This window comes from Magnolia sinica, chromosome 11 (genome assembly GCF_029962835.1).
Source record: "Magnolia sinica isolate HGM2019 chromosome 11, MsV1, whole genome shotgun sequence".
NCBI lineage: Eukaryota > Viridiplantae > Streptophyta > Magnoliopsida > Magnoliales > Magnoliaceae > Magnolia > Magnolia sinica.
This window is the reverse complement of record NC_080583.1, coordinates 9,656,190-9,728,278: the sequence shown is the minus strand read 5'-3', so window position 1 is coordinate 9,728,278 and position 72,089 is coordinate 9,656,190. Positions and strand designations below refer to the sequence as shown.

The following is a 72,089-nucleotide window of genomic DNA, read 5'->3' as shown; positions in this document are numbered from 1 at the left end:
ATGGCCATAGGCCTAACATAACATTAAAAATTTAATGATTGGAGTGGATCGCATGTACACATCAAAGTGTGTACCCTAAAAAATAAAAGGGCTGTCAAGGAGAGTTATTTTAGGCTTTAATCACCTACCTAGCATTTACTTGGATATACATCATCATATACATCATTATTACTCACCTGCTGTAATTCGGCTCCAGGAGAAAATGGGACGACGGATTTCTTGGTAAAGGAAGTTCCCGCGCGCTGGAAACATAGGTAGGGCCCACCATGATGTTTGTGAGAAATCTACCTGGCATTCCTTTTGTGAGCTCATTTTAGGGCATGTGGACAAAAATGAGAAGGATTCAAGACACAAGTGAGCCGCACTAAAGGAAAAAGTAGATAGGGAAATTCCTACCGTTCAAACTTCCCTAGGGTGGACAGTGATGTTTACATTCCATCCATACCATTCATAACATCATTCCTACTGGGATGAACTGAAAACAAATATTATCCTACTCAAAACTTCCATGGCAGTTGTTGGATCCCAAGATATCCGGGATGAGATCTGACCTAGCGACGGTTGGTCTTGCAAGGTGGTCCGTCCGACACATGCCCGGAACGCTGATAAGTCGTCCGAACCGACTCAACCGTTGTCTCGGTTTAGCGAACCATGCCTCGGATTTGACACATCCTTCGGTGACCCGAGGTATTAAGTCCGAGTCCCGAGGCATTAAGTCCGAGTCTTCGGACTTGTATTTTTGTCCCCAACAGTAAGCCACCCTACTCCGTGTGCTTCATATGACACTAAGGAGTAGCGAGTTTGGAGTCGGTTCGTAACTCAGTCCGAGATGAGTCGTGGTCATTAAATGCATTCCGTAAGGCCTTTGATGGGGGACGGTTCAGCTCCTGACATCGCATGCGCCGTCAGCCGTCAAATCGCACATCCCGCCGACGAAGATTGGACACGTAGCAAAGGTATTATTGTCGCCAGTCGACGTGCGCCACGTGTCGAATGAGGGAACCGATGCAGGCGTCGAATCATTTCCTCATTAATGGCCCCGCACTTTAAACTTTTACTGTTCTTGCCATTCCCGCTCCGCATTTTCTTTGGGGTTTGCATAGCCTTTCATCTCATTCTTTTCGTTTCTCCTAACCGTAGGTGCCTCTTTCCGCCATTTCCGTTTTCCTTTCTCCCTCCGGTGAGTTTCTCCTTCCTCTTTATTAGATATTAATGGCGGATAGGAGTTCTCAAAGTCCCCAGGGGGGAGCTTCTGGAGACGAAGGCGAAGCGCAACGTTTTTGGAACGTTGCGGAATCGCCTTCCTTACTGACGGAGATAGCAGTGGACGCCAACGCTGCTTGTCTACCGGAGAGAGTCACCGAAGCTCCGGCGGAGCGCCCTGCTTCCGTCGTTCCTTCTCGGGGCGGGTCATCTCTATTAACCCGCCCGGGAAGGCCTAACTTGCAAAGGGACATGGAGGAAGATGAGGAGGAAGAAGATGAAATTTTAATCGCCGAAGGAACCCCTGATCTTGCTCCCGTTGGTGAATCGACGCAGGCCGAGTCTGAAGAAGAAGGATCGGGGGAGGATTTAAGCGGTCCGGTTCCCTCAGTCTTGACTGAGATGGACTTGGACAGAATCCGAGTCGGGTACCATATTCCCGAGTCGGTCATCACCTATCTTCCCCGTCTGAATGACTTACCGGACCACCCTCCTGCCGGGGCAGTCGCGATTTACCAGGTGTCGATGCAATGCGGCTTGCGTCTACCCCTTCAGACCATCGTCCGGGGAGTTTTGTCTCGCATAAAGATTGCCCGGGGGCAGATAGTCCCGAATGGGTGGAGGAACTTACTCGGATGTGCGGTGTTGTGGGCTGAGATGGAACAGCCACCACTTACAGTCGACGAATTTCTCCACCTGTATCAAGTGCGGGTGAATCCGAACTACCCTGGCTTCTACGTCTTCGCTGCTTGGCGAGGCGGAGGCGGTTCCCTGATAACCGACCCTCCCACTTCCAACAAACACTGGAGAGAGCGTTGGTTTTGGGCATGTGGTCGCTGGGAGACGGATGAATCCGGGTCCTACGAGGCTCGTGTCCCTCGGGCGTTCCAAAGAGCAGGTGACTTGGGTCTTCTCTCCCTCTCGCCCCCTTATTTTTTTTATTTTTGTTTTTGTAATATTCTGAGTCTGACGAGCTTATGTTTGGCAGACATTCCAAAGAAGCGGCCGAAGCTCGGCACCACTGCCTCGGCTCGGATCAAAGAGTTGAGGTCGTTAGATTCGAAGAATAGGTCTTGGAAGGTGCTTCTACAGCCGGAGCGCCTTCATCTTGCAGGTCTGGACTCGGAAGTTACAGGTAATTGAGAATGAATCTTCTGGATTTCCCGAATTTCCCTCGACTTACTTCGCCATAACTTATTCTCTGGTTTTTTTTTTTTTTTTTTTTACAGATATGCCCGAAGCTCGTCCCAACCTCAGGATCACCCTCGAACCGGAGATGACTGGAGCTCGTCCTGCCCTTAGGCCAGTCACGAAGTTGAAGGCTCCTCCGCGGTCAGTTCTTCTTTCGGAGCCTCGGCCGCCGAAGAGGCAAAGGGTGCTGCGGAAGGAGAAAGAGCCAGCGAGCTCTTCTGCCCCTTCCGTCGTCGTAATCCCCGACCCGGACGAAAGGGCGGAAGAGACGGCGGTTGCTGCTTCGGAGCCTCAGGCGGATCCTGACTCGGCACGCGTTGAGACGGATGTTCCGAGTCGGGAGGAGGAGACCGGGGCCGCGTCCTCCAGGGGGGAGGGAGAGACGAGGACCGCGTCCTCCCGAGGGGAGGGGACGAACCAGGAGGGGCCGTCATTCCTGCAGCAAGTGGTGTCGGGGATGGTTCCATGGGCCCTGGCCCACGGGTGTGAAAGAGAGTTCGTGAAACTCTACAATGCCCCGTCGTCGCAGACCGTCAGCCATGCTGCCCGGATGCTCCTTGCTTAATCAAGGCAGCAAGGAGCTATCCTCAACTCATCGACTGCAGGCTCTTCTGTCTGAGGTCGAAGGTCGACGCGAGGAGGCCGAGGTCCGGGTCGGCGTCCTGACAGGCGAGGCGTCCCTTGCCGGAAAGCTGCCGAAGACGCGAGGGCAGAGGCGGCTTCCTCCAGAAGAGCCCTGGACGAAGCGAAGGCAGAGGTCGCTCAGGCACTGGCTCGACTCTCCAAAGCTGAAGAGGAGAATCAGCGAGTTCTAGCAGTCCATGCTTCGTGCGCGGATGACTTAGCTCGGGCTAAGCTTGAGGCGGCGGAGCACATTCAGCAGGCCGTCGAGAAGACTCGGGAGGCCGAGAGGGCTAGGGACCAAGCCGTCCAAGCATTCCTCGAGTCGGCGGAGTTCGAGGATGAAAGGGACCGCTTGTTCCAAAGCGGATATCTGGAATGCGTCAAGGACATAAAGAAATCCTTCCCTGACCTTGACCTTTCAGAAATCGAGGGTGGAGCAGCCTCGGGATCCGAGAACCCGGACGCCACTGCTGAAGATACCGCTGGGGGCGAGGCCGGTGCATGAGGACATTTACCGGGGCCCTTGGACATATATATATATATATTTTTTTTTTGCTTTGATGTATTCGCTTGCTTTGTACTTACATATGTTTTGATGAATGAAAGAGATCTTCGCTCGCTTTGTACTTACATATGTTTTGATGAATGGAAGAGAAATGCCTATCTTTACTTATTCGACTTGGCTTTATCCTTTCTTAGTTCAGAGTCTTTAATCGTTGAAGACAGAACTAGGGATAGTAGACTTTGAGGTGTTCAGCGTTCCAAGGGTGGGGCAACGGTTGTCCGTTTAGGCCTTCTAGCTGATACGTTCCCGGTCTAATGGTGCCCGAGACGATGTAGGGTCCTTCCCAGTTGGGTCCCAGTGTACCCGAACCAAATTCCTTGGTGTTAGAAAACACTTTTCGAAGAACCATATCCCCCATTCGAAATCTTCTAATCCTAACTCGGGTGTTGTAGAACCGAGCCACTTGTCGCTGCCGCGCCTCCGTGCGCAGCCGTGCCACTTCTCTTTGTTCGTCCAGAAGGTCAAGTCCGAGTGCAAGGAGTTCTTCGTTTGCTTCTGCATTGAACGTGGTGATCCGAGCCGAAGGTAATCCGATTTCAACGGGAGTGACGGCTTCCGAGCCATAGGCTAGTGAAAATGGGGTCTCCCCTGTGGCTGTTCGAGCGGTGGTTCGGTAGGCCCAAAGAATTTTCGGGAGCTCTTCGGCCCACGCTCCTTTAGCTCGGCCAAGCTTGGTCCGAAGATGTTGCTTGATAATCTTATTAACCGCCTCAACTTGTCCGTTGGTTTGAGGATGATGAGGCGAAGAATAAACGTTTCTGATTCCGAGGTTGTCGCACATCCCGCGAAAGCTTCTGTTATCAAATTGCCTTCCATTGTCTGTAACAATGGTACGGGGTACCCCGAATCGGCAGATAATGTTTTTTCATACAAATTCGGTGATCTTCTGCTCGGTTATTTTAGCTAATGGTTCTGCCTCGGCCCACTTCGTGAAATAGTCAACCGCCACCACAGCAAACTTGGTCTGACCTTTTCCCATAGGGAGCGGTCCTATGATGTCGATGCCCCACTGTGCGAAAGGCCAGGGACCGGTCATCGGAGTTAGTGCTTCGGGCGCTTGCCTCGGAATTGCCGCGAACCGTTGGCATCTGTCGCATTTGTGAACGAGCTCGCGAGCGTCGTGTTGGATAGTGGGCCAGTAGTATCCCTGTCGTAGGACCTTGTAGGCGAGGGATCACCCTCCAGAGTGGTTTCCGCAGATCCCTTCATGAATTTCCCGTAACACATAGTTTACCTCGCTGGGTTTGAGGCACCGCAGCAACGGGGCGTAGTAACCTTTCTTGTAGAGGGTTCCGTTAAATATGGTATAACGGGAGGCTCGAATCTTAATTTGTCGAGCCTCGGCACGATAATCGGGCAACTTTCCTTCGTTAAGGTATTGGCGGATTGGATCAATCCAGGAAGGTTCCGAGTCGATTGTACTGACAGCCTCGCTAATTGGTTCGTCTATGCTTGGCTTGTCAACGTATTCGACAGGGACGGACCTGGGTATCTCATCTTCATCGGCTGAGGCGAGCTTTGCTAACAAATCGGCTTTGCTGTTTTCCGCACGAGGGATCCGAGTGACACGACAGAATTGAAATCCGTTGATAAGTTCCTTTGCTTTCTGCATGTATGTCCTTAGCTGGTCTTTTCATGTCTGGTATACACCGGTAACTTGGTTAACAACCAACTGAGAGTCGCTGAAAACACTTAGGTGCGTGACCTCCATGCTAGCGGCGAGTCGGAGGCCGAGTAACAACGCTTCATATTCCGCCGTATTGTTCGACGCTTGGAACCCAAGTCGTAAGGCGTACTGTATATAGGTATGATCGGGGGTTTCAAGCACAACCCCAGCCCCACTGGCCTTCGAGTTGGAAGAACCGTCGACATACAGATTCCACGGAATAGGGCAAGGGGGAGCGGTCGAGGTCGGAACTGCACCGTCCTTCGGTGTATCATTTACTGAAAGTTCGGTTGAAGACGTTCGCTAAACCGAGACAACGGTTGAGTCGGTTCGGACGACTTATCAGCGTTCCGGGCATGTGTCGGGCGGACCACCTTACAAGACCGACCGTCGCTAGGTCAGATCTCATCCTGGATATCTTGGGATAAGATCTCCGACCCCGAAGCTCACGGGATCGGATGACGGCTCAAGATGGGCACGATCCTATCTCCGTGATACCAGGAGAAGATCCCGCGCTCAATATCAGGAGGACCCCAGCAGCTATAAAAGGAGGACCCCTGTCACCTTGAGAGGTACGAAACAAATTCCCTCTAAAAACCTTTCAATACTTTGAGACCCCGAGTCCAGGCCTGACTTTGGCATCGGAGGGTCCCCTGCTCGAGCCAGGGTCTCCTTTGTCCTCTTTCTGTGCAGGCATACAAGGGTCAAAGGAGGACGAACCAGACATTTGCATCAACAGCAGTATTAATATTTTAACTGTGTACATTCAATCCTCATGTTTTCCGTCTCCGCACTTGAATATTGGATCCGCTCATTTTTTATTCCTGCCATAAAATAAGCTCACCAAACAGATGGACGGAGTGGATTTCTCACAAACATCATGGTAAGCCCCACCTATGTTTCCAGCGCAGTATCTTCCTGATAAAGACTTTGGCAAGAAATGGTCCCATAAAATACATGGTCAATTACCACTTCATCGTCTGACATGACATCCACATAAAGCCATTGGAAACAACTAAATTTCCCAGGATTTGTTTACAGATGCCATGTGCGTGCTTAATTACAATAGCCATGTGCATAGTTACTTCTTTATATACACATTAATTCATCATTTATATATTAATGGTATGGATATAACATGCATCTTGGTGGATCTCATAAAACTTTAGCATGTCAATACACCACTGATGATGGTACAGGCACATCACACAATCTGCATCCACCTCACATTGTATTTATCTGATGGAGTATATTTTCTTTTTATAGATATAACCAAATATAAAAAGTGTCACATCCAAGTTCTGCACTGGTAATTACATGATTAAACAAAGCAGTGTAAGTTTGAATCAAATCACGAACGCAGATTTCCTGCAAAAGCCTCCCTGCATTGGGTACTATGTGGGATCCACCATAATGTTTTTGAAAAATCTATCATGCTCATGTATTTTTTTATATCATTTTAAAAATGAGACCAAAAGTCAAATGAATCCAAAATTCAAGTGAGTTTTTTTTTTTTTTTTTGTCGGGTTAGCTTGTTAGCACACCAATTGTCAGTTCACACTTCACTGTTAGCCACCCCTACTAAAGAATTGATACCAAGACCTCAATGTTGAAACGAGGTATCTTTCACTCAGTCTACCACTTGAGCTATGGATCTAGGTGCACTACAAGAAATAGGATTTTTACCGACGAAACTTTTACCTACGATTTTTTTTTTTTTCGTAGGTAAAAAGGACTTTTACCAACGAAAATCATTTTCGTTGGTAAAAGTTTACTTTTACCTACGAAATCCTAATTTCATAGGGAAAAGTCTACTTTTACCGATGAAAATTGTAATTTTGTAGGTAAAAGTAAACTTTTAGCAACGTAAATTTTCATTGGTAATGGTTATTTTTATTTTTTGAAAAAAGAAATACGAAAAATTTTCTTTTACCAACGAAAATCCATTTTCGTAGGTAAAAGTGTTATTCCCCGACGGACATAAACCGTCGGCAAAAATCTGGTATGATCTAATTACCGACTAATTATATCTTCGTTGGTAAAAGTGTTTTTCCCGACGGACATGACACGTCGGCACAAATCTGGTACATTGTTAGTGCCGATGAAATAGTTTCATTGGCAAATGTGTTTTTACCGACGGACATCAATCGTCGGCAAAAATCCTATACAATTTTATAACCGACGCAAAGCATAAGTTGTCGGTAACAGTGTTTTCCCGACGGACTTGGAGCGTCGGAAAAAATCTAGTAGGATGTAAATACCGACGAACATACGCATTGGTAAAAATATGTTTTCCGACGGACATCAACCGTCGGCATAAATCCCAAAAATTCATAGCTTAAGCATGACCGTTTTGCCGACGAACTAAAACCGTCGGAAAAAGGGTCCTACCAAAGCATGTTAATTTTTCCGACGAACTAAAACCGTCGGGGAAAGGTTCCCGTCAGGGACCAAATTAAGATTCCCGCCTTGGCTGAAAGTATGACAGTTTTGCCAACGAACTAAAACCGTCGGAAAAAGGTTCCCGCCAGGGACCAAAGATTCCCGCCTTGGCCGAAAGTATGACAGTTTTGCCAACGAACTAAAACCGTCGGAAAAAGGTTCCTACCATGGCATGATAGTTTTGCCGACGAACTTAAACCGTCGGGAAAAGGTTCCGCCAAAATATGTCAGTTTTTTCCAACGAATTAAAACCGTCGGGAAAAGGTTCACACGTCGGTAAAAAAAATTTTTAATTTTTCCCGACGGCAGATAACCGTCGCTAATGTTTTTACCGACAAACAAGCTGTTGGTAATAATCCTTTGTTTTTATTATATATATAGAAATGCTCACACACACTAGTTGGACATTGCATTTTCATCCAACTAGTTGATGAATTCAAGGACCAATTAATGCTATTTAATACTAAGAAAAGTTATTTCTAAGAGGAAAAGTAGCCACCAGTGGTGGCCCCACTTTAGTGTTAAAGTGAAATCCACCCCAACCATCCGGTGAGTCACTCGGTGTTAGAACCATGGGTTAAAAAATCAGCATCATCTATGGTTCAAATGGACCACATGATTGAAAACAATGTACAAGTAAAACTCACTCTCCAAACTATTTTCATTGGTTTGGCCCACCTGAATCACGTATGCCCCTAATTTTTGGACATTAGGCATTGATTTTTAGTGTGTCATCTTAATGGTTGGAGTGGATTTATTAACATTAGTTGATATCCAAAATAGGCAATGGATTTCAAGAGAAAATGGGATGAACTAGGAAGCTGCACACATGTAATATATTTATGCATGCAGTAAATGTATATGAAATCTAGTCCATTAATTAGGTAGGAGTTCTTTTAAACGTGTGAAGGACATAAATTATTATTTTTAATGATTAATGGTATGATATCTATTTACAAAAAAAATGGAGCTATTAGAAATTCATTTTAGCCGTACACATTTAACTTGTATTTGTGGCTTCATTGATGATGATCGTTTATTAAATCTTAATAGATAAAATATAATTAATAGGCCTTATTTAATGGACAGGCCGGATCTTTGACATATAATTTCTATCATACTTATGTAAAACTCGATATTACGGATCTCACATGTGGTATATTACTTCGGATAGAAAGTAATTTTTTGCTATGAAATACACAGCTAGTTGGACCAATTTGATTTGTCCAACTAGTTGTGTGTGAGGATTACTCATATATATAGTTTTTATATCATATGAGTGGAAATTTTTTGTTTTTTATAATTAAAAAGTAATATTTAAATGATTTGTAATATCATATGAAAAAGAATATTGAGAAGTTTAAATTTTTAACAATGTTTGAGAAAAATTTTGAAAATAAAATGATGCTTTTGAAGAAAAGAAAATTGGCATTTTGAAATTATTGAGAAAATATTTTGAAATTTTGAAAATAAAAATTCAGAATTTGTATTAAATTTTTTTTTTGAAATAATTTATAATAAAAATGTTATTTTGTTAAAATGTTTTCAAAAATATACATTTTATAAAAGAATGTTATTTTTAAATGGAAATTAAAATTTGTGTGAAAAAAAAATTACTAAATTATTAGGCACATCCACTAATTGTACCTTCAACCATTTTTGGAAAATCTAATCAGTCTAGATTGAAGAGTAAATAACTTCAAATGTTTAAATCAAATTTCATTAAAATTGTTGATCAATCTTGTATGCTCAATATCTTTTTCATATGTAACCTGATCGGGACGAATAACTAGTGAAATTGAGTATTGATCAGAAAAATAGAGTGAATAGACCAGACAGGTAAAATGGGGCAAATATTTTGGTCAAAATTGTGACCAACTTTATTGACCTCATGAGAACCTAAGTGTTGATGTAAGTTTTGTGGGCCCCATCATAATGTGTGTCGAACATCAACACCATGAACTTAATGTGTCCCCTTCAGGTTATGAGATATGTAAAAAATCATCCGTATACGAAACTCAGGTGGGCTATGCCATCTAAAACCACGTGAAGACATCCTAAAAAATATAAAAGAACTTGGTGGGGCCCATGTGAGTTTTGGATGCGGCTGAAACTTGGTCTGACCCCTCATCCAAGTGGGACACACATAATGAGTGGGTTGGATATCTGAATCACATTTAGGTTAACCCAATATATGATTATGAAAGGAAACCCCTCTCCACTCTATTTAGGTGATTTACTAATTACCCTGAGTTAACTTTGTGGGGTCTACCATTAATTATTTATTTTATCCACTCTGTTCATCCATGTTAACAGATGATTTAAGATCTAAAGAACAGAAAGGAATCATATCCAAAGCTCAAGTGGACCACACCACAAGAAATAGTATGATTGAACCTCTAACATTGAAAAATTCTTGGAGGCCATAGAAGTTTTGGATCAAGCCGATGTTTGTGTTTTCTCTTCATTCATATCTTTTTGATATTATGAACAGGTTGGATGACAAATAAACATTATTGTGGGCCCAAGGAAGGTATTAATGGTGGAAATCATTATTTCACATTGTTTCGTGTGGCATGGTCTACTTGAGTTTTAGATTTACTGAAAATTTGGGATCAACCCACACCGTTCATCCATTTTTCGAGATCATTTTAGAAAATTATCCAAAAAATAAATCATATCCAAAGATTAAATGGACCACACTACAAATAAGGGGAACATATTGGCTACTTCTCCTGACACTAGCCAATGGCTAGTGGTTGGGGCTATGTGGGCCCCACCATGATGTATGTGTTTAATCCACACCTTCCATCCATTTGTAGAGATCATTTTAGGGCAATATCCAAAGAACGAGTTAAATCTAAAGCTCTAGTGGACCCCAGCACACAGAAAACAGTGGGACAGTGACGCCCACCATTAAAAACTTCTAAAGGCAATAAAAGTTTTATATGAAGATGATATTTGTGTTTTCTCATATTTCATGTATTTTTAAACTTTTGAACAGGTTGGATTTCAAATAAACATTATGATGGGCCTTAAGATAGTTTCAACAGTGGAAATCACTATCCCCGCTGTTTTCTATGGTGGGGTCCACTATAGATTTTTATCTGCCTCATTCTTTGGATCATGACTTAAAATGATATCTCAAAATAGATGGACGGTGTGGATATAACAAATATATCATAGTGGGGCCCACAAAACTTGGTGACGTCACTGACGTAGGGCGTCCAAGAGACGCCCACTGTCAGCGGCGGAAACGGATTGGCTACTCCCCCTGCCACCAGCAATTGGCTGGTTGTCGGTCATTTGTGGGCCCCACCATGATTTATGTATTTCATCCATTCTATCCATCTATTTTTATAGATCATTTTATGGCATGAAAGAAAAAATGAGGTATATCTCAATCTCAAGCGGACCACGTTACAGGAAACAGTGTTGAATGAACGTTGAACATTAAAAATGTTTTGTGGGCCATAAAAGTTTTGGATCAGGCCGATTTTTATTGTTTCCCTTCATCTGGGTCTGTACGACCTAATCAACATATTGGATGTCAAATAAACAGTACACTGGGCCTTAGGAGGATTTTAATGATAGATATCCAATCATTGTTTTTTTTCCTGTGGTGTGGTCCACCTAAGATTTGTATCTCTATAATTTTTTATATAAAGCCCTAAAATGATCTGTAAAAATGGATGAAACACATACATCATGGTGGGTCCCACAGAGTACCGACCACGTTGCTGTCGGTGCCAGCGGAAGTTACCAATCCGCCTCAGGCGGATTTCCAGCGGAAGCCTTTCGCACGACTTCCGGCGCAAGGATTTTAGGTGGGGCCCGTTGCGATGTTTGTGAGAAATCAAAGCCGTCCATCTTTTTTCTGACCTCATTTTAAGCTATTCTACCAAAAATGAGTAGGATCCAAAACTCAAGTGGGCCATAGGAGATGAAACAGTGGGGAATGGAATGCCTACCGTTGAAACCTTCCTAGGCTCTACCTTGCTGTATATATGCCATATAAACCGTTTACAGCATCTAAACCGTTTATAAGGTCATTTTCACTCAGATAAAGTGAAAAAACCAAAAAAATTATATTGTCAAAAACTTTTATAGACATAAATATTTCAACGGTGGTCACTAAATATCCACTGTTTCCTCTCGTGTGGCCCACTTGAGTTTTTGATCCTCCTAGATTTTGGTCCCACGTCATAAAATGAGCTTAAAAAATGGATAGAGGGGTTAGATTTCACACAAACAACTAAGTAGGACCCACACAGAATTTTGTGTAAAATTGTCTTCCTTGGGAAATCCGCGTCCGTTCGTCTTCGTCAGCGACTCCTCGCTTATCTCTCTCTCTCTCTCTCTCTCTCTCTCTCTCTCTCTCTCTCTCTCTCGGTCCTTTCTCGCGCATCCTCTATCTTTCTCTCTCTCTCGGCCCTCTCTCTCTCACGCATCCTCTCCCTCCCTCAGTCTCTCTTGCATCCTCTCTCTCTCCTCTCAGTGATCGGGAACCCAATTTTTGGCGTGGACTCGTGATCGGGGCTCCAACTCAAACTCCTCTCGTTCTCTTCCTCAAAGCTCGAAAGGTAAAAATCCTAACCCTTCATCTAAGCTCCTCTCGTTCTCTTCCTCAAAGCCCGAAAGATATGCAAAGAAAGCAAACCAACTTTACATCAAAATGACTAATTTTTTAACATTATCAAAATGACTAATATGTACATCCTGAACTAGATCCAACGTTCAGTTGGCCCACATCACAGGAAACAGTGGTGATTAACCATTAAAAACTTCTTATGGTCACAAACATTTTGGATGAAGCTGATACTTGTGTTTTCCCATCGTCAAAGTTGACCTCATCAACTGATTATTGGGAGGGATCAACAATCGAAAGTAGGTCACAGATGATGATCGGTTCATAAACATTATTTGACCATTCAATGTACTTTATTATATTAGTTTGGGCCATCCATTTTTTTTCTTTAGATTGATTGGATGGTTAGGATCATTAGATCATAGTGACTTTTAAGAGACTCAACAATCAGAGGTGAGATACACATGATGGACGATCGAGATCATTGATTGGACCTTTTGTAGTACAAATAAATGGGAGCGGATTGGATACTGAACGCTTCAGTAGCCAAAACGCTACTGAAGTGATGTGGCAAATCGCCATTGGTTAGATGCAAACCGCATGTTCCTTGGTATAAATGCTACTCCGTCAGATCCGTTAACGGATCTTTCACCCTTTCCGCCATGCACCACTCGGCCATGAAATGGGATGGTCATTCTGAGAAAATTCAGTTGGGCCATCTAGGGATATAGGGACTGATTCAAATGTTGATATTGATGTGGTGTAATTGGACAGAGATGATGTGCCACCTGATCATGTTGATGCCTCAATAATACATGACATTGTTAGAGATGATAGCGGTTTCATTGATGACGACGTTGCAGACGATGAAGAGGAAATACTGATCAGCGATAGTGATGGTGATGAATAAATAATCCTAAGCGATAGTGATACAGACGGTGATTATTAAATGTACACATAATTTACATGTCATTTTTTAATTCGAATAATTTGTGTATTACATGTATACGTGAAAATAACAAGTCATGATTTATTCCTTTAATTGACTTGTTTATAATCCACATTTGCAGTTGAGTCAATTTCTGATCATGTCCTCCTCAAACCGGAGCGTAGCGGAAGCACGCAACATACTTCATCAACTGTTGCGGATGGACTTTTCGGCCCTATCTTCTTTTGGTAGGGCCAAAAAGATACCCAGTCTGGTCGATGAGCGTAGGGAGGAATATATCGACGCTGACTCAGATGACAAATTAAACAATCTCAGAAAAATTTCGGAGCTGACAAAGGATTATAACTGTGGAAAACTTCGTATGGAAGATGCAGTTATGTAACTTGCGCATCTGAATGGAGTCTCAAGAGACCAAATTTCTCCTATTGTGACTAACATGTTAGCTGTAACAATGTTGAGTGCTTCACACAGCTTAACATATAATTCTGCAGCGTACGATAACTTACCAGGGAGTACTTCGGATAGTTTACGTCAGAGTTGTTTCGTATTACAATGAAATATGTGTATTTAATATAGAATGACAATGTGTAATGGAATTTCCAAAGGTTATAGATTAATATTTACAGTTTTATTATATTTTGCGTGCATTATAGTGTAATGATCTAATCATATTTTAATCATCTCTCTAAGCATAAGCACAAATGCATTCTACCATCAACACTACTTGTATAATGTTTTAGTATATTCCACTTATACTGACATTATTTAAATTTATAAGTTCGTAGTTCGTACATATTCAGTCATGGCACCAAGTGGGAGATCACGTCGTTTACGCACTGGATTTACCCCTTCCGCCCATGATGCGACGGAGACAGCATCGACGTCGCTTGCTGCATTACAGACGTCTGAGCCCTCGGTTGAGCATACACTGGGCACTGCATGTAAGTGTAGACATATATTTCTTTTAGTGACTTCTGTTTATGTTTAGACTTACATATTTCTTTTGCGACAACATCGTCGACCAGCCGACGAGGACGTGGACCCACGCGTGGGTTAGTTTTACAGAGACTTACGCGTGAGGGTAGGGTGACAGTAGAGTTCCCACAGGACTACCTTAGACCTGTTAGGGACAATGCCAGGTTGTTTACATCAGAGGTCGGTGTCTTATGTCGATCTCTGATCCCTACCACCATCCCCCGTTGGGTAGACATGACAGATGATGTGCGGCAGCACATCCGTCAGCGCCTTACGGTAAAATTTAATAAATTAAATTTTATTTTGTAAAATTTTATTTATGGTTAAGTTATTTTCTTAATAAGTTTATTACCTTAATCCATTATTTATAAAATTACAGGATAAATTTGTCTTGGATTTGAGTGTTCCGTACATTTCTCATGCTGTCGACGACATGATCAAGGAGCGGTTTAAGGAGTACCGCAGTGATTTACACCAGTGGTACAAGCGGTGCAGGAGCCTCGAGGAGGCCGTATTGACCGCACCGCCGCACGTGACCATTGACGATTGGCGGATACTCTGTGAGAGATTTTCGTCTGAGTCTTTTCAGGTAATATTTACATATTTACGATATCTTAAGGTAACAATTAAATTCGTAATTAATAATAATATATTATGAATAATGTGTTCAGAAAAGGAGCAAAATAAATTCTGCGAACAGGGGAAAGTTGGAAGTGAACCACATAGCTGGTTCAAAGTCATTTGTACAACTTCGTCGCGACATGGTAAGAAGTTACTTAATTGCCTTGAATTATAATAATGTTATTTGTTATGAAAATTCATGTTTTCATCATAGGCGGCGATGGACGCCATACGCAGTCAGCCCACTCCCGATGGTACTCAGCGGAGTGAGCCAGAGATCCTGAGCGAGGTGCTTGGCACACGTTCTGGATATGTGCGTGGGCTTAGCCATGGTGCCAAGCTCATGGCACCTGCTAGAGTTGCATCCAGCCGATCCATCGCTGGCGAGAGTGCCATACGCCGAGCTGATATTGTCACGCCCCAAACTCGGAGACCGGGCTCACAAAATTCCCGATCACCGAATCTGGCGCCGACAGCCTCCGTAGAACCCCATTCTCGGCTCCCAGCGCCCATTCGCCAGATTCCGATCCTGGGATGCTACAAGGAGGATTTTCAACATCAGTTTAATTCGTAATAAGCATAACCAAAGGCATAACCCACACACAACAACCAAAAACTCCATCACATTTCCACTATAATCAAAAACTTTACAAGTACAATGAGCATAAGGGAAATACAATGAAGATGAACAAAACTCCAAAAATAATCTGCCACGCGCCTAAGCCTCAGCGCTGCTGCGATCCAACGTCACCTGCACGCAACAGTCGTGCATAAACTTATAGAAAGCTTAGAGGGTGGTGAAAGTGTATGCTCAAGGTGGTAATGCAGCTATACAGTATCAGAGTAATGCGGAACAAGCTGATGAATGCCAAGAATACTATAGCCGTACCAAGGCCATGCGCTGCAAGGAATGATGTCGGCCATATCAAGGCCATGCAATGTGAAATGTAAGTCAAGCATACAAATCCTCGTCTAAGTCCACATGTCAATACGGCTCAAATCTGAAATATCACCGGGGTCTAGTACACTCCAAGCCAGATTGCCGCCCCATCGCTCGCAATAAGGTGAGTGGAAAAGACCTCACTATCCGCCTGCCAATATCGGGCTCGGCTCGTCAATAGCGGACCCATTCCTCGAGCTGGTCAGACTCAGCCTAGCATTGCCCCCTACTCTCGGGCGGGTAAGGCCGCACCCCCTTCCAACCGACCACGACACAGTGGTAAGCGCAACCGTCTGGTAATCGGCACTCAGCGCTCATGCATCCACTCGGTCTAGACGTTGGAGCAACCTCCTGGTACCATAAGGGTTTAGAGACTTTCACCCAGGGATATCTATCGCACCCCATGTAGAACAGTATTTCCGGTATCCAATCCTGCCAACCACGATACGTCTGTGGAGGTTACGGCCCTGATGTCGCTAGGGCATACAGTAACCATATCACACAATGCGAATGCATGAATCACACTATCCAGTCATGCAGCAACCCTGCGCGTATCGTGCGCTCATGTAGGGCAACACCCCTTGTACGGGAGCCCCTAAACCATCTGCCCGAAGGCATATGCTATGATCAGGCATTTCTCATATCAAGCATACGTATGATGCATATGATTATGAATCATGAAATTTAAACATGTTATATGGGATGGATGATAATCATAACAAAGATGGGCCTAGACGGCCTACATATCAGACGTACGAGCCTAACAATGGCCTTAGGGAAAGTCATAATGCGGACATTTAACCACACTATACTTGCAATGTGGACGTCAAACCACCATTGCTCCCAAGGCACGACTGTCATAAATATCATTATATAATTCATGTTGGGACTGCACATTGCAATGAACCTTAGGTATATCTCATTGGGCTTTCAATACATCAAATGGGCCGTATCTCATGGGCCTTATATTCATTAAGTGGGCCACATCAATGGGCCGCATCAATGGGCCTTATGTTCATTGCAATGGGCTATAACCCGTGGGCCTTAGAGTGCATCAAATGGGCCTGCTCACATGGGCCTTATATGTACCAAATGGGCCTCGCCAATTAGGCCCCATACGTGCATCAAATGGGCCTCGACTCATAGGCCCCAATACATTTTAATGGGCCTCGACCCATGGGCCCCTAATGCATTAAATGGCCTCGACCCATGGGCCTTATATATAAATCAAAGTGGGCCTCCACCATGGGCCACAAGTAATGAAATGGGCCTCCCACGCCAATAAAAATATATATAATATAGTATATAATATACATACAGTACATATAATATTATATATCATATAATATTATATATATGTGTATATATATATATATAAAATATATAAATATACACACGCACACACCACACACGCACGCACCACACACGCACGCACCCACGGGCCCACCGTCCCTGGACGGTGGGGAAAACACAAACATCATAGCTGGCCCCACCGTCTGCCTGGACGGTGGCCAAAACACATGCATCACTGTGGGCTCCATGTGGGGCCCACCATAATGTTTAGATGCCATCCAACCCGCTGATAAGGTCACATGGGCCCAGTTGAAGGGTGAAAACAAATCTCACCCTGATCCAAAACTTCTGTGGACCCCAAAAGGATTTCAAAGGTAGAAGTCTAATCCCACTGTTTCCTACGGTGTGGGCCACCTGAGTCTTGGATCGAGCTGATTTTTGGGGTGGGCCCACGTCAGGTAGGGGCCCACCCTATGAACGGTTTAGATAGCATATAAACATCAAGGTGGGGCCCACGGCTACAGCCGTGCTGGGCTGTACGGCGGCCAGTCCGCCCGCCCGCTGAGCGCAGGCAGCGCCTGCTGCGGCTCTGACACAGCAGCAGCAGCTGCTGTGTTCAGTATATATATATTTTTTTATTTCTATTTTCCTGAGGATTTTATTGGTGGGGTCCATATCCAAGCCATCCACTCCATCCAATGGCCTTCTATGGCCCTAGACAAGCTAAACAAGCCCAATATTGGACCTGTTTCGGCGCATAAAAGTAATAGGGAAGGTTTTAATGGTAAAGACCACCATTTGCTACGGTATGGCCCGCCCGAAGGCCTGATTAGTCCCATATTTCGGCTCAACGCCTAAAAGGTGGTTGGGAAGGGAATGGATGGTATGGATTGAAAACATGCATCAAGGTGGGGCTTATATGAGTGGACCACCCCAAGGCTTGGGAAAAAGCTGATATTTGTGTTTTCTTTCCAGCAACGTCCAGCGTCCCTGGACGCTGGACTTTCCATATAGCTAGGAGGTGGGCCTGCTTAGGTGGGCCACCAAGGGATGGATGGCAGGGTACTACACATATAAAGTGGGCCCCACTTTTAAATGGTTTGGAAAAGGTACCTACCTCATGGTGGGGTCCATTCAAGTGGGCCACACAACCTCATCATCATAACAATAAAATAAAATAAAACAAAATAAATAAAAAGAAATAAAATAAAAAGGGAGAGAGATAGAGAGTGGGACCGTGTGATGGAGGGACCCCGGCACTATGGGCCCTCCCTTGCACTAAATCATACATCAAGTGGGTCCCATTACATGTGGGTCCATGAAATCGAAATCCAACGGTGGAGATCCCTTCTCCACTTAAAATAAACGGTCTAGATGACCCTAAGCATGTAAGGAAATAAACATCATGATGGGGTCCATGGAGAATGGCCCCATCATGGAATGATCATGATGATCCAAGTGGACCATCGGCCACATCTTAGGGTCCAAAGTGAGATCTAAACCATTGATCGGTTGGCCTCACTTGGCCCATCTTAAAAATATCAAAATCTACCCTATCAAGGCACCCACCACTTGATCTTCTTGCTCCCTTGGCTTCCTTAGCTCCTTGTGCTTCTCTTTAATGGAGGAAGATGAGAAATGGGTGGTTGAGATGAGAGATGAAGGGGTAGGAAAGGTGGACCTCACAAATGAGATTTTCTCACCATGGGAGGACCATACGTATGAATTGCTTAAGGGAGAGTTGAAATGAGAGAGAGACTTGTAAGGGAGAGAGAGAGAGAGAGAGAGAGAGAGAGAGAATGATGGGTGATGGAGTGATGGATGGGAGAGAGAGATGGGGGTGTAAGAGGCTTTTTGACTTTTTGGCAAAAGTTGTAAGAAAGGGTATGGGGGTTGTAAGAACTTTTTGACTTTTGGGGTTGCTTGGGAAAGGGGGTGAAAAGTGATGTGTACTTGACATGATGGGATTGATTGATGTGGCACCTAGTAGAGATTCTCTCGAAATTCGCACCCGCGGCGTTTCCTTGCACCGAACGCTGGCCCACAACTCCCGACCAGAGCATCGCATTAGCGCTCGAGTCGCGGCATCGGAACCGCGGCGACGACGCGGTCGCTAAGGTACAAGCCCTGAGTTGAGTCGACTCGGGTTGATGGTACGAGAATCCAGGTCGTGCGCAAATAACGGTTAAGGGTCGAAGGTTGCCGGAATTCGACCGGGAAGACCGCGGAAGCCTATGGAACGGTACGGTCTAGGATACGGGGCTTACAGATATCGCAGAGAAAGAGGTTCAACATCTACGGGGTGCCGTCGACGAGATCAAAGACCAACTGGCGAGGCAGAGGTAGGAGCATGAGAGGCAGAAGGAGGAGCAGGAGAGGCAGAGGGAGGAGCAAGAGAGGAGGATGGAGGATATGCGGGTGGAGCATGAGCGACGGATGCAGGAGATATTACAGGTTCTCGCTGCACGCTTACCCATCGATGCCCCACCACCTCCGCCTTCATCTTTGTGATTTGTCATATTTTATTTATGATTTATTTTATATACGAATGTTAAACTTATATGTATTTGTGCGTGGATGAATGTAATGTGGATAAGACTATTTGTGTATGTATGAATGTGATTTGTGTTTGGATGGATGTACTTTATGTTTGTTTGGAAAAATGGAAATATGAATATAATGAAATATATTGTAACAGGTGTATAACAAGAATTTTTGCTAAAAAAAAAACAGAGACTTTTACCTACGAAAATTTTCGTAGGTAAAAGTTTCATCGACATTTTTACCTACGAATTTTTTCGCAGGTAAAAGGTTCATTCACATTTTATTACCTACGAATCATTTCGTAGGTAAAAGTTTCATCAACAGTTTTACCTACGTCAAATTTCATAGGTAAAAAGTCTTAGCACAGTTTGTACCTACGAAACCTTTCGTAGGTAAAAGTCTTAACACCGTTTGTACCAACGCAAAATTTTGTAGGTAAAAGTATTAACACAGTTATTAGCTACGAAAACGTTCGTAGGTAAAAGTTTTAATACAGTTTGTACCTACGAAACATGTCATAGGTAAAAGCTTTAACAAAGTTTGTAGCTACGAAAACGTTTGTAGGTAAAAGTCTTAACACCGTTTGTACCTACGAATAAATTCGTAGGTAAAAGTTTTAACTAAGTTTATAGCTACAGAAACATTCGTAGGTAAAGGTCTTAATACAGTTTGTACCTACGAAACATGTCGTAACTAAAAGTTTTAATAAAGTTTGTAGCTACGAAAATGCTCGTAGGTAAAAGTCCTAACACCGTTTGTACCTATGAAAAAATTCGTAGGTGAAAGTTTTAACAAAGTTTTTAGCTACGAAAATGTTCGTAGGAAAAAGTTTTAACACTTCGTAGGTAAAGTCTTAACAAAGTTTTTAATTTCGTTGGTAAAAGTCTTACCATTGCCAACGATGACATTTTTGCGTCGGTAAAAGTCTTTAGCCACGGCTTTTCACCAACGAATTTACCTACGAAATATTTCGTAGGTAAAATTCTTTGCCTACGACATAATATCATTTACCTACGAAATTTGTCGTAGGTAAAAGTGAAATTTCTTGTAGTGGTGTGATTCCAGAGAGGAAATGATGAAGATAAAGTGACCACCGTTTAAACATTGGTGTAAAATTTTAGCATAAGGCTATTAGTTTTGTGTTTTGATTTCATTCCACTTGGAATGCACTTATAATTAACAGTTTAGATGACATATAAGCTTAAAGATGGAGCCTAGAAAGATTTCAAAAGTGGAAAACTTTTTCTCCCATTTTTCTTCAGGCCAACTTGAGTTTTGAATCCACCTAATTTTTTGTCTCATGATCTAAAATGATCAGAAAAAAATAAATGAATATATACAGTAAATTTTTCTTAAACATCATGGTGGGCAGAAACTTCTTGTTAAAAGCTTTAGCCGGAAATCCGCCTCTTCACATAACTCTCACTTAGGTCAACCACAATTGGTGTGATTAATGACTATACATTTGCTTCAGACCATCCTCGAAATGTGTAAAATAAATATAAGATTATATGCACGTTGCCTTAACTTTTGGAAAATAGGTCAGTAGTCTAGGTGGGATCTGTTGGGGACAAAAGATACGGAGTTCGGAGACTCGGACTCTATGCCTCGGGTCGCCAAAGGATGTGTCAGATCCGAGGCATGGTTTACTGAACCGAGACAGAAGTTGAGTCGGCTCGGACTACACATCAGCAATCCGGGCATGCATTGGGCCGATCTTCTTATCGGATCGGCCAGCGCAAGATAAAGCCTCATCCCGAATATCTTGGGACAAGATCCCCAACCCCAAAGCTCACGGGATCGGACGAAGACTGGAGATAGGCACGATCCTGTCTCCATGATACCAGGAGAGGATCCCGCACACGATATCAGGAGAAGAATCCTCGTGCAAATAAATGCTCCAGCAGCTATAAAAGAAGGACCTCCCTCGTCTGGTAAGGTAAGGCAAAAAATTCTATCTCAAAATCCCTCAATACGCTTAGACCCAGAATCCAGGCCTGACTTTGGCATCGGAGGGTCCCCTGCTTAAGCCAGGGTCTCCTTTGTCCTCTTTTTGTGCAGGTACACGAAGGTCTAAGAGGGCGAACCAGATATTCGCATCAACAGTTTGGCGCCGTCTGTGGGAACCGTACAAAGAAGCCATCTCATACTTCTATATTGAGTTCCATGGTGATGACTAGAAGGACGGTCCCAGAAGAAGATTTGAATGAGATTGCGATTACAGGGCCAGCGGGTCCAGTCGCGGTCCCCGCAGCCCAAAACCCACCTAACAACCGCCAACGAGGAGCGACCAGAACAAGCAACAATCAGCGGGGTCGCGACGATGGGCGGTTGGACAAGGAGGTTCAAGAAATCCGGTCTGATATGAACATGATGAAGTAGATGCTGAAACGAATGTATCAGCAGCAAATGTAGCCACTCCCGCATCCTCAAGGGGAGACAGCGCACGTACCGACTGCGGCGGTTGATCCTCAACCTTCCGCGCCACAGTCTTTGCGGCCGAGCCAACCCCAAGGCGAGTCAGAACCATCTCCAGCGCAGTCGGCCAACGCCTCCCTGCCCCCGACCGATCTTCGACACGAGATAGAGCGAAGAAGGTGCAACCGCCCTTCCATGGAAGGCACGGCCAAGAGCAGTGAACCTTGAAAAGCCGATATTCAAAATTTTAAAAGAGAAGTGCGGGAAGAAATGGCGAAAGAGATGGCAGACATAAAGCATGGCCGGAATATGTACTCGGCCAGATCCGAAGCAAAGGCGTCCCCCTTTGTGGACTCGGTAATGAAGGCTCGGTTGCCCGAGAGGTTTCGCTTACCTCAAATCATTCCTTTCACCGGCAAGACCGACCCGACGGAGCACATCGAATGCTTCAGAACCTATATGGAGCTCCACGATGCCTCGGATGCAGTGATGTGTCGGGCATTTTCTCTTACATTGACCAATGTAGCTCGACTGTGGTTCAAACAGTTGAAACCAAAGTCCATCAGCTCATTCGTTGAGCTGAGCGACGCCTTCCTCACAAACTTCATCGGCGGAAAAAAGAAATTGAAGCCCCCTGCACATTTGAACAACATAGTTCAAAAGCAGGGAGAGCTATTGAAATATTATATCAAGCGTTTCAATTTCGAATCCCTTCAGGTTCGAAAACATTCAGAAGAAACGGCTCTCAATGCGCTCATGCAAGGAGTTAGAGATAAGCCATTCCTGGCATCTCTAGACAAAACTCCACCTGATACTCTGGCAGAATTTATGGCACGGTCAGATAAGTATGCAAACGCCGAAGAAACGCGAATTCTGCGTGAAACCAAAACTTTAGTCAAAGAGTCGGCCAAAAAGGAAGCCGACTCGGCCGGAGGAAGGAAACGCAAGGATGATCAAGCGCATGATGAGCGAAGGTCAGGCAAACGGCCAGATCGAAGATTTTTCATATATACCCCCCTGAACAAGACTCAGGAACAGGTATTGATGGAAATCAAAAGCGAAGGCTTTGTCAACTGGCCCAGTAAGCTCAGGAGTAATCCTAATCGGCGGGACAAGGATAAATACTGCCATTATCACCGTGATCACGGGCATAACACAAGTGATTGCCGACACCTAAAAGAAGAGATCGAACGACTCATAAGGGACGGCCGACTCAAAGAGCATGTGGTTAAAGCTGGGGTAGCTAAGGGACGTCCGACCGAGAGTCAGCCTATGGAAGAAATCCGGACAATTATCGGCGGCCGGCGAGGTGGAGGCGACTCAAACAATGCTCGAAGGAATCACGCGAGGAAGCTCAGTCAGCCTAAGTCCGAGCTTATGATTATAGATCGGCCACCAAAGGAGAAGAAAATGGAAAGATATTGCATCTCGTTTATAGAGGAAGATGCCGAGGTATCTATCACCCCCACGATGACGCTTTGATTGCCACCCTGACTATCGCTAACCGAAAAGTGTTCCGGATACTCGTCGATACGGGGTCATCTGCAGACGTGTTATTTACACAGGCGTTCGACAAAATGGGGATCGAACGATCCATGCTCGCCTAGTTCGGACCCCGTTGATCGGTTAAGGGATTGTCTCGTTACCACTCACTGCTGGTAGTGCCCCACATCAGACGACGATGATGGTTGAATTCTTGGTCGTCGATCAACCCTCAGTATACAACGCAATACTCGGCCGACCTTCATTGAGTCTCCTCCAGGTCGTGGTATCCACATACCATCTTTCACTGAAATTTTCGACTGAGTCGGGAGTAGGAATTGTCAAAGGAGACCAGCAAGATGCGAGGCGTTGTTACATGATAGCTGTAAAGGGAACTACCGACAAAAGTCCGATCAACATATCAACGATCGAATCATTGGACCCCCGGGGCGAGAATCATGAACGAGGGCAACCGGCCGAAGATCTTATCTCAGTCCCCTTGGTCGAAACAGATGGATCCAAGACGGTACGAATTGGCTCGTCCTTACAGTCCCCCTTGAAAGAAAAGCTGATAGCCCTGCTCCGTAGGTACGCCGACGTATTTGCCTGGTGTCATAAAGATATGCCCGGGATCGACCCCTCTGTGATGACTCACCGACTCAACATCGATCCGTCGTATCGACCGATCCGACAGAAGCGACGACCGCTCGGCCCTGAACGATACGCTATCATTGAAGAAGAAGTCAATAAACTCCTCCAGGCTAATTTCATAGAAGAAATACACTATCCAGAATGGGTCACGAATGTCGTGCTTGTAAAGAAATCCAACGGGAAGTGGCGAGTCTGTATTGACTATACTGACTTAAATAAAGCTTCCCAAGGATAGCTTTCCGCTTACGAGGATAGACCAGCTAGATAAGTACGCCAGACATGAGCTCCTTAGCTTCATGGATGCTTATTCAGGGTATAATCAAATTGCAATGCATAAAACAGATAAATCAAAAACTACCTTTGTCACCGACAAAGGCCTTTATTGTTACCGAGTGATGCCATTTGGTCTGAAGAATGCCGGCGCAACTTATCAAAGATTAGTTAACAAAATCTTTGCTCGGCTTATTGGCCGAACCATGGAAGTATACATTGACGACATGCTCGTCAAAAGTATACATGCGGCAGATCATGTGAATGATTTGGAAGAAATGTTTCTCATCCTACGGAAGTTTCGGATGAAGCTGAATCCGAGTAAATGTGCTTTTGGGGTGGGCTCTGGAAAGTTCCTCTGTTTCTTGGTCAGTCAGCGAGGAATAGAGGCAAACCCTGAGAAGATAAAGGCTTTGATTGATATGGAATCCCCTAAGACCATTAAGGACATCCAAAGGTTGACTGGACGAGTCGCAGCACTTAATCGATTCCTGTCCAGAGCCACGGACAAATGTCTCCCTTTCTTCAAACAGTTGAAAGGAAGACAAACAATGGGTTGGACGGAAGAATGTGAAGCGGCATTCCAACAATTAAAATCATATCTCGGTCCTCCACCTCTCTTATCAAAACCTGAATTAGGGGAGTCCCTGCTCCTTTACCTAGCAGCATCCGAGGCAGCGGTTAGCTCCGCTTTGATACGAGAATCCGAAGGAAAGCAACTGCCGGTTTATTACGTCAGCAAAGCGTTATTACCAGCAGAAACAAGATACCCAAGCTTGGAAAAAGTGGCCTTGGCTTTAATAACTTCCTCTCGCCGACTCAGGCCGTATTTCCACGCCCATACCATCATCGTGATGACCGATCTTCCGCTTCGCCAGGTATTGCAGAAACCAGAAGCTTCCAGCCGACTCACGAAGTGGGCTATCGAACTGAGTGAGTTTGACATTCAATACAGACCGAAGGCAACAATCAAAGGACAAGCCGTAGCTGATTTTATTACCGAGGGTACACCACCAACCGAACTCCCGGTCAATGATATGCCAAAGGATGTTGCAGTTCCAGCAACGACCACTCCCCCGACCCTTACCTGCACTATTCCCTGGAGACTGTTTGTCGACGGTTCTTCCAACTCGAAGGCAAGTGGGGCCGGGGTTGTGCTGGAGACCCCCGATCATACCTATATACAGTATGCCTTACGACTTGAATTCCAAGCGTCGAACAATATAGCAGAATATGAAGCATTGTTACTCGGCCTCCGACTCGTCGCTAGCATGGAAGTCACGCACCTAAATGTTTTCAGCGATTCTCAGTTGGTTGTTAATCAAGTTACCGGTATATACCAGACACGGAAAGAACAGTTAAGAGCATACATGAAGAAAGCGAAAGAACTTATCAATGGATTTCAACTCTGTCGTGTCACTCGGATCCCTCGAACAGAAAACGGCAAAGCCGATTTATTAGCAAAGCTCACCTCCGCCGATGTAGATGATATACCCAGGTCCGTCCCTGTCGAATACATCGATAAGCCGAGTATAAATGAACCAATTAGCGAGGCCATCAATACAATCGACTCGGAACCATCCTGGACCGATCCGATCCGCCAATACCTTGACAAGGGAAAGCTGCCTGAAGATCGTGCCGAGGCTCGACGAGTTAAGATCCGGGCCTCCCGTTACACCATACTCAACGAAACCCTTTATAAGAAAGGGTACTACGCCCCGTTGCTACGGTGCCTCAAACCCAGTGAGGCGAACTATGTATTACGTGAAATCCATGAAGGAATCTGCGGAAACCACTCTGGAGGGCGATGTCTCGCCCACAAGGTCCTACAACAGGGATATTACTGGCCCACTATCCAATACGACGCTCGCAAGCTCGTCCAAAAATGCGACAAATGTCAACGGTTCGCGACAATTCCGATGCAAGCCCCCGAGGCACTGACGCCGATGACTGGTCCCTGGCCCTTCGCACAGTGGGGTGTCGACATCATAGGTCCACTCCCTATGAGAAAAGGTCAGACCAAGTTTGCTGTGGTAGCAGTGGATTATTTTACGAAATGGGCCGAGGCAAAGCCATTAGCTAAAATAACCGAGCAGAAGATCACCGAGTTTGTGTGGAAAAATATTATCTGCCGATTCGGAGTACCTCGTACCATTATTACAGACAATGGAAGGCAATTTGATAATAGAAGCTTTCGCGAGATGTGCGACAACCTCGGAATTAAAAACGTCTATTCTTCGCCTCATCATCCTCAAACTAACGGACAAGTAGAAGCGGTTAACAAGATTATCAAGCAACATTTACGGGCCAAATGAGCATGGGCCGAAGAGCTCCCAAAAATTCTCTGGGCTTACCGAACTACAGCTCGAACCGCCACAGGAGAAATGCCCTTTTCACTCGCGTATGGCTCAGAAGCCGTCACTCCCGTTGAAATTGAATTACCCTCGGCTCGAGTCACTTCGTTCAATACGGACGAAAATGAAGAACTCCTTGCACTCGGGCTCGACCTTCTGGACGAACAAAGGGAAGTGGCGCGGCTGCGCACGGAGTCACGACAACGACAAGTGGCTCGGTTCTACAATACCCGAGTTAAGATCAGGAGGTTTCGAATGAGAGATATGGTTCTCCGAAAAGTATTTTTCAATACCAAGGAATTTGGATCGGGTACGTTGGGACCCAATTGGGAAGGACCCTATATCGTCTCGGGCACCATCCGACCAGGAACGTATCGGCTAGAAGATCTAAACGGACAATCATTGCCTCATCCTTGGAACGCTGAGCACCTCAAGATTTACTATCCTTAGCTCGGTACTCAATGTTTAAAAACTCTGAACTAAGAAAGATTGAAGCCAAGTCAAATGAATAAAACTAAGTGTTTTCTTTCATTCATCAACCACATGCGAGTACAACATGTGAATACATCGATTTAAAAAAAAAAAAAAATAACACAAGGGGCCCTGGTTACTGTCCTCCGGAAGGAACGGTACCCGAAGCATTCTCGCATGTACCGGCCTCATCCCCAGCAGTGACTTCAGCGGTGGCATCCGGATTCTTGGATTCTGAGGCTCCTCCTCCCTCGATTTCTGAGAGATCAAGGTCAGGAAAAGATTTCTTTATGTCTTTGACACATTCTAGATATCCGCTTTGGAACAAGCGATCTCTCTCATCCTCGAACTCCGCTGACTTAAGGAAAGCTTGTACGGCTTGGTCCCTAGCCTTCTCAGCCTCCCGAGTCTCCTCATTGGCCTGCTGAATATGTTCCGCCGCCTCAAGCTTAGCCCGAGCCAAGTCATCTGCACAAGAAGCATGGACTGCGAGAACTCGTCGGTTCTCTTCTTCAGCTCTGGATAGGAGAGCCAATACCCGAGTAACCTCGGCTTGCGCTTCATCGAGGGCTCTCCTGGAGGAAGCCGCCTCTGCCTTTGCGTCTTCGGCAGCTTTCCGGGCAAGGGCCGCCTCGCCTGTCAGAATGCCGACCCGAGTTTCGGCATCCTCGCGTCGCCCTTCGGCTTCCGACAGAAGAGTCTGCAGCCGATGAGTCGAAGATAACTCTTTGCTGGCCTTAATCAAGCAGGGAGCGAGTTCAAAAAGCACCCTTGCTGCATGGCTGACGGTTTGCGACGAAGGAGCGTTGTAGAGGCTGATGAACTCTTTTTCGCCCCCATGGGCTAAGGCCCAGGGAACCATCCCCGACACCACCTTCTGCAGGACGGACAGCCCTTCTTGGTTCGTTTTCTCCCCTCTGGAGGATGCAGTCCTCGTCTCTTCTTCCCCTTTGGAAGACGCAGCCCTAGCCTCTTCCTCCTGTCTCGGAACATCCGTCGCAACGTGTCCCGAGTCTGGTGCCGCTTGAGGTTCCGAGGCTGCGGCCACCGTCGCTTCCACCCTTTCTTTCGGGTCAGAAATTACGACGACAGAAGGGGCGGAAGAACTCGCAGGCTCCTTCTCCTTCCGCACCACTCTTTGCCTCTTCGGCGGCCGAGGCTCCGACAGAAGGACTGATCGCGGAGGAGCCTTTAACTTCGTAACCGCCCTAAGAGGAGGACGAGCTCCAGTCATTTCCGAGGGAGCCGGTTCGGGAGCAATCCTGAGATTGGGTTGAGCTTCGGGCAAATTTTTAAAAAAAAAAAAAAAAAACGAAGGAAGTCAGGGAAAATTCAGAAGATGCATGAAGATACATTTTCAATTACCTGTGACGGCCGAGTCTAGGCCTGCGAGATGAAGACGCTCCGGCTGTAAAAGCACCTTCCAGGACCTATCTGCTGGATCCAACACCCTCAACTCTTTGATCCGAGCGGAAGCACTGGAGCCGAGCTTTGGCCGCTTCTTCGGAATATCTGCCAGACACAAGCCCGTCAGACTCAGCATATTACAAAAATAAAAAAGGGCAAGGGAGAAGACCCAAGTCACCTGCTCTCTGGAACGCCCGAGGAACACGAGCCTCGCAGGACCCGGACTCAGCCGTCTCCCAGCGACCACAGGCCCAAAACCAACGTTCTCTCCAATGTTTGTTGGAAGTGGGAGGGTCAGTTATTAGGGAGCCGCCTCCGCCCCGCCAAGCAGCGAAGACATAAAAGCCGGGGTAGTTCGGGTTCACGCGCACTTGGTACAAGTGGAGAAACTCGTCGACTGTTAGTAGTGGCTGTTCCATCTCAGCCCACAAGACCGCACACCCGAATAAGTTCCTCCACCCATTCGAAACTATTTGCCCCGGGGCAATCTGAATCCGAGATAAAACTCCCCGGACAATGGCCTGAAGGGGCAGACGCAAGCCGCATTGCATTGAGACTTGGTAGATCGCGACCGCCCCAGCAGGAGGATGATCCGGCAAGTCATTCGGACGGGGGAGATAAGTGATAACCGATTCGGGGATGTGATACCCGATTCGGATTCTGTCTAAATCCGCCTCAGTCAAAACTGAAGGAACCGGGCCGCTTAGATCATCCCCCGATCCTTCTCCTTCAGACTCGGCGTGTGCCGACTCATCAACAGGAACCGACCCAGAGGTTCCCTCGGCAATCAACATCTCCTCTTCTTCCTCCTCTTCTTCCTCCATGCCCCTTGGAAAATTAGGCCTTCCCGGGCGGGTCAATAAAGACGACCCACCACGAGAAGGATCAACGGAAGCAGGGCGCTCCGCCGGAGCTTCAGTAACCCTCTCAGAAAGAAAAGCAGCGTTCGCATCAACTGCTATCTCTGTCAGTAAGGAAGGCGATTCCGCAACATTCCAAAAACGTTGCGCTTCGCCTTCATCTCCGGAAACTCCCTCCTGGGGACTTCGAGGACCTCTAGCCGCCATTATCGCTAAATAAAGAGGAAGGAGAGACTCACCGGAGGAAGAAAGGAAAACGGAAATGGCGAAAGGAGGCGCTGGCAGTTAAGAGAGAGGAAAGGAAGAAGATGCAAGACCGAAAAAGCTCCAAAGGAAAAGCAAAGCAGGAATGGCAGTAGAAGTTCGAAATGCGGGACCCCCACCATTTTATAAGATTGCCATGTAGCGGAAGCAATTAATGGAAAAATGATTCGACGCCTGCACCAACTCCCCCACTCGACACGTGGCGCACGTCTACTGACGACAATAATGCCCTTGCTACGTGTCCAACCCTCATTGGCGAGGTGAGCGATTTGACGGCTGACGGCGCATGCGATGTCAGAAACTGAACCGTCTCCCGTCAGAGGCGACACAGAATGCATTAAATGACTACTTATTGTCTCGGACTGAGCTATGAACCGACTCAAAACTCGCTACTCCTAAGTGTCATATGAAACACACGGAGTAAGGGGGCTTACTGTTGGGGACAAAAGATACGGAGTTCGGAGACTCGGACTCTATGCCTCGGGTCGCCAAAGGATGTGTCAGATCCGAGGCATGGTTTACTGAACCGAGACAGAAGTTGAGTCGGCTCGGACTACACATCAGCAATCCGGGCATGCATCGGGCCGATCTTCTTATCGGATCGGCCAGCGCAAGATAAAGCCTCATCCCGAATATCTTGGGACAAGATCCCCGACCCCAAAGCTCACGGGATCGGACGAAGACTAGAGATAGGCACGATCCTGTCTTCGTGATACCAGGAGAGGATCCCGCACACGATATCAGGAGAAGAATCCTCGTGCAAATAAATGCTCTAGCAGCTATAAAAGAAGGACCTCCCTCGTCTGGTAAGGTAAGGCAAAAAATTTTATCTCAAAACCCCTCAATACGCTTAGACCCAGAATCCAGGCCTGACTTTGGCATCGGAGGGTCCCCTGCTTAAGCCAGGGTCTCCTTTGTCCTCTTTTTGTGCAGGTACACGAAGGTCTAAGAGGGCGAACCAGATATTCGCATCAACAGGATCCACCTTGGCATTGATGAGAAATCTCGTGAGCCGCTGAATGCCGATAGAGGCACACCATACAATACGACACCTCTAACGGCATACAAGTTATATATATATATATATATATATGGTTTTATAAGGTTGAGCTCATGGGAACTTTCCATGAGGTCGAGTTATGTGGGCCCCACCAAGATGAGTGTCGAACATCAACCCCATCAGTCAGATGCACCATTCCATGGTGGGTCTCGGGCTTAAAAATCAAGTCAATTGATGACTTTTGTGGGCCACACCATGTACAAAAGTTGAGAGGGGTTATCCTCCAATTAAAACATTCATAATCATTTGTTGGGCCCATTGAGGTGTGGTTCACAAATCCAGCCCATCCATTATGTGTGTCCAACTTGGATGAAGGGTTTGACCAAGTTTTAGATGCATCCAAATTTTAGGTGGGCCCCACCAAGTGCTTTTATATGTTTTAGGCATGTCTTCGTATGATTTTAGATGGTATGGCCCACCTGAGTTCCGTACACGGCTGATTTTTGGGTATCCCACCATTTAAAGGGGACGCATCAAATGCACAGTGTTGATGTTCGACATGCATCATGATGGGGCCCACACAACTTGAGCTCATGGGAAAGCCCACACAACTCGACCTCATGGGAAGTTCCCATGAGCTCTATAGTAATGGTTCTATGTGGTTGAGCTCATGGGAACTTTCCGTGAGGTCGAGTTATGTGGGTCCCACCGTGATGCGTGTCAAACATCTACCCCATCAATCAGATGCACCATTCAATGGTGGGTCTCGGGCTTAAAAATTAAGTCAATCGATGACTTTTGTGGTCCACACATCACCTACAAAAGTTGAGGGGGGTTATCCTCTCATTAAAACATTCATAATCATTTGTTGGGCCCACCGAGGTGTGGTTCACAAATCCAGCCCATTCATTTGTGTGTCTCACTTTGATGAAGGGTCAAACCAAGTTTCAGATGCATCCAAATTTTAGGTGGGTTCCATCAAGTGCTTTTATATGTTTTAGGCATGTCTTCATATGATTTTAGATCATATGGCCCACCTGAGTTTCTTACACGGCTGATTTTTGGGATATCCCATCATTTAAAGGGGACCCATCAAATGCACGGTGTTGATGTTCGACACGCATCATGGTGGGGCCCACACAACTCGACCTCATGGGAAGTCCTGTGAGCTCGACCACATAGAACCTTATATATATATATATATATATATATATATATATATATATATATATATATATATATATATATATATATATGTAAAATAATAGTCTCCTACAAACCATCCCACAAGTTACTTGGTGCGGTCAAAGAGGAAATCGGATTGCGTTGTGGGTAAACTCTATTGTGCCCCATGTGAATGGATGTGGTCTATCCACGCGGTCCATCCGTTTTTAAAGCACATTTTTATGGTTGAGACAAAAATTAAATCATTTCCAATGCTCTAGTGGACCATAAAATAGGAAACATTGGGAATAATAATTTTCTCCGTTGAAACCTTTTTAGGGTTGATAGTGATGTTTATTTGTCATCCGACCTATTCGTGAGATCACACAGATATGGATGAAAGGAAAACAGAAATATCAGATTGATCCAAAACTTGTGGACCCCAAGAAAATTTTCAACGGTTGGCATTCAATTCACACTGTTTCTTGTGGTGTGGCCCACTCTTGCTTTGGATATTCTTCATTTTTGGACTTAAGCCTTAAAATTACCTTAAAATTATCTGTTAAAATGGATGCAAGGAGTGGATGGAATATATAAATCACGGAGGGCCCCACAAAGTTAACTCAGAACGCGGTCTGCATCCCCGCAGGAGACCTGGGCACAGATGGGCTATTGACAGGGTGAGAAGTGACGTCACCAAAATTTGTGGCCCCACCATGATATATGTTTTGTATCCACACCTTCCATCCATCTAGAGAGATCATTTTAAGGTAATATCCAAAGCATGAGTCACATCCAAAGCTCCACCATACCACAAAAAACAATGGCAAGAGTGAGGCCACCGTTAAAAAATTCTAAAGGCCACGAAAGTTTTCAATCAAGCTTATATTTGTATTTTTCCTTCTTTAATATCTTTGTTAACTTTTGAAAAGGTTGGATTTTGAAAAAATATCATGGTGGGCCTTAGAAAGGTTTCAACAGTGGGCATCAATCTTCCCATTGTTTTCTATGGTGGGGTCCACTAAAGCTTTAGATCTGCCTCATTTTTTCTTATCGCTTAAAATAATATCTCCAAATGGATGGATGTTGTAGATACAATACATACATTATTGTGGGTCCACAGAACTTGGTAGCCTGCTGTGGGAATTGGACTGCACTGAGCAGCATGCCGGATGGTTCGCCGGAGACCATTGCTCTCTCTCTCTCTATATATATATATAATTACACGATTCAATAAACACGTGGAAGTTTGAATGAAATAACTCTTGAACAGTTACAGCTGGTGTGTGTACTGACTACAAATTTGATTTATATCACTTTATGAAAGTGTACAAAAAGATATGATTAAATGCACATTGCCCCAGCAAGGGAGGAGTTACTATTTCACATGACTTTTGCGTCAGTGGTCGGTAGTCTAGGGGGCATATGCACCTTGGTATTGATGAAAAATCACCTAGGCCATCATCATCAGGTGTGCCATCTCACGTTAAGCAATGGTTAAAACATCAGCAGCATTCATTGTATTTCAAGTGGACCATTAAAAACAATGTGCAAGGCAATGGGCACCCTTCAAATTGTTTCCCTTCATTTAGCCCACCTAAATAATTGATCCACTTGATTTTTGAGCCATAGGCCTAAGATTGAGTAGATTTTATATAATCACCACAACTTGCTTGAAGACATTTCTCTTCTTACTATTTTACTCAGTGTGGCCCACTTGAATCAGGTGTTTTAAGAGTTTTTGGCCACGGTCTAATATAAGAGTGCACATCTAATGGTCAGAGTAAATCTCACATACACATCACTGTGGGCCCTCTTAAAAAGGTCAGCAGTACGAAGGAAGTTATTTTAAGTGAACGTGACACCGACCATCCCATCGGTTGTGTCACACATGTTACTCCCAATGCTTGAGCATCGGTCCCACATATGTTTCACATGGACACAAATATAAATATAGAAATAATGTACAAGGCAACACTCACTTTCCAATTTATTTTAATAAATGGGGGTGTACTTAAATAACTGATGGGCATGATCTTTAGCACTAGGTCTAAGTTTTCATGTGGTAACTAATGGTCAGACTGGATTTTATATAATCATCTGGTTGCAATTGACACTCTAGATATCAAGGGTTGAAGTATCTCTCTCATCTATTCCCCGTGGTGAGGCCCACCTGAATCATAGCTCACCACGAGTTTTTGGCCATGTCCCTAATGTAAGATTACATATCTAATAGTTGAAATATATCTCATGTACGCGTCACCATGCCCTCTTAATAAGTATGCGGATTGCATCCTACCCATCTCGAGCTGGGAGTAGGCAGCAGCTTTGAGTGGCCACCATGATGTAGGGGGCTTATCCACACTATTCATTTTCTTCTTCTTCTTCTTTTTTTTTTTGAATTTAAGCGTAGAGACCTAAAACGAGACAGATCTAGGGCTCAAGTGAACTACACAATGGGAATTAAACTCTTACTGTTGTAAACTTTTTGGGGCAGGCGGAGGTTTTGGATGAAGCTGATATTTATGTTTTCTCTTCATCCAGGTCTATGGAACTTTATTAATAGGTTGGATGGCAAATAAATATAACGGTGGGTCATAGAAAAGCTTCAACGGTGAGAATCATTACCACTGCTGCTTCCTGTGGCGTGGTCCACTTTAGCCTTAGATCTGCTCATTTTTGGGTTTTTATCCTTAAAATGATATGAAAAAAAAATGGATGGACAGGATGGATAAGACCCACACATCATGGTGGTCACTCAAACCTACTGCCCGTTCCCAGCTGGAAATGGGCAGGGTAGGACGCAGTCCGTGCAATCCGTGTCCCTAAATAAAGAGTGGGCGTCACAAAGGAGTTATTTTAACCACACGTCACCCTGTCAGCAGCAGGACGAGTAATTATTATTTCGGGAGCGGGATTCGGTGCGACCATGCATACACTGAGGTGGGTAGGACCCTGACTATAGGGCTCAAACTGATGTATTTGCATTAAATCAACACCGTCCAACCATTTTGAAAGCTTATTTTAGGACATGATCACAGAAATGAAACCCACTCAAATCTTAAGTGGACCACACCACAAGAAACAGTCATGATTGAATCCTCACCATTAAAAACATCATGGATTCCAACAGAATTTTCATATGACATCTGACCTATTGATAAAATCAAAAACTAATGAATAAAGGTACCACACAAATATCATATTGATCCAAAAATTTTTGTGGACCACTACAAGTTTTTAATAGTCAATCATCATTGTTTCCTATGGTATAGTTCATCCAGGACTTCAGCTACTTCATTTTTTGAATGCCGTGGAATGAGATTTCAAAATGGCCGGAAGGTGTATATCTAAGGCAATAAGCCCTATAGTTAAGGTTCCCACACGCTTCGGTGGACTCACGCCTCAACTAATGCCCTCGGTGTCATCGAGAAATTTCCGGTCGTTAGCCTCGCCTTTTCCCAGCCTCTTTTCTAAGCGCTCTTAAACTTTACTTTCCAAAAGTAAATTATTGTGTATGGACACACTATTTGCATACAAAAATACTCTCGCATTCACGGTGGCACCATGATGACCATGGTGCTATCAAAGTCAAAGGCCCTACCTAAATACCTATGGTTTTGGATTATAAAGGTAGGCATTGGTAGCATTAGCCTTTGCTTTATTACATTCATAGCCATTAGTTCCATGACTACGGATCTAAGTTGTAACTATTTTTTCTGTAGCAAAAAGTTTATTAAACTATGGATAATTGAGCGAGTCTAACGTGAAATTGAATAAGCCTAACATGAAATTTAGCGAGCATAAAATAAAATTCAACAAGCGTGTTGGGGGAAAATATATGACAAGTCGATAAGTTGACTTATGAAATGGACCAACTCTATTGATATGACCCAGACTCACAAGGCGTCGAGCCTGACCGAGGCCTACATGTCCAAAGCCAAAAGGCGAGCCAAAAGGCAGGACCTCTAAGGAGGCCGAGTCAAAGGCAAGACCTCCAAGGAGGCCGAAGCACCTATAAGGGCACCTCAGAGACCACCTTATACCGACCAGTCCATAGGTCGGTCATCAGTCATGTAGTAAGTCGATTATGGGTCGACCTTACGAATTGACCTCACCTGACCAAGAGTTGATTACGATTGACCTCACCTGACCAAGAGTCAGCTGTTTGACGGAGAAAGAGAGTCGCCATCATAAGCCTTCCGAGAACACCGATACTCCAAGGTCGGTCGGTAGCTAGCCGAGTTCCGTCAGTTATTCTTATTTGGATACTCGTCATTGTATCTCGCCCTAAGCCAAACCAGGGAATCGACTCGATATTAAAAATCTCCTTCCGAGATCTTAAGAAGATAATCCTCGATCCCGAGAATCCAGGGAATCGAAGATCTCGGGATCATCCAAGATAATGATCAACCCCTTTCAGGGAAGATCCCAAAGCTACCAAATTACATCCCCTCTATAAATAGAAACGCCGAAAGGTGAAAGGTACATATACACTCCCTCACCCCTAAACTCAAACATCTTTAGACCCAAATTCCAAGCCTGACTTTGGCAACGGAGGGTCCCCTGTATTAGCCGGGGTCTCCATCTTCCTCTTTCTGTGCAGGCATTCAAGCAGCAAAGGGGGTGAGCCGAATACTGCATCAACAAAGCCTAACATGCCTAACATGAAATTCAACGTCCTAACATGAAATTTAGGAAGCCTAACATGAAATTCAACGAGCCTTAAAAGAATTGAGTGAGGCAAACATGCAATTGAGCGAGGCAAACTGGAAATTGAGTGAGGAAAAATAGAAATTGATCGAGGCAAATTAGAAATTAAGCGAGACAAATTGGAAATTGAGCAAGGCAAGCATGAAATTGAGCGAGGCAAACTGAAAATTGAGTGAGACAAATATGAAATTGAGCGAGGCAAATATGTAATTCAACGAGCATAAAAGGAAATTGAGCGAGACAAACAAAAAATTGAGAGAGGCTAACATTAAATTCAACGAGGCAAACTGAAAATTAAGTGAGGTAAACTAGAAATTTATCGAGACAAACTGAAAATTGAGCGAGGCAAATATGAAATTCAGTGAGGCAAACATAAAATTCAACGAGCATCAAAGGAAATTGAGAGAAGCACACTGGAAATTGAGCGAGGCTAACATGAAATTGAGTTAGGCAAACTGAAAATTAAGCGAGACAAATTGAAAATTAAGCGAGGCAAACATGAAATTGAGCGAGATAAACTGCAAATTGAGCGAGAATAACATGAAATTGAGCAAGGCAAACAGGAAATTAAGCGAGGCTAACATGAAATTGAGCGAGGCAAACTGAAAATTGAGCGAGGCAAATTAATTGGTGTGTGGTACACCAACCAATCCGCTTCACGTGTCATGCCTGTGAGGTAAGGTTTATGGCTCGGGTCTAAGTTTTATGTGGTATCTAATGGTTATAGTGTATTTTATATCATCGTTACCATAGCCCTTTTAAATATCAAGGGTGGACATCTTTCTCCCAACAGTTTCCCTTGATGAGGCCCACCTACAGCACGAATTAGTAGAAGTTTTTTTTAACCATTGGCCTAATGTAAGATTACACATCTAACTGTGGGAGTGGATCTTACATACATATAATGATGCTGTTAAAAATAAAGGTGGTGTCCCAAGGAAATTTTTTTTAGTACCTGATCACTCTGTCAGCAGCAGGAACATGAATTATTATTTCCTGACTTTTAAAAAGCTGTCCCCATGACTTGAACATCAGTTCCATCCATATTTTAAGTGGACCACACAATTGAAAATAGTGGAGCAGGTAACACTCACCTTCCAAACTATTTCCCTTCATGTGGTCTACTTAAATGACTGATGAGTTTGATACTTGGGCTCCATGTCTAAGGTTTGGTATGATATCCAATGGTTGGAGTGGATTTTATATGATTATCATGGTGAGCCCGCTAAATATCAATGGTGTAAATCTCTATCCCAACTGTTTCCCTTGGTGTGGCCCACCAGAAGCATAGGTTGGCATTATTTTATTTTTTTTTATCATGGAGCCTAACGTAAGATTACATCTAATGGTCGGAGTGGATCTCACATAGACATCAAGATAAGCCATTGTGAATTATTTTACCTATATATGGCCTTGGGAGGAGTTATTATTTCACATGACTTTTGAAAGGTGTGTAGGATGCTTTGGTTGCTCCTTCTTGATGTTGATGTGAAATCCATCCTAACTTATGTGTGTCACACCATGTTAGGCCATGGCCCAAACATCATACCCATCCATGTTTTAAGTGGCACAATGGAAATAGTATACACGGCAACACTCAACTAGTTATCTTCGTTCAATCTACCATTTTCTATACGCTATGAATCAGTGTGGTCCTACCCATCTCCAACTTGAAATGGACCAACAACTTTAAATGGCCACCGTGATGTATGGGTATTATCCACACCGTCCATCCATTTTTTCATATCATTTTAGGGAATATTACCAAAAATGAGGCAGATCCAAGACTCAAGTGGACCACATCACAGGAAGCAGCGTTGATAATGATTCTCACCGTTGAAACTTTTCTAAGGCCGGCCGTAATGTTTATTAGCCATCCAACCTATTCATAAAGTTACACATACCCAAGAGAAAAGACAAATATCAGCTCCATCCAAAACTTTTGTGGCCCCCAAAAAGTTTTGGACAATAAAAGTTTAATCCCCACCGTGTAGTCCACTTGAGCCATGGATCTGTCTCATTTTTAGGCTTATACCTTAAAATGATGCACGAAAGAAAATGGATGGATGGTGTGGATAATACCCATACATCATGGGCTGCTACCCGTTCCAGCTGGAGATGGGCGGGGGTTGGATGTAATCCGCGTCCATCAGTGTGTAGGTGGATCTAAGCCTTAAGTATACAATAAACAAGTCTAATGTTTTCCTTTCTTTTATTAATTCATATATTACTGGTCCCGGTAATTCATGGCACGCTCTTGGAGCGAAACTCCACCTCGATAACCACATACCTGCACATGGCTTTTAAAGTAGGTCTATGGTAATTGGTACAGGATAACTTATCACCAACAGGTAGCTGTACCACACCTTGTGGTACATATCTTTTCTGCCAATATGTCACCTGTTTTGGAAATCAGTACCTTGAAAATGGATTGGACTCGCCATGAACTTACATCCATTCATCAAGCTGGCCACATTGGTATGTTTAAGTCAGACCCTAGCGATATTTTTGGTGCGGCCTACTGTATTTTTTTATTTTTTTAAAAAACACCTATAGGCACTCATGGGCATTTGAACCCATGACCTCAGCGTTAAAAGTCACGAACTCACATAATCTACAATAAGCCATGTGTAAAAACCCAGTGCCTACCATATGCATTGCCCACGATGTCCTGTTTAAGTGGCATGATGGCGGGAAAGAATATTGAACTGTAATGGCAGTACTGCTGCCTGCAGTTTGAAGTGGTCCATGTCAAGGAAATAGTTTGGAAGGTGACTATTATTGTATACTCTTTTTAGGCATGTGGTCTACCTAAATCATGAATGGGATTGAATTTTTTTTACACATAGCTTAAAGCCTGATAGTTGAGTAGAATTTAAAAATACCTGATGGTGGCCCCCACCAACTTAGACAACAAATTTGCCTTTTGTGGACGACAACAAATTTGCCTTTTGTGGACTGCAATTGTGCGTGGAGTGAAGACTCAATGGGGCTCATCATGATGTATGTATTTTATCCATCTCATTCGTCTATTTGTTCAGCTCATTTTAGGAAATGAGACCAAAATTGAAGTATATCTGACGATTAACTGGACAACACCATAGGAAATAGTGGGAATTAAACAACAACTGTTGAAAACTTGAAGGCCGCAGAAGTTTTGAAACTGATGTGTGTTTTCTGTTCATCCAAATCTGTGACACTTTATGAAAGTTTGGATGACAAATAAACGTCACTGTAAGCCCCAGGATAGTTTCAATGGTGGACATCATCATCCCCACTGTTTTCTGCAGTGTCGTCCATTTGGATATGCTTTAATTTTGATCTGAAGTCGTAAAATGAGTTGGAAAAATGGATGAACGGCATGGATGGAACACGTGAATTACGGTGACTCCACATAATCTTCACACTACTCGGTAAAGTATGGTGAGGGCTTCACTCAATCCGCCATCAACTATTTTTAAAATCCACAGGCGCAATACTAAAATAGAAGGCTAAAACACTAAAATCTATACCCTATCTTAAATTCAGTGGGCCAAACGGAGGGAAACAGTTTGGAAAGTGGCCTATGGAAATGAGATCACTTGCACGTTACGTGGGACCCACTTGCGCCCTTCAAATGCACGGATTGCGCACTGAGTTAATGCTTTTATCGTGAATGCGTGTGGTTTATCAACACTGTCCACCCGTGTTTTCAGCTCATTTTAGGGGTTGAGCCCAAAATTGAAGCATATCCAAAGCTAAAGTGGACCATACCACAGGAGGTAGTGAGAACAATGATTTCCACCGTTCAAACCTTCCTAGGACCTATAATGAAGTTTATTTGTCATCCAACCTCTTCATAAGATCACACAGACATGGACAAAGGGTAAACACAAATATTAGCTTGATCCAAAAGTTCTATAGCCCCCAAGAAATTTTCAGCAGTAGATGTTAAATTCACTGTTTCCTGTGGTGTGGTCCATTTGAGCTTTGGATATGCTTCATCTTCGGCATCAAGCGTTTAAATTGTCCAGTAAAATGGATGGACGGAATGGATAAAACACATAAATCATGATGGCCCTCACAGAGTTTACTTAGCGTACTGAGTTGCTCAGTACGCAGTCCGCTTCACACTAGAAGGTTGAGTGCTTCACAGTCAGTTAAGTCACTTTGGAATAAGAAAAGAGGTGCCAGCTCAAGTGGGCCATACCGTGGTGTCAGCTCAGGTGGGCTATACCGTGGTGTTAATGTTAAATCCACCCAACCATCAGATGTGTCACCTCATGTCAGACCACGGCCCAAAAATCATCCTCATTTGTGATTCGAGTGGACTACACGATTGAAAACAATGTACAGTAAAAAGCTCACCCTCCAAACTGTTTTCCACGGTGTGGCCCACTTGAATCACATATGGGCCTGATATGTAGTCCTCAAGTTGTGTGGCATCTAATGGTTGGAGTAGATTTCACATAATCATCATGGTGAGCCTGTAAAAATTAAGTGTGGACTTCTCTCTTCCAACTATTTTCCTATTTTCCTTGGTGTGGTGTCGAATTACATGTCAGCATGATGTTTTGGCTTAAGCCCTAGTATGGGATTACACATCTAATGGTTGGAGTGGATCTCAATCATCAGGCACCTGCTGGGAAAAGACATATTCCAAATAAACAAGTTCACATGTTGGGAAAAGAATATATTCCAAATAAACAAGTTCTTATGTCGAAGCAGTTGGAGCTAAAGTTCACCCATGTGATAACTTGAAAAGTATCAAGTGCATGTGACGTCTGCCTCACCACGAGATTGGTCAGCTCAGTACAATGGTCAATAGCATCTATATGCATGCGTCAAGTGGTCCACCCCCATATAATAGTTCAGATATTAATAAATAGAGAATCACAAGTCTGTTCCCCTCGAGTGCCTATTGTGAAGTTTTTATTTTTTAAAAAGGCAATGCTTGTAATGGACCAACCTATCAATCAATCGGTTTGGAGGTCATATACGCATGAAAGGTTAGAAGGTACATGCTGGCTGGACCTTAACCTATTGAGACCTCATTGGCCCCCAAAAAAAAGAAAAAAAAGAAAAAAAAGAAGAAAAGAAAAAGGTACGCATGGCCTTGATTTTTGATGGGCCCCACCATGATGCACATGTGAGATCCATTCCAACCATTAGATGTGTAATCCATGTTGGCCAGGAGCCAAAAAATCATGCAGACCTGAGGCCTGTTTGGACGCACTTCCTCTAGAGTAGGTTTATGAAAATGAAGGATTTTGAGTCTGCTTTGTTCGGTCGGTTGCCGAGTTGGCATTTTAGTGCTGATTTTGTCAAGCCGGAGATGGGATGGGGGTTTGCAAAGTGCATCCAAACGCTCAACATCACCTCCCGTTTGGATCAAAACGGTGTTCCAGCCTCAAACGCCCATTTGGAGGGTGTGCACCAATATTGCAGGTTCACAAGAATCGTACTGACACCATTTATTTCTGAAATGGGCCTCACAGAAGATAGCAACATGTTTGGCAGAGTTCCAGCTCACCAGAAAGAGATGCAAAAGAAATAAATGCAACAATGCCAAACACAATACAACACTGAAAATGAAAGAAACAAAAAGGAAGAAAAGAAAGAGCCAATGACTAGGGAAATGTACAATGAATCCATGCCAAACGACATGATTCACACCAAGTCATACAACACGAGGAAAATTGATGCTGAGAAAGCAACAGCTTCTTACATGACGTGGTCCCCCCCACCAACGTTATAGTGGGCGGTGAAGTTAAGCCGACAACTGGGACGCCATTTGGCATGCTTTGGAAGAGAAACCTGGAGGCCAGTTGAGCCTCCCTCCCCCTGCACAAACACAATCAAAATCCTTCTACACAGCTCTGATGAACGTTCATCTCCCGCAAAAGAATATCAGACGAGTTCAAAAAGATACAGTCCTCCCTCGCTTGTTGCTAGTGAAGGAAATGCTGCCGCTGCTGATCACCCATTGCAGGATGCAAAAGCCCACAATTGTATGATCTCATCAAAGAGCTGCCATGTACAAAATGTAAGAGCATGAGAATATGCGCACTGATTCAGTTTTCTATGGATTAAAAAAAAAGAAAAAGAAAAAAAAAAAGGTGACATTTAGAAATATATCAGTATCACAAGTAGCAGTTTTATTAAAACAACAAAGACAAACAAACAGATGGAACTCCAGTAAAAAGTGGATTTTGAAATCGTCATTTAATGGAACCCTCCAATACCAGCAATTATAATGCAGGGAGGTTCAGATGTAGGATTCGGAACATGTCCAGCCAACGACTCAGGTGATGTAGGCCATTGATCGGGAGGCCTGGGAGGCCCTTCTGTGTACAGGGGATGCAGTGCACACCCAAAGTCTCCCAGATTGGAAGATCCTAACCCCTTGATCTACTTATTTTTCCTTGAATGTGGATCATGGCGATATTTTATTATTAACCATCCATCTGTAGGTAAGTAGTCAAAGGGTGTCCACTTCCAATCTGGGAAATGTTTGTGGGAAACCTCCATCCTCAGACGTGCTGATGCAACCAGCTGCCTACATGATGTCCAATCAGAGACCAGATTGGCAGTCTGATCAGAAAGCCATGATCCACATGTACGGAGATGGAATTCTCAGCCTTGAAGAGTATGATGAGGATCAGCACACTATATCAAAACAAAACTCAAAGAGGCGTATCAAATTGCAAACCTTGCATTAGTGAGTATATGATGCAGTGGGACCCACTATCGCTTGAGAGGAATAACAACATCAAGGTTCTTCGGAAGTAGCCATCCCCTTGGATAAGCGAGAACGCGAACTTCCAAATGGAGGTGCCAATTCATGACCTTTGAACAGCCATGAGGTACAGCTTCCATTTGGCTTTCATCTTCAACTACCTGCTCCATAAATGTGGTCTCCTGCAAGATTGTAAAAGGCAGTACAAAAGATACAGGATTACATCCCAATTCAAAGCAACCACAATATAATGAAATGGCAACTCCATAAAAATTAAAAAGAAAAAAAGAAAAAAAGAAAAAGAAGAAGAAGAAGAAAGAAATGAACACACTAAAAAGATGTCAGAATCAGTAAAGGCACACTTCAGCATTTACAGAGAAACTGGTTCAAATTATGTGAAAATTGATATAGAGCAGTTCAAAGAGTACAAGGTCCTGAAACATCAAGATATGTTAGTCGTTCTGATCCACCGTTTTATACAGGTAGGGTCCATGGTTTATACATAGACAGTTGATACTAAAGGCTCCAGTGTGGATGGGAGACACCCTGAGAATATCTTGGATTTCAAGACTGTGACCGTCGATCCATGACCAACAATAGACAGGAAGTAGATACAGCAAAGGTCAAGAAAAGGTGCAAAAGATTGGATGGCTAGGATACCCAAATATGGAAGATTTATGGACCATCCCCATCCATGGTGGGGCTCATGTGGATCACTAACCCGCATGGGCATTGCTTGTACATACTGATGCATCAGGACCCTATAGTTCCTCATAAAATGTTCGACGCTGCCTCGTCAAGAAAAGTTGGGCCCCTTGTGGGCCCATAAAGCATAATAGTTTCACAACTCTTATAACTGCAATGAGCGTGGACATGCTCTTATTCAAAGAGCTACATAATTGCTTGCCCTGTCCAGAATCTTTTTGTATTTTTCAGGAATTCCCACAGGAACAGCATCCTAATTAAACTAAAAGGAGGTGGAATATGAAAAGAACCTAAAAGTATGATGCATACTTGAAACCCCTCCTTCACTGTGTCCAGCTGCCTAATCCGAAGTGGACTCAACCGGTGCCACCTCTTGGGGTCCCAGAGAATGGTGCTGTTGAATGCAAAGCCTGACATGTCGACATGAAATCTTCGAAGCCTCTTACTCTTTTCATTGGTGTGCCACCCAATTACCTGACTTCCGTTGCATACCGGGCCTTCTAGCACTGCCTTGTTTTTGCTTTGAGCCAGCATGGCGACAGGCCATGTACCGAAGCGTCTGCAATTCCAAAAGAAACAAATTAAGCTGCTGTTATTGATGCATACGTTGATTGTATCTGTGTTGAAGGGAATCAAGAGTGGACCCCACATGTCTCTAGATTCTTCCCGATGGTCTAGATTGCTGGCCCAACGGTCTGGATGGTCCAGATTGCTGGCCGATTGAACTGTGGGTTCCACAATTCCAATCAGGATCCAAGTTCAATATTAGACATTCTATTTCCGGCAGAAAATCTCGGCCAGATGTTAATTTTGGGAGAATTTATGCACATATACAGCCACAACTAATGGGTACAAATCTAGAATTCAATACATAAGTTTCAATTTCAGGAATTTCCTCAACATTTTAGAGTTCTATTTCTCTTTCAGGAGTCTTTAGCTGGTTGTTTATTTCCTCTTTATAGTCTTCATTTTTTTCCCGTCTCTTTTAGATGTGAGTCAAGATGTCAAGCTCTATAGATTCAGTATATGTCTAGACCTAGAAATGGTAGAGGTCAGATTTGTGAGAAATAAATGAAATTTATTTCAGGAATTTCCTCAACATTTTGGAGTTCTATTTCTCTTTCAGGAGTCTTTAGCTGGTTGTTTATTTCCTCTTTATAGTCTTCATTTTTTTCCCGTCTCTTTTAGATGTGAGTCAAGATGTCAAGCTCTACAGATTCAGTATATGTCTAGACCTAGAATAGTAGAGGTCAGATTTGTGAGAAATAAATGAAATTTTCTTGCATGTAGGTCTAAAAAAAGGGACATTTAGTCTCTATATACATAGTCATTGATTAACAAGTGACAAATGAATGCTTTTGTTTCTAGAAACTGAGAGGAGATTGTTCTCTTCTTGGTTCAATGCCTTGAAGACCATTGGTACCTTGCACCAGTTGGCTCGTGCTTCGGAGCTGCACTGGTCCTCTTGTATTTTAGGGGAGAAGTGGATCCACTGTGCTTTCGAACCTATGAATACTACCTGCGCGAACAAAGACTTAGCATGGTTTTAGAAGAGTTCCAAAATTTAAATCACGTCTCAGTTACAACTTAGGAGATTTGGCTAGAGGGGGAAGACTCCTATGATTGCCTGGACCCAAAGGTCTCAGTGCCAACCACTCTTTTCCATCCTGATCGAGTAATGAACCTGCGGGCTATAGCACTAACCACACCAGTCAAATGAAATGGTCATCAACCACCAAGGAGTCTCTATTGACTTCTTCAAATGGTAGCTGATTTCAACCAAAGGAGTTATCTTACCAAAAACAGGAGTGATACCCTGCCCTGGCAATGGTAGAGTGATTCTACCTATCTACCGCTGTTTCCTAATGTTGTTTATTTGAATCAGCTTCAGAGTCTAGTTGAAGACATTCAGATTCAGAGTTTTAGTGGGTAGATGACAGATTGCAACATCGACTTGCATAAGTTATTCTACGTTCCAATCCAGTTCACTCTTACAACTCAAGCTTCACATCTCATGACAAGGATACAAATGAAAAGAAAATAGAAGAGCTACGTTATATAGTGAAACCTTCTCCAGTAGCATTTCTAAAACACAGGCCACTTAAAGGCATCAGACCAAGATAAACGAAGACAGGAGATTATCAACCACCAACTTGAACAAATGAAATGAATGATTTCAGTTATCAGAAAGATGATGAAAAAAGTAACTGACACTGTGAACAAGCTAATGTATAACACAATGTTGACAATTTGCCAAGGCTTGCTTCTACAGAGGCCTGTGGACAAAGGGTTTGAAACTCAAAATTTGTTGGACTAGGTGGAGGTCTAAGTGAAGTCAACTTGATTGACTTAAAAAAAGCTCATAAGCAGTCTGACTCTTTAGTACCCAAATGACCTTCATAAGAACCGAGTATTTGTCAGAACATCAACTTTGTAAATTAATCATTCAAGGTTTTGCAGGCTCAAAAGGGCTACTACTAAACATAAATCAAAAGTTGAATCGACTTATACCCAACAAAAGTCAAAGTTAAATTGACTTAGAGACGACTTAGAGTAATAAAGTAATTCTCAAAACGTGATGCTGATAAATAGCAATGATAACAATCAACAAACCCACTTAAACAAAGGAATGTGCAGAAAAACAACATGCTCTTATGTAACTTTTTTCTTTTTTTCTTTTTTGAAAGATAACAGAAACTTTATTAAACAGCTCGCGAAAGCGAAAAAAGAATACAACCCAAGCATGCTAGCCTAAACATGAAGCGAAGCAGTTGGGATAGCTTTAACATTGACAGCCCAACTCGAAACCAAAACTTTACTTTCCTAATAACCTCATCAACACCCACTCTCTCATTCCTAGCATCCCAAATAGCCCAAATGACAGCCATGAAAGTTAGCCTCTACTTAGCTTTTTCAACCTTGCCAACTCCACACCCACATGGAGCCATCCACTGACTCAGGCATCACCCAAGCAGTATCAAAAAAAAAAAAAAAAAAAAGCTCCCACACTTTCCTAGAAAACAGGCAATGGACAAAAGGTAATCGATCGACTCTGCATCTTCCATAAACACAAGGTATATGTTGGGGAGGATAAGAGATCCCCTCTGTAGATTATCTGCAGTGAAGACCCTCTTCTGGCCCACAAGCCTGGCAAAAACCACCACCCGAGGAGGAGCTCCATAGAAACAGTGTTGATAGGGATGCTGCAAAACAGGGGCTTGATGCACAAAGTAATTAACCTGAAGAACGAGCTGACAGAGAAATTACCAGAGGGATGTACCGACTAAAGTAGTGAATCTTTCTTGAGGAGTAATATCCTTCAAATGTGGTAACTCTAAATAGTATGATTGAAATGTGTTGTGGTTTATGGAGCAAGAAGAAGAATCTACACGTGGGGTGTATAGATTTGGAGAAAGCATATGATGGAGTACCAAGGGAGGTCTTGTGGTAAGTGATGAGGGAAGGGGTTCTAGGAGGATATATCGACATCATTAAAGACATATCTGAGAAGTAGGGCCTGTGGTGAGATTGATAAGTTCCCAATAGCAATGGGTCTTCATTAAGGGTTGTCATTAAGCCCCTAACTTGGTGAGTTTTCTTTGGTGTGTGTGTGTGTGTGTGTGTGTGTGTGTGTACACAGATGACATGGCATTGATCAATGAGACTAGGGCCAAATGCTAAATCAGATATTTGGAGGAAGGGTCTAGACTCTACTTGGCTTAAATATTAGACGAACCAATGCGGAGTATTTGGAATGCAACTCAAGTAGGAAAGATTATAGAGGTGAAGCCTTAGTTGAAGGCAGTAAGGGACTTACAGCTTAATCCAAACATGATAACCTGTAAGTGACTTTCATCTGTAAGTCACAACTTAAAGAACTTACAGGCATCCAAACAATTTGAATCCGACATAATTAAAGCTGGGTGAATGAGGTGTAGATGTGTCTCTAGAGTGTCCGTGTGATAGCCGCATGCCTATGGAGCTTAAGGAAAACATCTATTAAATGGTCATTTGACCAGCAATGCTGCATGCAATAGAGTTTCGTAGTTAGAAGGCAACATGAGTGGAGGTTGAGTGTTGTAGAGATGGATGAAATGTCTTTGTTCGAGATGGGCCAAGAATGTGGACAAAACAACTACACTCAAACACTTTTGGTGGAAGAGTAAATAGCGACACATGAGGTTGCAGAACTTGTAATGGGTTGTTACCCTTGAGTACATCAGTCAGAGTCCGATTAATTAAATAATCTGCGAGAAGAATAGATTCATCCCAATGTGCTTTTGGTACTGACATGCCTATCAATAACAATTGGGTAACGTCTAGTAAGTGCCAATTTTTGCATTTAACCACTCCATTTTGTTGCGGTGTATAAGGGTACGAGGTTTGGAATTCTATGCCGTGATATATAAAATATTTTAGTAAATCATGATGTAAATATTCACGGGAATTGTCAAACCTAAAGATCTTAATTTTGGTATTGTATTGGGTAGAAACCATTTGATGAAAGATCTTTACAATTGATGGGACTATATCATGACTTTTTAAAGATAAATCCATGTATATCAGGAGAAGTCATCAATAAATGATAGCAAATATTTGAAACCAATATACAGAAACTAGCGGAGCTAGGGCCCATACATATGAGTGAATTATAAGAGTAAATAGAGACGCATGAGATTGCAGAACTCGTAATGGGTAGTTATCCTTGAGCACATCAGTCGGAATCCGATTAATTATGTAAGTTGCAAGAAGAATAGCTTCATCCCAATATGCTTTTGGTACTGACATGCTTGTCAATAACAATCAGGTAAACTTTAGTAAGTGCCGATTTTTTGTGTTTTGCCACTCCACTTTGTTGTCGTATATAAGGGTACGAGGTTTGAAATTCTATGCCATGATTTACAAAATATTTTAGTAAATCATGGTGTAAATATTCTTGTCAGACCTAAAGATTTTAATTTTGGTATTGTATTGGGTAGAAATCATTTTATGAAAGATCTTTATAACTGATGGGACTTTATCACGACTTTTTGAAAGATAAATCCATGTATATCAGGAGAAATCATCAATAAATAATAAAAAAATATTTGAAACCAAATATAGAAACTAATGGAGCAGGGCATCATACATCTAAGTGAATAAGTTGAAATGGATTAAATGTCTTTGTGTTATTTAAGGGAAAAGTGGTTCAACAATGGTTGGAAAACTGACAAGTTTCACATTGTAAACTATCACTTTTATTAAACTTTCCCATAAATAAAAGACAATGATTGCAAAGGTAAATGACCTAACAGGTGTGCCCTAAGGTCACCCGATTTTTATTCCCAATGATAGAAGCGGAAATATAAGCAGAACTAGATTATTTTCTGTTTAGAAGGTAAAGTCCATTATCTTCACAACCACCAGCAATCATCTTCTTTGTTGTCAGATCCTAGATAACATAATGAGATGGATAAAAAAGAAACTAAATAATTTAGTTGTTTAGTTAAGGAGCTTACAGGAAGAAAATTAGCTGAAAATGAGGAACATGGACTGCAGAAGATATGGACAAGGAATCAAAATTACTAGAGATAGGGAAGTAGGAAGTATAACCATCGGTCGTACCAGTCATGTGATCAAATGCCCCTGAATTGATCATCTAAGATGTCTGAAAAATTGGTCAACAACGGAGATGGAGACTTGGAGAGCTGCCACTTGTTGTTAAAGCTCACTTATAGTTTTGTCCCTTGGGTCTGAAGCACTATTGCCGGAAGTTTCATTAGTGGTGCTCATATTAACAAATGACTTTGCTTTGACCTCCTTTGGATGAAGATGAGGATGAAGAACCCAATAATATTCCTTCAAATATCATCTTTTTCCACAGTGTGTGCATCCCAATTTGTCTTTGTCCACATTTCCACGCCCGGTTCCTTGTCCCTTTGTAGTTTTAGATTATGTAGTTAGGGTTGAACATTCTAGAAGTATGGCAGGAGAGATTTAAACCATGCCCACCAAACCTTAATTAATTGATGAAAACCTTCTATCTTCAGCCAAGAGATTTCAAATCTGAATGGCTTCAGGCCCCAATTTTGGTTGTCGACTTCGAGAATCACCGGGCTGTGATCTAACGTTGGTTTCAGGAGTATACTCTGCGATGCAAGAGGGAACATTTCAAGCCACTCAGTCAAAACCAAAAATTCGTCCAACTTGGAAATGATCGGGTTCACTCGCCTGTTAGACCACGTAAATTTGGATCCTAGCAGAGGGAGATCCACTAATTCCTGGTAGTCGATTCAAGTTGAGAAGGAGCGCATACCAGCAGTGACCTTTCCTCCGTGGGACCTCTCTTCAGCGTATCGCATGATGTTGAAGTCTCCACCAATACACCAAGGTCCACTGAAATTATGCCTCATTGCGTTCAATTCCTCCCAGCAATCACATTAGGGTTCAAAATCCAAACGAAGACCAGCAAGAAATTTAAAGATTCGCAGTTGTCTTATTTGTTTAAGTTGGCAAAATATTCCTCTACGGTTCCATCACCTTATTCGAGATTATTGATCTTGGTATGAAGTTGATAAAGGTGGGCCAAGTCTTCTTGATGGGAGTACATCTTTGGCTACTTAATTCCAAATATCATTTGCAGTTTTCAAGAGATAGATCACGACTAATATTGAGTTTCATTGAACTTCGCAACCAAGACATCACAAACCAGTTCTCACTCTCTCATTCATCATAGGTGGGATCATCCTGCTTGGGTTGTTTCTTAGCTCTTGTAATGTATCCTACTCTCTTTTGTGCTACAATATACATTCAGACCGCTTGGGACCACTCCAAGTAACTTGTGCCATCTAGTTTTACTATAGTTATAGAAAGACTAGAGCTGTCCATAGGTCTAGATGGGATATGGGCTTGTTTGTTTTCTCCCATTTAATAAAAAGTGACAACAAATAAGGAAGAATAATAAGTAGAAATCACTTCTCAACATCTAATGGAGGTCTTAGGGGCTGGATGTGGTTTGAACTGCGAATCGGATTCCTATAGGTAGTCCACAGGGCACTTCTAGCGAAATCCAATAGCCCTAGACGAGTTGGGAGGAGTTTCTAGCGAGGTCCAACGGCCCTATAGGAGTTTCCAGCAAGGTTCAACATCTTTGGAGGAGATTTCGGCCAGTTTCGGCAGCCCTGTAGGGGTTTCCGGCGAGTTCTGACAACTTTGGAGACATTTCCGATGAGGTAAAACAGTGCTAGAAGGGTTTCTGGTGAAGTCTGGCACCTCTGGAGAGGTCCTGATGTTGTTACGATGACGAAAAATGGATTTGGAGAGGTTTCCGGCAGCTGATGATGCAGGAACAACAACAGTTGAGATCCGACGCCAGAATATGAATCTGAAACAGTTTCCAGAGACTGATGATGCAGGACCAACCATAGATGAGATATGGCGCCAGAAATCAGCCCTAACTTGATTTCCAGCGAGATCTTGGGGACACTGGAACGTTTCCTGTGCAGGTTCGGCGCCAAAATCTAGATCAAAGAAGATTTCCGGCAAGAACCAATGCTTGTCAAGACCTTTCTGGTGAGTGCTGCTTCCAGAAAAAAACTTCTGGTAGAAGAAATCCTACCAAAGAAGACAATAGACTGCTACAATCACATCTGTACGATGGTGATGGAAAACTCATTTCACTTTCACCATCTTAATGAGAGAGAAAATAAAATCTAATCATTTTTATTTTTTTTTAAAGATTAAGGACTTGCTGCAGAGAATTGGAAGAAGAAAGAAGAAGAAAGATTTGGAAGAAGAAGGCTTAAAAATTGGATCAGAGTTTGCTCTGATACCATGAAAGGCTGGAGGGAAAAAGAGTATAGAACGAGAAGACAAAAAGAGTAGGATGTTCTCGGTACCATCCTCTCTTCCTTATTTCTTAATTTATTGATAATTAAATTACAATCCTGATTACAATTGGAGTCTAAAAGAGACTATCAAGATGAGGAAAAACAAGGTATAGAGACAAATGAATTAGGAAACATAAAGCCTAATCCTACCAAACTTAATCCTATACATATGGTACACTGAGGATGTATGCACACTGACAACTTTGACGGAAAATTTTGCCAATAAGGTCATCCGAAGAAGCCTAGTAATTCTGCAATGAGATAAATGGAGAGTATATAGAGACAGTTTGGTCAATCATGTTCAACAAAGATTGTCTCCACTCTCCGATGATGAGGGGAACATTGTCATGGGCTGAAGGGTCATGTGTAACAAAGGATAGAGAAGGCTCTAGTAGTGAGGGGAACATTGATTTTTTTTCAAGGCAAATAATTTTATTAAGAAAGGCTGAGAGGCCAAAGAATAACACACACAACAATGAAAAAGGAAGAAACAAGGGAAAGAAACACCGTCGAAATCAGGAATCCCAATCCCAAGATAACAAAATAGCCCTCATAAGCACATCAAAAGGAGCCCTGCTCCAATTTTGGAAACAACGATTGTTCAACTCACCCCAAATGGACCAAAGACCAGCAAGCAGGGCTAGCCTCCATCTCGAACGACCTCTTTTGTCAGGTCCACCACCATGCCAGGCCCTCCCCGGTCTGTGGCATCACCCACAAAACCAAAAGGAAAGACGAGGCCATCCCACAAATCTCACTACAGTGAATGAAGAGATGATTCACCGACTCCACATCTTCCATGCACAAGAGGCAGATGTTTGGGAGCACCATAGATCTCTTTTGCAAATTGTCTATGGTCAACACCCTATTTTGCTGACAACCAAGCAAAAGTGGCGGCCTTGGGAGGAGCATCATATGCCAGACCAGACCCATGTGATTGCAGCTCGCACTATAATGCCGGACCGAAGAAGCAACGCACTGAGAAGGCTCCTAATTTGTCTCTAAGCCATACCAACATATCTCTCACACCCAGAGAGGGATAAAAGCATTGCAGCCGGCTAAGGAGTTGCTCCAAGTCATCAACTTCAGAATTTGAGAGATTATGCCTACAAGGCGGAAGCCAAACACCGCCCTCGACCTGTGATTTGGGTTGAAGGGCCTTAAAAGAGGAAGAGATGAAGCCTTGAAAGGACTTGGATCAAGGGGGTGTGAAGGGATATGATATGAAGGCTTGTTCACATACCAAGGATGACACCTTAGATTGGATTGATTGATAAAACAGGATTCAGCTGATGCTAGATTACAGGGACAAGATTACAACAATGATTAACCTTGTTTTAGCTTAGCCAATATGTAGCATTAGTATATGATTAAAAAGAAATCTATAGACAGGTAGGCGTCAAAGGTAGGAGAATCTTCTAATCACATTAGATAGGTAGGTAGATACAACAATTTCTCTTTGAAGGCTGTCAAAGCATACGGAAGAAATTTGATCTATGCTCACTCATTGATCTCTCATTTTGCCAAACAACTGATACTCATAGGGAAGCAAATGGGAGGGAAATACTCTTTTAAAGGAGAGTTTATTATGATCAAAATTTTCTTTTAGGCACTTAATTATCATTTTTGTATCACACATCTCATATCTAGACTAATTTTCTCTTCTTCCTTTTTTTTTTTCAATAAAATTTCTTTGAAAGGACAGAAATGCTTCTAAAGGTTGTCTGAAATGCACTCCTCCAAGTCTACAAACTCAAACAAGCAGAGATGTTTACATTAGCAATAAATCAAATACTCATATAACTGCAAGACATGCCAACGTGAAGGATATTTTGCAAGGAGTTTATGATGCGTTACCACACAAAGACACTAGACACCGCAAGCATAGGCTGTTTCGCTCATTGCAACACCCATAAGAAGGTGGAAATGGATGAGGGGTCAAATAAACCCCCTCAAGAAACACTTACTCCAAATGTTTTGGATCAACAGCAGGGAGAAAAATCTTCTTCCCTAAAAGTTTTCTTGGACTTCGAAAATATTCTTTTTTTATTTCTTTCTTCTATTGTTGCTCCAGGATTACTGTATCAGATTCCTTGAGGGCAAGTTGAGCTTCCATTGGTTTTTTATGAGAGACCAAAGATGATTACTTTGGAACTTTCTTTGTTTCTTTCTTTTTTTTTTAATCTTTTTTTCTTTTCTTCTTCTCCTTCTTCTTCTTCTTCTTCTTCTTCTTCTTTTTTTAATGAGCGCGATTGATTACCTTGGAGCTAAAGTAAATTAAACTTTTTTCCTCATTTGCATGATTTATTTTTCTTTTCTAAGGGTACTTTCATATTATTATAAGCTGAAAAGGTTAACACATCAACTTCTTAAAAAATATTCACAACCCTATTCTAGACTTAATTAAACTTTTTTCATTTGCATGAATGTAAGCTCCTGGTGAGTAGAGAGACGCGCTCCTTTTCAACTTTATGCTTCGAAAGTTGAAGATGCTGAACGAAAAAACTATGTCATTGTCATCTTGCATTCCATCTTTGATCCCTAGACATGTTTTATATGGGAACTCTATGAGTGGCCTACATAATAGCTTAATTCAGAGAGAAGATATTGAGATATCTTGTTTCTTGGAAGATCTAGCTGACCAGCAAGGGATGGCCGTAATTAGGTGAAGTTCACTATTTTCGGCTGCATAACAGGGAAGGGAAAAGGATTAGCTGATTTCACTTTGGACTAGAAGTAGAGTTATAAACAGGAGCATGGTGACGATTAGAAGCAAGTGGAGGAAGATGTAAGCTGTCTATTTGAGTTCTTGTAATGAGGTCATTGACAATTTTAGAACCCTATACGCCTCTTCCAAAAAAAATAGTAACTTTTTTTTTGGCTACTTTCCTTTTTCTTTTTTTGCAAATTATTTTGTGGGTCATCAACATGGGCCCAGGTACCTGGATCACAGGTCACTTTTGTACGTGGTATACACGGTATGCCACTTCTTCCAATATGTAGTACACAAGGGATAGGATCATCTATGTCACTCCAATACATACATTGTGTATTCCATGTAGCTTTTATAGATGAGCTCATATCGCACTCTATATAAGAAATGATGAATGTTATTAACTAATTAAGACATTACATTCCCAATATGATTATCGTTATATTATAAATAAATAAGTAAATTTATAAATATCTACATTGTCAATATAACTTCACATTAACTTAACCAATAGGAAGAATATAGAGCCATAATTTCGTGTTGCTAAAAACAGCAATTTGAACCGCAAATGACCCATAATCCGGATGTCTTGATCTGGAAAGGAAAATGTGGGGGGTTTCATGCTTTAGGTGGCTTTGCATGGGCCCCACTTGAAATTGGACAACAACAATCTACTCAACCAAGCATTTTATAACATGCTGTGATGACAATATTGCAGTGCAGTAAAACCGACTCAAAGATGTAATGTTTACTAGAAACAAGAAAAGCACTGATAAGGCAGAGAATTCGAATACCTGATATCTCGCATTTGTTCGAAGAGCTCCAAAGAATAGATGTTGTCATCATCGGCGAAGTAGACAACCCCATCAAGATGATGCAATTCAATATGCTCGAGGGCAGCATTCCTCTGGTGGATCCCTCTATCCTTCACATCCGTGAAATTCTTCTTAGACACGAGGTGCCGATACACGACACCTGTCCCCCTCAGTATCTCAGCAGTCTCCGGTGATGCGGAATTCATCTCCACCACAATCCACAGAAGAGGAGGTGGCACCAGCCGCAGCGTCTGCCCCAATCTATTCAGATAATAAGCCTGCAGCGCACGATTGTATGTCGGGGTCACAACAATCAACGGAGTCCGCTGCTCAAACTCCTCGTCCGTCTCTCGCCTCGTCTCCAGCTCTACCGATATGATCCGATCCGGACGTACGGCCTCGATCGCCCGGTGGTGAGGCGGCCGGACCTCGAACGTGTACTCGTCTCGGCTGTGGTGGAGATCGGCAACATCGTCGCGAACGTCCGAGAAGGGGGCGAAGCCAAGCAAGAACCCGAGCATGAAGCAGAGCAAGAACCGGTGGAATGACCGCTTCCCCGTCAGGAAGCGGCGGAATCCGACGACGATCAGAGCAAGACGCGGCGAATTCGACTGCGGAGAAGACAGGATCTTGTGGGACAACGGAGACGACGATCCCGAGATCGAGAACGGATCTAAACCGTTGATGTAGGGTCGGTCATGGTAGGCGGGGGATTGAGTCCGCCGGATCGACGCCATGGATCGGATCCGAATTTTAAAACCCTAGATCGGCAAAGAATTCTTGGGGTTTTGCAGAATCTGACGGCTGAGAATGAATCTGGAATGAGAGATCAAGAGATCTAGCATAAGAGAGGAGGCCGTGCGAACGCGGATGAGATGAAGAGGAGGGATTAAAAGCAGGGGATTGGAGGAAGATAGTCAGAGTTGGAGAGGAATCGGTGGTGAGTCGGGACCGATTCCGAGCGAGTTGGAAGAATCGGAAGCTGAGAGAGCGATTGTTCGACTGTCGGAGCTTCGCCGACGCTTCTTTTCATCTTTTCCCTTTCCGTTTCATATTTTCAGGAATAATATACTTATGGTACGCAATGCGCGTATTTTAGAGAGTCACAGTTTAAGCTAGTTTTCATTTTTAACAAATGGGACCCACCGTTCTCTAATCCGGACCCTTGATCCATCGACCCCAGAGTATACGGATAATTTAGAAGAACTAAACTTTTAGATTTCAGAGCCGATCTTTTGGGTGTTTTTCAGTTGAATCTGGCGTTGTTGTTTTGTATTCTTAACCGTACATTTTAGGTAATAATTTGATAGATTTTGATCCTTCCATCGAGGATATTTTTTCAGAATTATCTATCTATGATTATAATCAACAGACAGACAGTCTGGATTATTGAACCATGGCTCTCATTTAACAGAATTGAAAACACGTGCACACAAAAACGTGTGTCTCGTATCGTTAATCTTTTCGGTAGAAAAACTTTGACACTCTGCCAGCATGTGGTTGCTGATACGCAGGAACTTAAAGATATGTACATTTGGTAAACATGTCAAAAGCAGACCGTCCATCTTGTGGGACCAAACTTGGATGAATGTTACATTAATCTTTACACTATCTTGGTTTTCTAAATGGTATATTAATTGACAAAAAATGGACGGCTAAAATAATCAACAGACTAAGTTCAATACGCAAATGCGAATTAGTAAAAAAATTAGGATCGTTCGATTAAAATATCTCTATATTGTGATCGGAGCAACATAGATTACGCTGTTTGGACGGTTTGATTTGATTTGATTGTCCCACGTCTACAATTTTCACGTGCCTGCATATGGACCATCACTCTCTCGCAGAGTACCAGATAAACTCCCGTCTTTAATGGCCCGGGCGGTTTCGGTTCGTCGCGGTGAACAATTGCTTCCTTGCGAACATGGTCGGTCATCCGGATCATGGCTCTAGTAGTGCGGACCCCACGGTAGAAGTACTGCCAGCATGGCAGCATGTCATTGGTCCGTCTGTTTCGATATACAGGCCGTTCAAGTATCGTCCTCCAAAATCAGGATCTTAGTTCCAAGTCCTCGAATCTCAGCAACCGGGGCCCATCGATCGATAATCCAGACCACAGATCTGATACTTACAATGGATCGACCATGCCCCAAATAACATCTCCAATGGAACAATCCTGACCTTTCAATTTATGGCTTACATATATAGGGTTAAAGAGAGAAATCCAGCGGTCCATATTATCCTGACCACGTGTATGGTTGCGATGAGTCGCGGTTAAGCATCAGCATTTTGGATGCGACGAACCACGAAAGACGTGCCTTCGTTAGAACGTGGATTGAGAAAAAGCGTCAAAGGTTTCGGTGAAGTTCTAGCTAGATTACCCAAATACCCCTGGATTTCTTGCTTATTACTGCAAGCGTGGCGTGCGCGCCCTCATTTACTGCTCTTGCACGTATGCACATTTGTCCACATAACAAACTCCGTCGCGTGACATTGAGGATATTCGTCGCAGAAAAAATGAAAATTTCCATTACTAAAAGGATCCCATCCGTTCAAAGAATCCCAAAAACCACGAATTTTGTTTTTTTATTCATTGTAAATATTCAGATTATGTATGATAATGGTTAATATGGATGTGTGGTTCATATTTAATATTCACATATAAACAATTAATAACCAAATAAAAGAAATATAATAATAAAAATAATAAATAGTACTAATTTTGATATTATTAATGGTCCAGATCTCTCATATTTTTGAAATTATGATAAATCTGTCGCGAAGAAAAATACGAATCTTACTTCAACGCGTCTTTTTATCGAATGGACAACGATGTCTTTATTGCTTTAAGTTTGGTGCAGCAGGAAATACTCGTTGCATTCCTGTTCCAAGTTGACACGTGGAATTCATTGCGTATCAGCGGTGATTTGCCAGTTTGACATCTCACGACGCTCCGACTACGTGCACCCGCGGGAGTACTCTTTGAAGTGTGCACCTTCTACTCTAACCTTATTAATAAATGCCACATTGAAAGATCCTGTCCGTTCATCAAATGTAAACAATATCAATTATTTATATTTACGTTATTTAATTTAAATAATATGCTAAAATGGAATTTCAAAATTTTCGACCAATGGTTTGTATTTAAGATGCATATATTTTGCAGAAATGGGCGGTGTGGTCTGATTTATGCGCAAGGGAATTACATACGTGGGACCCACCTTATGAGAAACTTCATTCTTGAGATTTGACACGTGCGCTCCCAAGTACATAAGCACGTGTACTTACAAACTTCTCTCCCGCCTGTGCTTATGGTTTTTTTTAGTAATATGCTAGAGTGGAAAAACCTGGTCCTCAGTACAAATTTGAGGAGAAATTTTTTATACTCTGGCAGAGTGTGATGGATGATACGCAGGCACTGAGAATTTAGTTGGAAGTTGCATACGTGGAATATAAATATTTCATATAAGCTGTCAAAATTATGGGTTTTAATTTGGAAGTATTAGAACTACAAAATTACGGTTATCTCATTATGTGAATATCCGATTGGTTGACATTTGTTGAACGGTTAAAATGAAAACTTTCCAAGGTCCAATTTCAACAAATAACTGTCCACACGATTCTTCAACCAATCTTATTTTGGCACCATGACCTAGTTACCACTGAGTTAGACAATTTAGTCGGTTCATCCTGAGTTTTTGAATGCCACGTGTACATTTCTGAGTGCATGCGTATGAATCATCATGCGCTGCCTGAGTATCATAAACTGCCCAAAAAACATAAGGGGGCGGATTGACTCTGACCTGGGCACATATATTCCTGTACCCAGGCTTGTGTGGGGTCCACAGATTTCCGTGACAAATCCACTCCGTCCATCTGTTTTGAAAGACAACAATTGGACTTGGTTTTAAAAATAAAGCAGATTCAAAAGTCATGTGGACCATACCACATGAAAAAGTAGGAAATGAACGCCTGGAGATGACAGAAGTTTTGTATCGGGATGATATTTGTTCCTACAGTTTATCTGAGTGGTAATGACCCCATGAACGGTTTGGATGGCATATCAATATCATGATCAGATCCAGAAAGTTTTCAACGGTGAAAGTTTATGTTCCCACCGTTTCGTTGGTATGGCCTACCTGTATTTTAGATCTGCCTGATTTTTAGCATACTGTCCTATTGTGCCCTTTTAAAACAGATGGAGAGAGTGGATTTGTCACGGATATCTCTGTTGGGCCCACACAGGGTCACAGGCAACCCGCTTAGGCAAGCCGGAAACGGATTGGCTACTCCCCCTGCCATCAGCCTGATGGTCGGTGCTCTGTGGGACCAACCATGGTGTATGTGTTTCATCCATTCGGTCCATATATTTTTATAGACCATTTTATAGTATGACACCAAAAATTAGATATATCCCAATCTTAAGCGGACCACATTACATAAAACAGTGTTGAATGAACGTACACCATTAAAAACTTTTTGGGGGCCATAAAAGTTTTGGATCAAGCTGATATTGGTTTTTTACCCTTCATCTGGGTCTTTATGACCTAATCAACAGATTGGATGTCAAATAAACAGTACAGTGGGCCTTAAGAGGATTTTAATGGTGGATATCCAATCATTATTTTTTTCCTGTGGTGTGGTCCACCTGAGATTTATATACCACTATTTTTCAGTATCAAGCCCTAAAATGATCTGTAAAAATGGATGAACGGAATGGATGAAACACATACATCATAGTGGGGCCCAAAGATCACCGACGACCAACCACCGGGATGGTGGCAGGGGAAGTAGCCAACCCGTCTCCCAGTGAGAAGGGTTTCGTACAGATGGGCCCAACTGTTCATATGGCGGGACCAACCGTTTGTTTGGTGGGCCGCAGTGGATAGGAGTGCTGCAAAGGTCACCCCCGGCACGTGCGCGGGATAACCCTATCCATCAACTTATTGGCCCGGAAATAGATTTACATTATAGTTATTAATGCACGTCCATCTGTTGGCTATTTACTGCAAGGGCCACCAGATGGACGGTTCGGATCACTAAATGATAGGCCCCACGCATGTCCAAGCCTTACAAAAATGGAAATCATGTGGTACTCCGGCAGTGCATGACGCTAGGTACGCTGTTACTCAAAAAAATACTTGCATAACAGAAAATGACTAATCATGGAGGCCACTTCACACTCTCAAATTTAAGTTGGTTGAAAATTTCTAACCGCTGATTCGTGGACTCTTGACCGTTGGATAGTTTTCATTCCAAAACGTCCGAAGGATGTCCTTCCGTTCATACTTGGATATCAAATTATCTTGAATTTCAGTAATTTGTAAGTGCATGCGTGTCATTTATAACGCTTTTTCAGAGTAACAAGGTATTCCCTTACCAATCAATCATATGTGAGAAATTTTAGAAATAAATATATATGTGGACGCGGATTGCGTCATGGGCCCGCTCGTCTCTGGTCTGTGCTCCCGTGACGTATCCGTTTATCCAGGCTGTCCATTCTTTGCGTTTAATGCAACTGGCATTTAATACTATTTAATGCACCTAAGTTGATCATTTGGTGTAATCGTTGGATCTACGTCGTTTTTGTGTCCATGCCTTAGAATGATTGTGCTCATGCATTTAAATAATATGAGAAAAGGAATGGTCGGCTTGGATAAACAGCCCACCCACAGAATTGCTCGTTCGGGCTAGAGGGGGTAGGACGCCATGCGCGACCTATGTATACATGGGAATAGTACGGTCGACCTTATGGGAAGTCATCATGGGAACTTTCCATGAGCACGAGCCACGCCGTCGTGATGTGTGTCAACTATTTGTTGGAAAATAATTTTTAGATACACTCAAAATAAAAAAATAAAATAAATTTCATTTTACTAGGCCGAATCACGTAAAATGATACGTAGTTCTTAAAGCGTGATTCACCCTCTTATCAATTGTTGATAGGTTATATGCGAATTGCTTTCAGTATAAGACAAACCTGTCTCGATCCAGCGTGCAGCAATCACGATGGGTCTATTATGAAACAGTTTAACATAGTAGATTTGTTCTGGTAGAATCAGATAGTGGAAATGTTCACAGTATTCTAAAGAGGAGATCTAGAGTGTATCTGATGGGAGAGATGGTGTTAAGATGATGATTTTGGACCAGAATGGTCCAGTTTATATAGGCATTAGGTAGTGGACCGTTGTTAGGTGGCTATCAATGATTTAGAATGTTTAAAAAACGCTTCTAACCGTTGACCATTAATTTCATACCCTTTTGGTCGTCGGATCATAAGATCTGACCGTTGGATCATCAAGTCCTGTCTGTTTTCGGACCGTTGTGGCTTTCAAGGCAACTAGCTGTTTTCAGTTGCCTATAAAGCTCTGTCCATTTCAGACCCACCGCACCTAGGTTCTTACCACGTATAAAGTGTAAAGTGCGCCAACTAGCGCCACTACAGTCATACTACCCATGCCCTCGCCCACGCCCATGCCCGAGCCCAAGCGCGTACATGCGTGCGTAGCACTGGAACATGCAACCCGAGCATCTCCATCTCCAAAATATCCAAGTAAGAATACTCCCCACAATTCCACATATAAACTCCAAAAAGTTTTTTACCATTTCCAATGTAGGACTAAAAACACACACCGCACTTTTGAATTTTGAAATCCCAAAATATCATTTTGGTAGCGAAATCTCGAAATCTCGAAATTTTGAATATTTTTTAAAACCCACAAATTTCAACAATATTAACATTGTGCATTTAATGGGTTCCCTTTAGGTCACCGGATATCTCGAAAATCATCTGTATATGGAGCTTAGGTGGGCCATACTGTAACATCCTCGATTTTCACTGTTTTGGATTTTCAAAAATTCTTGAATTTTTTTTTTAATTAACTTATAACATCACTTAATGATCATTAGCACTCAATGATAGTTTATACAAGAGTGTACCAGTAAAGAACCGCACTAGTCTGATTAATCAGCCGTAGAAAGCCAATGAATCCGCCCAATCACTTGAACATCAGGTGTAGTGTAACGTCCCACCCAACCAGAACAGTGTCTTGGGGCGTCCATGTAAGATTTGCCACAGGACTGTTCATTTAAGCCACTCATAGTGCGGTATCACAAATAAATTAGACCAAGATTAGCCCAATTGAATAGACCAGACGGGCCTTGATAGAACCTGGTGCGGGCCTCCAAGCCAGATAGCCGTTTACACTTAACGACAGCCCGTGCGGGCTATACCGCGACACGGGAAGGTCAGAAAATTATAAAAATTCAAGGGACTATAGATCTCACTGGTCTTGGGGACCATCGCGGACCACGGACCCAGTGGACACCCAGAAGTGGAATTTGGCACTTGCCAGATGCGCCCCACCAATGTCAAAATTGAAATCTGGCACGGGTAAATAAAACTGAAATGTAAGACATTTCAGCCGTCAGAGTTCTTCATAATTTACGATGAGGGTCTAATGTATTTTTCTACACCCGCCCACAAAAATCTGAGTTCCGATCGTGGCACGGTGACCGTTGATCGCGAATCAGACCCGTGCGACCAAACCTCATATCTGATCATTCTCAAATTTTGCATGGCCCTTCATCGGGCCATGGGGCACCTATCATATAAGTTTCATGGTCAGAGGACCACCAGAACTGCCCCGGTTATCCAAACAAGCTCTAGACCGCTCGTTGGTGGACCACTAGTTCCAAAACTATAGAATAATGTCCGTCTCATTGGGCTTGATGTCCATCGCGGGAATCGGACCTGGGTACGATCCAGAACCAGTCAACTTGAGCTGAAGGGCGAGTGCATGAGAAGTGCAAATACCCTAAAGGAAGGAGTTGGAACTTAAGTGAATTGAGTCGTTCACTCTCATGCAAAGTTGAGGATTTTGGACCGTCGGTTTGCGACCAAACTTCACACATAGAGTGAGGATATTTCCCTGCTCATATCCGTATAGCCGCGGCCCCGATCGACCATCGGCGTCCGTTGAACAGACTTCTCATCATATCTGTCGATCGGCGCATCCAAATGGCGGGCCGATCATATCCATACATAGATCATCATTAGGGCTAACTATTTTACGGTGTATATTGACTTGTACACCCCATAGTGGGCCCTAGAGCTTAGAAAGACCCTCTCATAAGTCTAGTATAGTAAAAACTCAATACTTGGGGCCATTGTCACCAAATCTGTCATTATAAAAGGGCCTCATTTGGGGCACCCCACTCTCATACGAATTTGCCCTAGGGAACAAAGGGAGAGAGGAGAGAAAAAGGAGAAGGAAGAGAGGAAGAAGAGAAAAGAGGAGAAAGAGAGAAGGAGATAAGGAAGAAGGGAGAGGATGGTGGGCCAAAGGGAGGTGAGATCTAGAAACCCCACTTCCCTTTCCTTAAGAAACCCCACATCCACAAATGCAAGCGATTTTCATCCGATTAGGGAGGTAAGCACCCATCCTTTTTGTAATCCTTTGTGTTGAGATAGGATTTGTATGAAATCCTAACATGCAAGTGTATTGTCTTAGGATTCCGGCCGATCAACATCGATTTTGGCGCTTCTAAGTCATTTTTCAAGATCTCAACGATCCATAGGTGCGGACTATTGTTCTTAGGTGGCCTAGCACCAATTTTAATACGAGATTAATGATTTTGATTGCTTAGATGTTATATTTGAAAGCCTAGGGAAATCTTAGGAATTGTATGTTGGTTGGAATGGTATGGATTTATATGTTTGGCTCTCTCTCATGATGTCATTTATGTTTCTCACATGATTTGATGTATGGATGATCATATGCTCATGCCGTGTTGATTTTTTTACGTTGTTTGCTTCATATTACGTATGATTTCATTACTCTTGTGTACATGATTTCTCAACATGGAGGAAGTGTTAACTTCCTCACCAACCCACACCACACACATACACTTTATTCATAATGTTAATAGTTTGCTTGTTAGAGAAATTTGAATTGTCTGTTGAGCAACATGAGAACATGGTGTTGAATATGCTTGATGTTACTTTGGTAGTTGGCATGCTATGAGTCTCTATTCCTATCCTTGGGTTGGTCAGGAATTTGAGAAGTGACGGTAGTCCCATCGGTTGGACTATGCTATGGCTAGACCCATGCGTTTGGGCGGGTGTGTGCGGGTGGCTGTAGTTCGACTGCATGGGTCCTTTGTGCCCGATGTCACTCGTCTCATGCTCGCCCGACTCAGGTGGTCTAGCCTACTGTCTGACCAACCTTGATTGTTAACCCTGCTTGTTCACACTTGTATGGAATCTGAAACACCCTACAACCGTTGAAGCTCATCAATAACCCACTTGAAATTTGATCCACAGTCTCGTGAGCCGGGCATGGTGGAATGGGACACGGTGTCCGAGCTGTTGCCTACGCTGGGGTGACGCGTCTCCCCATAGTGACCGCGAGCGACCCCACATTCAGCACCCCCCATGTGCTTGAAGTCGGGGATGAGAAAAACCCGACGGGGTTAAGAATCGCGGGGTCTCGGCCTCACACATTTGGGGGGTCTTGGCCTCGCAACTAGTTCAGGGCATTTGATACGTGGGGTGTATCAGATTCCCAAATCTGCTGGATGAATGGACTTAACTAAGAACCCGGTTAACATCATCATTACATGGCATTAGCTAGGTTGGCGACTCGGCAGTCGAGGTCGCACTGAGGGAGTGTTGGCATTGGCGATCGTTAGATATTGTCGCACGAGGGAGCGTTGTGGTGAGGGCATACATCATATCATCCTGCATTCATGTACATTAACAAGACTAGATAGATGTTTATGATTGATTGCTTTTCATTAAATTCTTATTATAATTGATGCTTGTTGCAACTTATAGCTAATAGCACTCACTGAGTTGATCACTCACTCCCACTCTGGGACGGTGTTTTAAAACACCAACCAGACCCATTCATAGATGCAGGTGATACAGACTTCGTGGAGCCTGACGATGCGAGCCTTGAGGAGGAGAACAAGTTCTCTTCTTTCAGCTAATGAACGGGCCCTCATCGGACCTGTAGATGGCACGTTGGATCGCTATGCAGACGGCTCAGCTTTATTTTTTTTTGTCATATTATTCTTTTGTGATTTTGTTGGGTGATGCCATGTGCGACCCTTTATTTTTTTCAGGCATGCGTATGTGTGTATATATATATATATATGCTAGTTCTCTTTCATTTCAGTCGACAGGTGCGGTTGTGCTTCATGTTCCAGGAACTCCAGGCTGCGCATTTAAACCCGATTAAATGCATATTAAGGAAAAATCGGTTATAAGTGACACCCGGGAACTCGGGAGTCGAGTGTATGTGCGACTCCCGATTTTCAGGGTGTTACAAGATGGTATCAGAGCCAGGTTTCGATCTTGGGACCTGTGGGTTATGGGCCCACCACGCTTTCACTTTATTCATAATGTTAATAGTTTGCTTGTTAGAGAAATTTGAATTGTCTGTTGAGCAACATGAGAACATGGTGTTGATTATGCTTGATGTTACTTTGGTAGTTGGCATGCTATGAGTCTCTATTCCTATCCTTGGGTTGGTCAGGAATTTGAGAAGTGACGGTAGTCCCATCGGTTGGACTATGCTATGGCTAGACCCATGCGTTTGGGCGGGTGTGTGCAGGTGGCTGTAGTTCGACTACATGGGTCCTTTGTGCCCGATGTCACTCGCCTCATGCTCGCCCGACTCAGGTGGTTTAGCCTACTGTCTGACCAACCTTGATTGTTAACCCTGCTTGTTCACACTTGTATGGAACCTGAAACACCCTACAACCGTTGTAGCTCATCAATAACCCACTTGAAATTTGATCCACAGTCTCATGAGCCGGGCATGGTGGAATGGGACACGGTGTCCGAGCTGTCGGCCTACGCTGGGGTGACGCGCCTCCCCGTAATGACCGCGAGCGACCCCACATTCAACACCCCCCATGTGCTTGAAGTCGGGGATGGGAGAAACCCGACGGGGTCAAGGATCGTAGGGTCTCAGCCTCACACATTTGGGGGGTCTTGGCCTCGCAACTAGTTCAGGGCATTTGATACGTGGAGTGTATCAGATTCCCAAATCTGCTGGATGAATGGACTTAACTAAGAACCCGGTTAACATCATCATTACATGGCATTAGCTAGGTTGGCGACTCGGCAGTCGAGGTCGCACTGAGGGAGTGTTGGCATTGGCGATCGTTAGATATTGTCGCACGAGGGAGCGTTGTGGTGAGGGCATACATCATATCATCCTGCATTCATGTACATTAACAAGACTAGATAGATGTTTATGATTGATTGCTTTTCATTAAATTCTTATTATAATTGATGCTTGTTGCAACTTATAGCTAATAGCACTCACTGAGTTGATCACTCACTCCCACTCTGGGACGGTGTTTTAAAACACCAACCAGACCCATTCATAGATGCAGGTGATACAGACTTCGTGGAGCCTGACGATGCGAGCCTTGAGGAGGAGAACAAGTTCTCTTCTTTCAGCTAATGAACGGGCCCTCATCGGACCTGTAGATGGCACGTTGGATCGCTGCGCAGACGGCTCAGCTTTATTCTTTTTTTGACATATTATTCTTTTGTGATTTTGTTGGGTGATGCCATGTGCGACCCTTTATTTTTTTCAGGCATGCGTATGTGTGTATATATATATATGCTAGTTCTCTTTCATTTCAGTCGACAGGTGCGGTTGTGCTTCATGTTCCAGGAACTCCAGGCTGCGCATTTAAACCCGATTAAATGCATATTAAGGAAAAATCGATTATAAGTGACACCCGGGAACTCGGGAGTCGAGTGTATGTGCGACTCCTGATTTTCAGGGTGTTACAAGATGGTATCAGAGCAATAGTTTGGAATCCCTTGGGCCATGGGTCATGAACTCACTAACGCGTCCGCTGACTTGAGAGGATACGTATTTAAAAACGTAACTGGGACTTAGAACGCTAGGAACCATCCCAGACCCTGAACCAACAATTGTAGATGGAGGGTAAGACTTCTAAGGAGTTAGGAATGGGTAGCGAGAAAGGGAATAGTAATGTTGGAGAGGGGGATCCGAGAGTCTTACAATGCCACGACCCATTCCCAGGCAAGAAATTGGAAGGTGGATGGTAAGACTCGATATGATTGAGTAGGAGATTTAGTTAGTTTAGTCCATCAAATTTCTAGGGCCCATGGGGCCAACTGAAGTAGGTGGGATTAGGGTGAAATGAATGTTAGAGTAACAATTAATGTAGGTGTAAGGTATTGTCCATGGGATGAGCGCATCCCATGTTCCATGATGACCTGGTGGAATGTGTCCAACTAGAGGTAAATTTCGGATTTTCCTTCTGAAATTTACTTGGAAAGTCCATCATCATGAGATTTGGAAATCCCACATCACGCCTCTCAACACCAGGCTCATCTAGCAAGCCTAGGAAGTTAATCTGGAATCCCATCCCACACTCATTCCAGACATGTCTTTCCCAATTGTGAGTTGAGATTAGCGTTGTAATCCCGTTTCATACAGCTTAATGCCACTAGGTGTACCAGCCTAAATCGAAATCCCTCTCCCCAACCTATCCCCTTAAAATCTTCACCTACCATCACTCTATCCTTTAGTTTTTCTCGGACATTGATAGAAACGAGCTGGGGACTTAACGATTTGATGGTCAAAGCCATCATCCTACACCAAATGGGCGAATATCGGGCTAAATTTGATAGTTTCGACCCATTTGGGGGTAAAGAGTTAGGGGTGAACGAAAATTCACTGAAAATAGTGAAACTGAAGAAAAAAAAAAGATTTTAGCCCCTAACCAGGAGAAATTTCATGAAATAGATAGGCTCATTGTGTAGATCAGATCTGTAACATCCTTGATTTTCATTGTTTTGGATTTCCAAAAAATCCATCAATTTTTATTTTTATTTTTATTTTATTTAATTAACCTAAACATTACTTAATGAACATTAGCACTCAATGTCAGTTTATACAGGGTGTACCAGTGAAGAACCGCACGAGTCCGGTTAATCATGTAACGTCCCGTCCAACCAGAACAGTGTACTGAGGCGTCCTCGTAGGAATTGCCGCAGGACCGTTCGTTTAAACTACTCATGGTTTGGTGTCATAACTAAATTAAGTTAGGATTAGCCCATTAAAATAGACCAGTCGGGTTGTGATTGGGCCGAGTGCGGGCCGTCAAGCCAAATAGTCATTTACACTTGGTAGCAGCCCATGCGGGCTATACCGCGACATGGGAAGGTCAGAAAATTATAAAAATTGAGGGGAGCATAGATCTCACTGGGCTTGGGGACCATCGCGGACCACGGACCCAGTGGACACCCAGAAGTGTAATCTGGCACTTACCAGATGCGCCCCACCAATGCCAAAATTGAAATCTGGCACGTGTAAATAAAAACTGAAATGTAAGACATTTCAACCATCAGATTTCTTCATAATTTACGATGAGGGTCTAATGTATTTTTCTACACCCGCCCACAAAATCTGGGTCCCGATCGTGGCATGGTGACCGTTGATCGCGAATCAGACTCGTGCGACCAAACCCCATATCTGATCATCCCTAAATTTTACATGGCCCTTCATCGGGCCATGGAGCACCTATCCTATAAGTTTCATGATCAGAGGGCCACCAGAACTACCCCGGTTATCCAAACAAGCTTTATATCGCTCGTTGGTGGACCACTAGTTCCAAAACTATAGAATGATGTCCATCTCATTGGGCTTGACATCCATCGCGGGAATCGGACCTGGGTACGGTCCAGAACCAGTCAACTTGAGTTGAAGGACGAGTGCATGAGAAGTGCATATACTCTAAAGGAAGGAGTTGGAACTTAAGTGAATTGAGTCGTCCACTCTTATGCAAAGTTGAGGATTTCGGACCGTCGGTTTGCGACCAAACTTTACCCATAGAGTAAGGATATTTCCCTGCTCATATCCGTATAGCCGCGGCCCTGATCGACTATCGGTGACCGTTGAACAGACTTCTTATCATATCTGTCGATCGGCGCATCCAAATGGCGGGCCGATCATATCCATACGTAGATCCTCATTAGGGCTAACTATCCTACGGTGTATATTGACTTGTACATCCCATAGTGGGCCCTAGAGGCTAGAAAGACCCTCTCATAGGTCTAGTATAGTGAAAACCCATCCCATAGGGCCATTTACACCAAACCTGACACTATATAAAGGCCTCATTTAGGGCACCCCTCTCCCCATACGAATTTGCCCTAGAGAAAGGAAAGAGAGAAGAGAGAAAAGAGAGAAAGGGAGAAGAGGAAGAGGAGAAAGGAGGAGAAAGAGAGAGGAAGAGTGAAGAAGGGAGTGAAGGTGGACCCTAGATCGAGGTGGGGCCCAAAGAATCAAACCCCACAACTCCCTACCTCTTCTCCAAGAAAAATCCCTCCTCTACAACTACCCGTTCATCCCGTTGATCGTCTAGGTAAGACCCATCACCCATTTTCCCTTAAAATCCTCATGATGAGAAGGGATTTCATAAATTTCTAACATGCAAATGGTTGTATTAGGGAATCCGGTCGTCCGACCCCAAAAGCCCTCATTCCTAGGTCGTTTCCAAGATCTCAACGATCCATAGGTGCGGACTATTACTCCTAGGTGGCCTAGCACCAATTTCAATATGAGCTTAATGATTTTGACTGCTTCCTTGATGCATTTAGAGAATATAGAGGAACCTAGGAATTTATATTTATTTAGAGTGGTTTGGAATTGTATGTTTATTTAATTTCCCCACATGACGTTGTTCTTGCTTCTTACATGACTTGGTGCAAATTTGATGATGACTTGTTGGATTGCTCATATGATTGCTCACGTGATGATGCCCTATAGCTTGCATGCCTTATTTACTTCATGTGTAATTTGTTTACATGAGTTGTAAGAAGTGAGCAACTTCCTCACTAACACACCCAACACACATGCACCATTGCTTATAAATTGTTAGCTTGCTTATTAGGTGAATATGGATTATATGATTGAGGTATGAGAACACGATGATGATTTTGCTAGTTGATATCCCTGTCCGTTGACATGTTGTGGACCACCATCCAAACCCTAGGGTTGGCCAAGAAAACGGAGAAAGTTAAGGCGGTCTCGTTGGTAGGACCGCCTTGAGGCTAAACCCATGGATTTGTGCGAGTGCGTGTGGGTGACTGTAGTTAGACTACATGGGTTGCTTGCACCCGATGTCGTTCCGACATGCACTTGCCTGGACTCGTGCGGTCTAGCCTACTGTCTGGCCAACCATGATTGTTAACCCTGTTTGCTCACACTTGTATGGAACCTGGGACACCCTACAACCGTTGTAGCCCAATAATAACCCACTCGGAATTGGTCCACAGCCTCGTGAGCCGGGCATGGTGGAATGGGACACTATGTCCGAGCTGTCGGCCTACGCTGGGGTGACGCGCCTCCCCGTAGTGACCGCGAGCGACCCCACATTCAGCACCCCCATGTGCTTGAAGTCGGGGATGGGGAAAACCCAACGGGGTCAAGGATCGCGGGGTCTCGGCCTCACACATTGGGGGGTCTTGGCCTCGCATCTAGTTCAGGGCATTTGATACGTGGGGTGTATCAGATTCCCAAATCTGCTGGATGAATGGACTTAACTAAGAACCTGGTTAACATCATCATTGCATGGCATTAGCTAGGTTGGCGACTCGGCAGTCGAGGTCGCACTGAGGGAGTGTTGCATTGGCGATCGTTAGATGTTGTCGCACGAGGGAGCGTTGTGGTGAGGGCATACATCATATCATCCTGCATCCATGCACCTTAACAAGACTAGATAGATGTTTATGATTGATTGCTTTTCATTAAATTCTTCTTATAATTGATGCTTGTTGCAACTTAAGGTTAATAGCACCCACTGAGTTGATCACTCACTCCCACTCTGGGACGGTGTTTTAAAACACCAACCAGACTCGTTCATAGATGCAGGTGATACAGATTTCATGGAGCCTGGCGATGCGAGCCTTGAGGAGGAGGACCGGTTCTCTTCTTCCAGCTGATGAACGGGTCCTCATCGGACCTGTAGATGGCACGTTGGATCGCCGCGCTGAGGGCTCAGCTTTATTCTTTTTGACTTGTTATTCTTTTTATGAATTTGTTGGGCGTCACCTTGTGCGCCCGTTTGTATTCTTTTAGATATGTATATATAAGTATAATTGATTTTCTTCTATTTCAGTAGACTTGTGTGGTTGTGCTTCATGTTCCAAGAAGTTCCAGAATGCGCATTTAGACTGTATTAATCGCATATTAATGAAAATTGGATATAAGTGACCCGGGAACTCGGGAGTCGAGCGTATGCACGACCCCCGATTTTCAGGGTGTTACAAGATGGTATCAGAGCAATAGTTTGGAATCCCTTGGGCCATGGGTCATGAACTCACTAACGCGTTCGCTGACTTGAGAGGATACGTATTAGGAAACGCAACAGGGACTTAGACTTCTAGGAACCGCCCCAATCCCTGAGCTGACGCTCTTAGACGGAAGGTGAGACTTCCAAAGTGTTGGGGTTGGGTAGCAAGAGTAAGTAGTGACGTTAGGAAATAGGTCCGAGAGCCTTACAAAGGGCTTAGGCTGAGGAGAGAGAGCATAACAACGTTAGAATTCGACTTAGG

At 43.5% G+C, this 72,089-nt stretch overlaps 1 protein-coding gene across 2 annotated transcripts; it reads right to left on the bottom strand.

The window, feature by feature from the left end:
- Positions 1–42,246: 42,246 nt before the first annotated feature.
- On the bottom strand, positions 42,247–56,554 carry LOC131218776 (probable beta-1,4-xylosyltransferase IRX9H). Of its 2 annotated transcripts, XM_058213561.1 has the most exons (4): positions 55,454–56,552; positions 44,388–44,637; positions 43,347–43,555; positions 42,247–42,664 (listed from the first exon to the last, which is right to left on the bottom strand). In XM_058213561.1, the coding sequence occupies exons 1-3, from the start codon at positions 56,209–56,211 to the stop codon at positions 43,382–43,384; spliced, it is 1,182 nt and encodes a 393-aa protein (XP_058069544.1). In that variant the 5' UTR covers positions 56,212–56,552; the 3' UTR covers positions 42,247–42,664; positions 43,347–43,381. The 2 variants fall into 2 exon arrangements, with proteins under 2 accessions (XP_058069544.1, XP_058069546.1); XM_058213563.1 differs by lacking the exon at positions 42,247–42,664 and having other exon boundaries at positions 43,388–43,555; positions 44,369–44,637; positions 55,454–56,554.
- Between the last annotated feature and the right edge of the window lie 15,535 nt (positions 56,555–72,089).

What these genes read in the sequence shown, in the direction of transcription:
- LOC131218776 (XM_058213561.1), bottom strand. Translation starts at nt 56,211, where the DNA reads ATGGCGTCGATCCGGCGGACTCAATCCCCCGCCTACCATGACCGACCC. An exon ending in GAACAAATGCGAGATATCAG is followed by an intron (nt 44,638 to 55,453) that starts GTATTCGAATTC and finishes TTGGAATTGCAG; the next exon opens with ACGCTTCGGTACATGGCCTG. An exon ending in CAGTGAAGGAGGGGTTTCAA is followed by an intron (nt 43,556 to 44,387) that starts GTATGCATCATA and finishes ACAATCTTGCAG; the next exon opens with GAGACCACATTTATGGAGCA.